The 72,089-nt window shown below is 35.2% G+C and overlaps 2 protein-coding genes across 3 annotated transcripts in view; one reads left to right on the forward strand and one right to left on the reverse strand.

Annotated features, from left to right (window-relative positions):
* Nucleotides 1-4,676: 4,676 nt before the first annotated feature.
* LOC113228441 (testis-expressed protein 2) lies at nucleotides 4,677-34,404 on the forward strand. Of its 2 annotated transcripts, XM_026461742.1 has the most exons (20): nucleotides 4,677-4,711; nucleotides 5,093-5,536; nucleotides 6,106-6,209; nucleotides 9,316-9,457; nucleotides 10,576-11,111; nucleotides 11,931-12,018; nucleotides 13,022-13,175; nucleotides 21,320-21,562; nucleotides 21,905-21,975; nucleotides 22,768-22,964; nucleotides 25,090-25,211; nucleotides 25,952-26,123; nucleotides 26,986-27,108; nucleotides 28,998-29,159; nucleotides 29,934-30,123; nucleotides 30,337-30,431; nucleotides 31,477-31,595; nucleotides 32,535-32,628; nucleotides 33,124-33,263; nucleotides 33,851-34,404. In XM_026461742.1, exons 1-20 carry the CDS (start codon nucleotides 4,687-4,689, stop codon nucleotides 34,038-34,040), a joined length of 3,411 nt encoding a protein of 1,136 aa, XP_026317527.1. In that variant the 5' UTR covers nucleotides 4,677-4,686; the 3' UTR covers nucleotides 34,041-34,404. The 2 variants fall into 2 exon arrangements, with proteins under 2 accessions (XP_026317527.1, XP_026317528.1); XM_026461743.1 differs by lacking the exons at nucleotides 6,106-6,209; nucleotides 9,316-9,457 and having other exon boundaries at nucleotides 5,093-5,383; nucleotides 10,768-11,111; nucleotides 33,851-34,040.
* A 12,588-nt stretch (nucleotides 34,405-46,992) lies between these two features.
* Nucleotides 46,993-72,089, reverse strand: part of LOC113228510 (meteorin-like protein) — a 47,702-nt gene continuing 22,605 nt past the window's right edge. The window contains exons 2-5 of the mRNA XM_026461845.1: nucleotides 52,900-53,111; nucleotides 52,523-52,813; nucleotides 49,138-49,285; nucleotides 46,993-47,548 (exon numbers count right to left, since the gene is read on the reverse strand). Of these exons, the coding sequence (XP_026317630.1) occupies nucleotides 47,284-47,548; nucleotides 49,138-49,285; nucleotides 52,523-52,813; nucleotides 52,900-53,111 (916 nt within the window). The 3' untranslated portion in view covers nucleotides 46,993-47,283. The remainder of the gene's footprint in view (nucleotides 47,549-49,137; nucleotides 49,286-52,522; nucleotides 52,814-52,899; nucleotides 53,112-72,089) is intronic.

Raw genomic sequence — 72,089 nt, forward strand, 5'->3', positions numbered from 1 at the left:
ATATCAATATAATGAGGCGCCATGACTTCGTGAGCTAATAGACAAGAGTTCTCGAATTTCAATTTATATTGTTGATAAATATTACGTAAGTAGCGAATATACCTAATTTTTACCATTAAGTAAGTAATGATGATAAACTTGGACATGCAATTTCAAATACCTTGGTTACCTTATTTAAAAGTACATGTCCAAAATTTAACATTTTAAGTTCTTTTAATATATTTTTTACATAAATCTTCAATATTACTCTAGTTAGTGAATTAATGAAAAATATGATATTATATCGATATAAATACATATAAAAACAAATACCTAAAAACAAATACATAAAAAATACATAATAGACATGTGTAATTATTAGGATTCTGGATTTGATTAATAGATTTATAGATAACAGATTCGCGTTAGCATTTTCGTTATGTTGCCGCTCTGATCACGTAAGCGCAAGAAAGTGATGAGTAACCCTGCCACTTCACGCACACATTTGCGCGTGTGCAGATAGCGCCTTGCCGTATGTAGTAGTAGTAGTAGGTAAATAATTTTCGACTGTTGTATGGAGTGTCCGGGTTGTTGCATAGTCATGAGTCAAAAGCAATAAATACTACACAAACATTTGGGTGTGAAAAAGCTGTGCTCTCGGTGGATCCCACACAATTTGACTAAGGCTCAAAAAAAGGATCGCGTCACTTGGTGCAATGCCATGCTTACCAGATTCAACGAAGGGGCGTCAAATTTGGTGTGGGATATAGTAACAGGTGACGAAATATGGATTTATAGTTACGAACCCAAAACAAAGCAGCAATCGAGCGTATGGGTCTTTCGAGATGAGCAGAAACCAACCAAAATGGCACGCATGCAAAGTGCCTCTAAGCGGATTATTGCTTCTTTTTTTAATAAAACTGGCCACGTGGCTACTCTTGCTTTGGGAAACCGTTGTACCGTGAATAGTGATAGGTACACGAGCATTTGTTTGCCGGAATTTATTGACAAGCTCCGTAAAAATAACCGTAAACGCCGTATCATCTTGCACCTCGATAACGCCAGTTCTCACGCGTTCAGACAGACAAATGAATTTTTGAAGGTGAACAACATTGACCTTATGAGACATCCCGCGTACAGTTCCGACCTGGCACCTTGTGACTTTTATTAATTTCCAAAAATTAAGAACCAGTTACACGGTCAACGATTTTCATCACAAAATATCATCAAACATATGTTTCAGTGATTGTGACGTAGGAGTGGCATAAATGTTTTCAAAATTGGTTCATTCGTATGAAAAAGTGCATCAACGCTAACGGAGAATATTTTGAGAAACAATAAATTCATTTCTGACCATTTATAGTATTTTTTCTTATTCATTCCGGAAACTTAAAGTGCGCACCACATATAATGTTCAGGGCGTATATATTTGTTGCAACCTTGGCATAGGTATGTGTTAGGTCTTATTGTATCTTTTTGCGGTATATACTTAACATCTTCTACGGACGTTGGGTATGTTTGCAGGATGCTCCTCAGATGATTCAGTAACGAATTGTCTGAATCTATTGAGCATTTCTCGTGGCAAGTGATTCACGTCGGCAGCCCGTCGGTCAGTCAACCTTTGTCTTTCTGAGCCAATTAGAGCAATGTATAAAAAGCCACTACGTTTTCAGCCAAACTGTACCATTTCTACCAATCTAACGTAGATTTGAAAAGTTTCTGGGACTGAAAAAGGCAGCTCTTGCTGCGGTGGCAGCGCACGATTGGTGCTAAAATGCTTATAGTACTTTTATAACTTTTTTCGAACTACCTTTTGACTACAACAAAAATTACAATAAAACTACCAAATACTTAACTGTAATACAAAAACCTTTAATTAAACACAAATGAAATTTAATCACCAATACAAAAATCATCCGGGAAAAAGTCGTAAAATTGTTACATAGGCGCTGAGGATGAGTCATAGTTATCTTTTTCAAAGTTGCACACGTGTATCTCACAGAGTGGCTTTCGCCAAGCTGCTTTCTAGTCAAAAACTTTTAGAACGCAATGTTGGCACCAGCTACTGAGAAGAACGGCATTATCACGTTACGGGTCATTAGCACCTAAATTTAACCAACTTTTCCTGCACCGTTTTTGTTCCTTCCATTACAATGAAATCATCATTATAAGAAAGTGAGTCTATTAGCATGAAATTTTTGATCAATTTATTCATTTTTCTAGACAACTTACGCTTTACCCAAAAATTGACTATAATAAAATTGTTTTCACAAAAAAAGACTACAAACATGGTACTTCCATCTCTTGTTCTTCAAATATATCGGATGCCGAAGAGTCATCAGTATTTCTAATAAATCTTTCTTCTAATTTTCCCAATTTGAAGATCTTGTTCAATTTTATTGTGTATTTCTATCTATATCGCTAACTTACAATTTTGCTATTTACTGAAAAATATTTTGATACATTTTGACCATTCCAAAATTTTCGGGCAATATTCTAACTCTGTGCTTTACTTAAGAAAATATTGCCGAAAAATTGCTAAGTATGGTGTTAATTTTTAATATGGTAAGACTGTCGAAATGAGTTCGTTTCTCATTTTCATAGATTGAACTTAAATGCCAGACAGTGGTGTTCTGTGGTAGTGGCAGAGCGAGCATATTAAGGCGTAGACGGATAGATTAGGAACGATTAAGGTGATTGTGGTAGTATGTATATATTATCTCGTCATTCCATTCATAGCACACTTGTCAGCGTTCTGTTTGTCTATGGAAATAGAGTTTTGCCGATACTTATTACACTTATCGACAAAATAGTCTTTTTTTCATTAAAAAAATTACAATTACCCGTACACAAAAATAAATAAGTACATGTATATATACTTATTTATGTCTTCAACCAGTTATGTCTAATAAGACTGTACCACCTCAATCAACCGTGACCATGGGACCTGTGAAGGGCCCGAAATATCGGTTTATTTGAAAAAACAAATATACGCGATTTAATTCCGAAAAAATAGTTTCATTTCCTATGTGTAACAATCGCGAAAACCTAAGAACTTTATAGTATTATGTTGAATTTTATATGAATGCACTTCAAGTAATAAGAGCTGTGCACATATATGGGTACATAAATATTATAAATATGTCAAAATAGCTGTGTCACTCTGTTGGTAGTTCTAACGTGCAGCAAGAAATGTATCGATATGTTTCGAATGTCTAGATTCCAACTAAACGTAAACTCAAAGATTTCTAATCTCGAAAACCGATTTATAACAAAACCGTTTTGCTTTGAAGGAATTTTGGTTGCTTATTACAAAGAAAAGATTAAGTTAGTTTGTTTTGTAATATTCCTAAAATAATCTAAAAAAATACATGGTGAATTACAAAAATTCGAGCAAACATTATTTCGGGCAAATGTATTTTCGGACTTTTCATTGATAACTCCAAACAGTAAAACGAATACTAATATTTTGTTAGTTGTTTACCAGAAACATTTAATAAAAAGTCATTTCAAAAATAAGATTAACATTAATTCAACACTATAGTTTCTTTGTTTCAAATCTGAATATTTCAATTGCTAGTTTGAAAATTGAAATTGTCAGAACGGGTCTCTTTCTGCCTGTATAGGAAAAGGACAGTTAACTATTTGGTTATTATGATAGCTCTTGTAATTTATTATTGTGTATTGTATGTAAGTATGTACTCGTATATGTACTTTTTATTTTAATTTTTTCTTACATTACGGCATGATTTATATTAAAACAAGTACAATTTATTTTCATTATTTATAATTCATTACATTATTATTTGATATGTAATACGACGGAGCAAAATCAATTTGAATAACTTCGTTACATAATCTATCGATAAAAATCGGAGCCAAAAGCATGTTCACTTCTCTATAACGAAAAAACAGCGTTCATGTAGAATTGCGTTTTTTTGTTGAAAAAAATAAAATAGTATAAGGTGGTTGCCCTTAGAGGATGGAAATGATTGCCTGTCAGTAATTAAGGAACTTCATAGGCGTGGTTATATCAAATGTTTGAATGTTTCCAAATATTTTCTATGTAATCGATAAATTTAATCATTGTGGAAAAAATTAGTTATAATAACAAACTAAAAATAGACAATCAATTTAAAAAATAGACGTATAAATGAAATGTAATTGCATCCTTGGCTTGATTGGATGTAGCAGAGATTTTTTTGTATGTTGCAAGACGACATATTTCATGAAGCAATTGACGCGGTGAATTCGAAAATGCAAATGAAAAACATCAATTTGAAAGTAGTGTTTATTGTGCGGTGGTTGTTTTGTGTTTGTACTTTAACTGAGGGAATTGCCTATCATTGACACCTCCAGTCCTATATGCTCTAAGGTCATAACAGTGCGATATCGGTTGTTGTTACATTATCGAGTTTATTTAATCGATATCAAGCTTTTTACCTCTAATGGATGTGAATCATAAACAAAGAAGAACGTGTAAATGGTGTCAGTGATTGACAGTTTGTGTTGACAGCGCAGAATGACAGCTAGTGTAGTCACGTCGTGAAACGTTGAAAAGTATTTTTTGCTAGGGTCCAAAAAATTGAATAAAGAAATTCCACATTCTGTATTTCAATGATTTTGATTAGAGCGTAGAGTTGTATTTGTGCACTATGTTTGTTCTCATCTTTATTGTTTTCTAGTTTGTGTCGTATTTGTGAAACTATGGAAGTCTCCGGCACTCCTCCTGGTATGCACGTCTACCAAATTTTGGAATGTTATTTCACAATGTTTTTTTGTATTACTTTGTTTTAAATTTAGTACCAAGAAAATGTTGTTTACTCGTTTGAAAAAGATCGACTGGTTTAATAATAGGGAACTATGTTATCACCAGCTGTTTGATTGCTTTTTAGTATCTTGGAAAACAAAGACGATAACATTGACACTCGCTATTAGCAGTCTCATTGTAACTGCACGCGCATTAACAATGTGCTTTATGTTTCGTCACTTTTTCGGCAGTTATTTGATTAATGATTATATTGCACTAGTTTGTCATGCGTAAGTCATCACAATCACAGAAAAAACTAACACTGCTAGCTCCAGCGTATATTTAAGATTCATTCCATTTCAGCTAAAACACCAGGCGCGTCGACATCGTTTTCCTTTAGATATAATGCTAACAATGAAGAGCTGGAAGAACTATTTGAAGCTTGTGAAGATGACCCTCCCACACCACAATTTGATGGGTCGCCTGTCGTGCAAAGCGAGAATGCCAGCCCGAAGAGAGGAGACAAGACCCCATCAATTTTAGACAAATATTTCAAATCTATTAGAGCTGAAAAGTTTGAGGACAAGCCATCAGAGACCAAAGACTCCAAACCTGCTGAAGAAAACCGCACTCCCCCTAAAGAGGTGTCATCATCTCCCATGAAGGACTATTTGAACCGTCTTGGCAAGAGAAGTACATCAGAATCGGCCGACGTGAAGGAAGTGAATGAAACTTGGAAGATATTTCACGATTTTAAGTTCAAAATTGCTCAAGCAGTTGAGGACATGAAGACAAAATCTCTTGAAGGTAAACTTTGTTTTTTTTTTAATTATTAATATTCATGATACTTTTTTGGAGATTTTCTTATAGGCTTATTGTATAGGAACTTTAAATCAAACTATTAAATTTTGTATGTTATTTTTTCTTTTTATAATATCATTGTATTATTAAATATTGTAGCAGTCAAGCTCCTTTAGCAGCAGAATTACACATCATTAAGTTCATGCTACTTGCTTTATAAAGGCTTAAGACTTTAGTAGCAGTAGAACTTTCTTTCCTTTTAAAAGAGTTCATCTAGGGAAGTACTGCCACCTTACCTATTTCTGCCACCAAGCAGTAATGTTACCATTACTGTATTCCAGTTTTGGGCACATGGGACTTGTCAACTTATGTCTCAGAGTGACTGGCGCAGTGGCAGTGCGCCTCAGATCTTTGTGATTTAAAGCTCTCAGTGGCACTGCAATTGTTCTGGGCAGGAGTGTATCTTACCATCAGGCGCACTTGTTAGTCCCGTCACTTGATATATTAAAAAGAATAAAAGTCTGAAAATACTTAAATTATAACTCTTATAAATACCTAATTTTTTTCTTTAACAGAATCAAAAGAGAAAGGTGTTCTTAGAGATAGTTCTATATCAGACTCTGAAGAAAGTTCAGCAATAAAAGACTTAGATCTCAGCATTGGGGATACAGAAAATCAGGTAAGTGATATTTCATTACACCACATGATAAAATTAATACTAAAAGAAGTTTTAAAATTCACTCAATTGAATAAATTCATCGTATTAACAGCATCTTATATAACATTACTCCTATATTTAGAACTATTTGGAAAATTTTACCTGAAATCCATTGACCTACCAACAAATGGACGTCGGGTCTAATTAAAAAACCACGAAAAAAATGTCTGAAGTTAAGCTATACAAACGAAATATAAAAAGTAAAACCTTTAAATTGTAACATCATTGCAGTACTGCCTAATTTTGCTTGCAACAATTTAAGGGCCCAAAAACACCATATTCAGCTTCTACTGGAAATTTAACAAAATGCACCATATTTCGCTTCGACTGAAAATTACTTGAACACAAGAGTAATGGAGTAGCCTTTATCGTAAATATTAATTAATATTTGTATATATTATTATGTCGAATTTTGTACAAATTCACTTAAAGAAATAATAAAGAGTTGGGCAGAGACATACATACAAATATTACTAAAATGTGAAAATAAGCGTGTACTATAAGAAATGTACCGATATTCCAACTAAACGTAAACTCAAATATCCGTAATTTCGAAAACCGATTTATAATAAAACTGTTACGCTTTCGAGTAATTGATGCTTTTCACAAAGACAAAATCAGCTTTTGTTTTGTAATCTTCCTAAAAAAATATATTTGACATTATGAAAATTCATTTCGGGCAAATGTATATTCTGACTTCTGATAGGCAATCCCAAGCCGTAAAACGAGTACAACAATATTTTGTTAGTTATTACTAACGTTTAATTAAAAAAATCGTTAAAATCAACTCTATAGTTTCTTTGTCCTAAATATTTCAATCGTTTGTGGTTTGAACAATTGAAAATGACCCAAGAAGTTTATAAAAGCTTCTTGAAATTGACGTAATGGGTCTCTTTCCGTCTTTTACGCATGCAGTGTGTAGAAAAAGGACAGTTAGCTATTTGATTATTTTGTGTGCTTTTGTAATTTATATTTACGATTCATTTATATATTAATTAAATACTAAAAAACTGTAAAAAATAACCCTTTTAAATGAGAACTATGATAACACAATATATTTATTTAGTGAAAATATGATACAAAATCCTATTTTTACACTTTACTGCAGTGATTTTTACAAGTTATTATTATATGGTACTGCATGATTGAAAACCGCGCTGTAAGTCGAACACACTCTGTATGTGATTTTAACGCCCTATAGGTTGCGGACACTTTTTAGCGCGAACCCGATGTTCATTTATTGGTAGGTCATTGCTAAAATGTTAAGGTATACAGTGTTTTCTTTTTTTAAACGGGACAGTATGGGGAAATCTCAAACCATCGAAGATACAAGGAAACTGTCTTGGGAACCATAAAGTCTTTTTTCATGAAAACAAATTTGACATAGTCAATTTTTTGGCCAAGCGTGAGTTGACCATAAAAATTAATAAAACTGATCTAAATTTTTTATGGTGCTGATCGACTCAGTTTTATGTAAGGATCATTTCATTGTATTGGATGCCAAACAATTGGGACAGAGGGTTGGTCAAATTCATAAAATGTTTATCATACAAAATTAATAAAATTGGCTACTTTTTTTTAATGCTAATAGATGCAGTTTCTTACATACAACTTCTGCAGTTTCTTAAATACAATGAAATGAATCCTTAAAGCTTAAAAAAATTTGATCAATTATATTCGTTTTTATGGACAACTCACGCTTGACCAAAAAATTGACTATGCCAAAATGATTTTCACAAAAAAGTCTTAATGGTTCCTAAGACAGTTTCCTTGTACCTGTTATGGTTTCGGGTTTCCTCACGCTGTCCCATTTAACAAAACACTATAATAAATTGGACAGACAAAATGAAAAATTTGAAATAATTAATGAAATAATAAGATTATACTTTTCACTTTTTAAATGACAAAAACAAATGCTTTTCTTTAAAATTGCCCTATTTAGTTTTGTATGATTGAATAAAAACATAATATTTTTTTACTATTTCGGGGCACTTTCCCTTTTTTTTAATGTACATATAATTTGAGAACTAGTTTTATATGTAAATGTCATTACTCAATTAGTTTAATGTATTAGTACAATTCTGTGACATAATAATAGTGACTAGTAACAGACATATTAATGTATTAATAAACATGGACTGTGTACCAGTGATGAAGGGTGGATATCCTCAAGAGAAAAGCCAGGTTAGACCCATGTCATAGAAAATTTCAAAAGCCGGTTGTGCTAGTCTTTATGAATTGATGCTATAATGAACGAGCCACTGTTAACTTCAAAAAGACCTAACAAAAACACAGACAATGACAAATGATTATTGCCAAAAAGGAACATGAAACTGCGCATGAATTCGCCCTCCATTATTATTTTCTACAAAAGCAATTATAGTATGTTATACATGGGATATTAGTTTAGTATCTTAAAACAATGATGCCACTTGCACTCTGCTACCTAGTCTAGGTAATCTACCTTCCTTACTTGCACCTGCGCATAACTAATTAATTTAACTCTCGTAATTAACTCAATCGCAATCGAGTTGCTCTGCCTTTTAAATTCGCTTAATTAAAACGACACGAAGTACGGTCGTTTTTTCACAGTAGGCAGTTGTCAGTGTGCCGTCTTTTACTACAGCAAAGGAACTTTGCGATGGGCAGCTTAGCTCCTCAGCAAAACAATCAGGCATTTTGCAAAAATTTCGTGTTGCGCAGCTATATCGTCGGATAAAGTTGTCAGGCGTTTCGTTTATTCAAAACGCATTATATTATGCTACGCCTAGATATAATATAATGTATGTTTATTTTAAATAATAACGCACACACTCAACATAGCCCCGCACTAGGGTAACCCTGTTTCGCGGGTGCCATGGACACACACATAGACAACCACAAATTACAACCAAACTCACGAGAGAAAGAAATGTAGGCCATACACATATTTCTCCCGGCTCGGGAATCGAACCTGGGACCTCTTCGTGGCAGTCGGTACGATAACCGTTCGGCCACGGAGGCAGTTATGACTTATGGGGTGGTAAAATTTTCTCGTGACTTTATTTATCTTTAATAACACTTTTAGGTGTCATCATTGGAGAGCAGTATGCAAAATTTATCAGAACTTACGAACCTTGTAACAGCTAAAGCTGCTGAGAAAGAAGTTAGTTTTCCACTGGAATCTAAAAACAATTCGGAAAGCAGTGATGACACACATAGGAATATTGGTAAGTTATATACATATAGTCAATGGAACATCTGTTCTACCAATTTAAATATTTATTAGGAATAAAATCCGTGGCGAACTAGACTATTGAATTTGTTCTCAGTGCTTTTGTGCAATGTTTTTAAAAAAAAAAAAGGATAAGGGGAACTGAAGATTTAGAGACAGTTTCATATCTCGCGGCTTTTTATATATACAAATCAATGGCTTTCTGGAATAGTAGCCTACCTCAAGAACATCTAATTCAGCAGGAATATGGTTTCAAAAAACTGAGTCGTGTCTCCCGTGAAAGATAGACTGTTATATGATTATGGAAAGCTTGGTGTGTCATTCACAATAAAATTTAGAATTTACTAAACATATCTAAGTAGTAAATAAAAAAAGGAACTGTTTTGGATTGGGCCACTATTCTTGAATTCAGAAATTTGATTTTACTTTAAATCACTCCTTTACCCATTCTGTTTCCACTGCAAGACACGAGTCTCCTGCAAGTGGTTAAGCCTGCCTTACATGTTAAAATAGGCAGTGATTTATTATTTGGCAAATTAATTAAGTAAGTATTGACATTTATCTATGAGCGAATATTAATTATCCGATAGCTGTAAAATGTGTACTTAACAGTACGTCTACTTATCAGCTTTGATTATCATTGCTAATCAACTAACTTCGACAAGGTGATTTTATTTCCAGTTGTTTTTATTTATTAAATTTTTTTTTCCTTGAAGCAAAGGTAGTGTCGAGTTCTTAGGTTTTCGCAATTGTTACACATAGGAAATGAAATAGTTTTTTTTTTCAGATCTAAATCATTTTTTCAAACAAACCAACGTTTCGGACTCTTTCAGGTCCCATGATCACAGCTGACAGTCAGGCCGTAAAGGCTAAAAGGCCGTGTGAAGGGCCCGAAACATTGGTTTATATGAAAAACAAATATACGCGAATTTAGATCCGAAAAAGTTTCATTTCCTATGCACAGGTAATGATTTTAGGATTTTTATATATACATATACAAGACAATTGTTTATTATATACCAAATACATTTGAGTTTAACGTGTTATTAGGCAAAATATTTTTACAAAAGACTATTGCTAGACTGTATAACAAAAGTAAAATATTTTTTCTAGTACAAAGTGAAGCAGCAGATCTTTCCAGAGACGTACTAAAGGACTCCAATATGATGGAAGTAGAATCCGGAATTGAAGCGTTAGAAGACGGCATAGATGGTTTCTGCGAGGTCCCGCCATTACAGCCCGAATGTCCATACAACAAACCTGTGGATTTATATCCCTCTGAAACAATGCCACCTGTCATACCGACTCCCATGAACTTTGGCACTCCTCCTAGTAAAAAAAACACACCAACTGTTGATACTTCAACATCTCAAAAAACTTTGCTCTTTAACTTTACTTTGTACATCCTAACGTTTCTAATATTCATTAGCTATTTTTTATTCCCCGAATCCAACATTTGGAATGGCTTCCTTCTTGGCATTTGGTGCTTTTACTTTGCAAGCAACTTCAAGCAGTGGTTGTTGGATAATTACTTTTGTGATTGGGAGCTGAAGAAGGACAACTTCTTCCAACTAAAGCGCAGTAGTGCTATGCCTATGACTTATACCATTCCGTCTATAAAGGAACACAAACCCATTAAAAAGATCGAGGTATGTATATATGCTCTTAAGTGAGTAAATTCAAAATTATTTTAATTCAAATTTTACCACACGCGAAATAGGCGCCCACATGAGTTGAGGACACCAGCCCATTACAGCATACCGTTTGGAAATGCATAGCGGTTTTACTTCTTTTTATATTAAGTTTAGCTTAAGTACAAACATAAATAAAGCTACAAAACCAAATTATGTGTATAATAGCCTAGACTTTTCGTATTTATTGCTTACTAAATTCGCACATGCTAAAAAGCTAATTACTTTTGCAATCTTTTAAAATGCCTCAAGTCGTCCCTTACAACTACTCTAATTAATGTAACTTACAGACGAAAATTAAATTCATGGCGCAACATAGAATATGAAATACCACGTCGCATCTGTACTGTATTTAAATTCATCGTACATACCATGGAAAAAAGATATATTCTACATCTACTTCTATACTATTACTGTTTTATTTTATCTAGTTCTTAGATTTTTACGATCGCTAGAGTTTGGAAATCCCATGGTCACGGCTGAGTGCCCGTGTGTGGCTGACTCAACTGTAACTAAGGGACCTGTAGACGCCCGAATCGTTAGTTTGTTAACAAAAAAAATGCACGCGATGTAGATCCGAAAAAAATAGTTTCATTTCTAATGTATTGTGTTACTTTTTTTTATTTTAATTTATTATCTGTAATATTTTGACTCTGACTTTACTCCAAGGTCATTGAAATAAATTTAAAAATAATCATGAATTGAACTAAATTGTATGTTGACAATTACTAAAAAGGATGCTAAAACATGCAACTAAATTATGGTAAATTGTTTCAGGGTTGGATAAACCATTATAGGTACCCAGATTATGATCCGTACTCGTACCACGTAAACAAAACATTGACAGCTTTTATGAAACTTGAAGGTAATTGATTAACATATCGTAAAAGGTACTTATATCATAAGTAAAATAGTCATGTTCACGCGGGTTTGGTGATGGAATGTGATGAATTTAGGCGTCATAATGTCACATCCTGCTTAGATGTGTCTGGTCCCTTAGACATCTTTATTCTTGGAATCTGCAGTGGCTATTTTCTTAATACCTCTCGGAAATCTTCGGCTTTCTGAATGCACCCGAATACAAATTTCCATAAAGTCATTATTACTGTCGTCCTTAACATGAACAACGTAATCGACATTTTTAGTGAAAGTGAGTTATTTCCCTATCTGGAATCAGCGTAACGAGATCTACAACTACCTTTAGGCGGTTTTTATAATATCTTATTTAATTTCAGTTTTATTGTTAAACAAAATCAGCGTAATCACATTTTTCAAAGAAAAAAAATATTTTTGGGTGCCAATAAGACGAAAGTTATCAAAATACAAATGAGTCGTTTATGACAAGACAGGACAGATTAGATTTATAATTTGAATTCAGAACTACGGACTGTCTTGTTCTTTTGTTTTGATTTCCATGTGAACTATACTGATTATTACAGATGATTTTCACAAAGTTGTTTTGTTATGTATATACTATACGTTGTGTATTAAGAGCGGTAAATAAGAAATTACTAACGAAGGTCTATTAGAAGCCCGACGCTAAAGGCTGAGTGCTTTAATACCCCGAATTTTGTTTTTTTTTACTGTCCCTGATAATGAACTCCCGTTATAATGCACTTCATTATAATGCGAATGTGTGCGTCTGTACATGCCACGCGGCGGGCGTGCACACACGTAAGCCGCGTTGTTGTGTATGAATGGAGTTACCATAATTGTCTTATTTATACTATGGTAATAGTTTACACGTATAACTAATTTTCAATATAATATTACTATCTGACCTTCAAACAAATCCGAAAACAGCCGAAACACGAAGATTCCCGGTAGATACTAAGAAAACCGTTATACTGTACGTATTCTTGTTACAGGTTGCAACCTTAGAATATCGTATACAAAGACCAAAATACGAAAGCGAGCCCTGTGGGACGAGAAGATAGAAAACGTGGACTTTTATCAACATAGACTGTACAACCTCACTGGGGCCCGAATCATTTTATTACCCAAAGGACTAGTGAAGAGACGGTATGAATAATTTCTATAATTAATAATAATAATTCAGCGCACATTCCTTTATCATCACCGATGGTTGGAAAAAGGTGTTCCACATACATATATACGTTATTACGAATGGGTATATAACCATTTCCGGAAATTCGTAATTCGAAAAGTTATTAATTAATATTTGGTGGTTTTAACAACTCTAGGTCACTCCTTGTGTGTGTTGTATGTCTATATACATGTATTTCTAGATTTGAAACACCTAGACAACCACACCAATTACCAGGACTCAAACTAGGAAATTTTAGTCTCTGGGTGTCGGGCGCAGTGGCAGTGCCCCTCAGATCTTTGTGATTTAAAGCTCTGAGTAGCACTGCAACTGTTATAGACAGACGTATCGCCTGCCATTAGGCGCTCGATTTATTCGTCCCGTTACTTAGTATTATTTAAAAAAACAAATGCCTGTACAGTGCGCACCTAAGCAACTGCATTGCTTACCACTCAGAACAACCAGATCAGAACAAAGTTAGACAAGTTTTTTAAATTAAGGACCAAGGACTGGTTCGAAACTTGTCGAGCAAAAATTCAACTTAAACACGTGAGTTGTTGGTTACTTTAGTTAATATGCCTGAGTCTCACGGTGGTTTCTATTTAAAACCTACCGAAAATCGAACCCGAGTCTTCATGCAAAGCCCACTGTGCAAACCCGAGGGCCACCGAGGAAGGTCGCCAAACAATTGTAAATTTAGTTTATTTTATGTAGGCTCTTGGCCTATCGGGAATAAATAACAAAAATATAAATGAAAAAATATATACATAATTGTATATACGAGTATATACCATTATACCTTGCTACCACTACGGTAGAGAGAGACTATGGATGAGTGGAGATCCGCTGTATTCCTGTCTTTCGCTTCCTCCACTCGTCCATATATCAATCAGTTTGATAATGACATTCAAAAAGGTCAAGTCACGTACCAAAAATAAACAAATTTAATGCGATTTACTCGGAATCGACAGAATTGTAAATATATAAAATAATTTTGCCAAAATGTAAAATATAACTAACTCAAGTTCTGTAAATTACGAAATATGGAACAATTCTCACGTAATTGCAGAAAGCAATCATTATATTAATAGTATCCAGTTACGAGAGACAGATAATAACTCAAATACGTATCCTATGTGTCCCGGCGTTATTAATAATTGACCTATTTCGCCACATATACACAAGATGAGTAAAGGTATGTCACGGTTTTGTTTTATACAAAAGCGTTCGCAGATTCGTGTCTTGTGTTATTCTAAAATTAACTGGGGTTAAATTAGGAAATTGCCGTTATATAGGAGAATTGAAATTAAACGAATGTTTTATAAAATAAAATTTATTAAATCAAATTATTAAGTGAACCGTGACCCTGTAAAGAGTTTAAAACGTATATTTTTTTTTTTTGAGAAAAAAAAACGAATTCTATTTTAGATTCTGGAAAACGTTGAATTTTAAAAATATGCACTACTCTTTATTCCTTTGCGGTGATGATCGGGAATCCTTGAAGTTTTGGAACTCATTATCGAATATCCTTACAGGTAGAAAAAATGGTAGTCAATAGGGACCAAATTAGGTGAGTTTGGAGAATGACGAAAAGCTTTAACCTATTTCTGTATGGTGGAGATGATTTGACCGTAGTGGTGATGATCGATTGACTAGCCGTAGTTATTCTTCATCGTCATTCGCTTTTCTTCCCAATAGTAATCAGCCAACTATCATGGTTGTACAAAATCTCAGGGGAATATAATCTAAGGGGATTACTTCCAAACAAACATTTTTGTATGGATAAACTTTTTTTAACACTCTTTGAGCTTGTCGCAAGTGTTTAACCACTGATTTGATGGTAAAGAATACATTTTTCATCTCAAGTAATGGCCCAGTCTAAAATATCTTCGTCTAAGTCAATTCGTTGTCTTCAAAGTGGTTTGGTAGTTGTAGTACGGACAATCGTCAAACTCAAATTAAAATCATCTTTATTTCATAGGTAAGCAAATGCACTTACAAATCGTCATATTGATTAAACTCTACTGCTCATTCGTAAGGCAGATTCCCCTGAGAAGAATGAGCAAGAAACTTTAGGAGTTGCTCTTTGTAAATGGCAAATTTTGAATATCAACCGGAATCATGTTATAGAAGCGAATACATTGCCCTTTAAATGAATTTCCCACTTTATGAAGACGTCTGTTAAAATATTACTATCTGTAACGATTTTTCATGAAAAAAATTACTATTCTTCTGAACATAAATTACATTTTCATAAATGTACTGTGACCCTAGTGCAAGGATGTTAATCTCTTTAAACTTATCTCTCAAAGACACTCTGGGTCCTATATTGTAAATTGCCCTAACCGCACGTTTCTGCAGGATAAAGATTATATTAATGTCGGCGGCATTACCCCAAAGCAAAATGCCGTATGTCATTAAACTGTGAAAGTAGCTGAAGTAAACCAATCTAGCGGTTTCGACGTTTGAATGTTTTCATAATTTGTCATCGCGTACACTGTAGTGTAGTTTATTTTACCGAATTGGCGCAAATGGTTGATAAACTGTGCTCCTTTGAATATTTGTATTGAAATGTGCCACATGTGCACTGCGTGTTCTGATATAGAATGCATTTTCGCAAAGCTTTGTGTGACGCAAGCGCAGCGGCGTGTTGCCTATTATCGCCTGCCTTGAAAAAGCAGACATAGGATAACGAGTTTTTTTTGTTAGAGACGATTTACGATTTTGGTGTAAAGTGCTAGAGAGCATTTTACATTGCTGTAAAGGTACCCTGAGATTGCTCATACCACATTAATACATTAGTACTAAACACTAACACAAATGTGCAAAAACTTCTGTTTGAAATCAGAGTCGTGACTTTCCGCCTAGAGGACAACCAATCGTGATGGTCGATATTTGTAGACTTATTTTTAAAACTAAAATATAAAAGATCTGATAACAACTAAACCTTAGGGATCTTTAGAAAAATTTGTGCAGATATTTTTTGAATGATAGAATCGATATAACATATAGAATTGACGTGCAACTGCTTTTTTTAGTTCATTAAAATGATAATAAAATTCATTTCAAAAAACTAACGAATAATGTTATATAGAGGTGTAGAAAACAATAAGAAAAAGCCAATTGCCAAACTTTGCTCAGATTGGACGATATTAGAAGACATCACAAAATACAGAATATTGTGTTCAATTAGTCTAGTGTGCAATTAGTAAAACTCTTATTACTTTTTCAGCTTATCTGTGTGTGCGAAATTGCTATCGATATAACGTCCACCACGCGTAATTAGTAATTGTTCATACATGCGTATATAAAAAGTGGCCTTGACATTTTATTATTTATTGCGCTAATGAATAATGCTTTTAGCGAAACCATGTTAGTATATATTATGTATAAGTTACGGGCAATTTAATTTTTCGGGCATTATTAATACGGAATAGTCATTATGTCAAAGAGCATAGGCCAAACTGATGAATTTATTACTTTCGCCGGTCCGTATTATATAATGTCCGACAGCTCGCGATGGGCATTTGCTACATCGAGGTTTAAGATGGCCTGAATTTGTCATTTCGACCGAGTATAAGATGTAATAGTATGAATGCATTTAGTTAGATTAGGCTAAACCCTGACGTAACCAAAGCCCTACAGAGCATTCGTTTTATTACTTTGACCAAGACAAGGGTGGTCATTATTTACACTGACCGGAAAAAGTGTTTAATCATGACATTTTTATTACATTGTCCATTTCATGCCAGCGTTTTTAAGACAGACTGGCCATTATTCATAATGTCCACGCTTATGAAATAAGCAAGTGACATACAAAAATACTGACTGTTCAAACTGACAAACGCTCCATGTTAGAGTTGTTAAATGGCAACGAAAGGTCTGCCACATATAAACTAATTAACACAGCAAATAAATATGTTTTCAACCATGGAACTTAAAATCGTAAAGTCTCCTATCCCTATGACAGTTTCTTAAATCATTAAGCAATAAAGGTCAACAGTTAAACCTGTACAAATAAATAAAGCTACAGATGAGACTAACAAAGTACGACCTTGGGGGCGAGTGTGTAGCAGCTAGCAATATTAAGTTAACGACCCGATCAATTCTCAAATCATTCGTTACGGAGAACAATGGATACATTTTTGCTACTAGTGTTTCAACTTTGCTAAAGTATGACAAAGTAATTGTTCGTTTTCATTTGTTGATACGGAACGACTACGGCATCCCCATAGCGTAGGCTGTCACAGGGCTTATGCAGAATTTTGCCTGTCGCATGGGGGTCGTTAAAATACAATTTTTTCATTACTCGTTACGAACTAATGACAGCCATTTTGCCCCGTTTAATAGGTACGAATACGAATGGAAGTAAGTTACAACTTAGACAAAAACAAGTTATTTTCTTAATTCGGTTCACAATGTCATGTTTTGTATTTTGGAATGTAAATAACTCGTTTTAGTCACAATTGCACGACTTTGACTATATTACTAATGCGCAGAGAACGGAATAGGCAATACTTCCCTCTGAAACCTCAGAATGATTAAAAAATTAAGAAAAATTTAAAATTGGGGTGGAAAAGACCCAATGTTTATTGAAGAGAAGTGTATCCTTACCTTAGTGCAGTAAAATAGTGTGTTTATTTTTTGCATTTTTAGTTGATTAAATTCCAGAATTAGTTATACTTGTCAAATAATCTGTGAATACAGTTATTCATATTAAGAACAATGTAATAATGTTTCTTAATTATTTAAGTTAGTTCTCCTTCATGTTACATTTTTTTTCACCCAGTAATTAGTTCATATAATAAACTTTGGTTATTCCAGAGAACTGGAATAACTAAAGTTTTACAAAAGTTTATCAGAAGATAATTTTTAATAAACTTAAACTTTCAATGTCATTTCTCTTTATATGTATGTATACTTCATCGAGCATCATTATTATACCAAGGTTAATATCTGTAGTCGTCACAAGTAACTATTTGAATTAAAGCGTATTTGCCCTTTATTTCAAATATGTACGCTGTAATGTAGTAGTTTTTCATATTAAACTTTTTTTGCACGAGTACCAGTACTTAAAGCTAGTAGAATTTATTGTGAGTCATTGCCAGTCTGGACTATTTTTTGCCTATATTATACGAGGGACTTCCCATCACGCAATAATGTTGGTACTTAGGCCGTAAACGACATTTTAGTAGATTTTTCTACGAAAATTGGACATAGTTATGCAAATCAGACCCTGTACTCTCGTTCTCTATCCGAAACAATTATACTGTCAAATAAGTAATACTCGGCCAAATTAAAAAACGTATGATGCGAATGAAGCTTCATACTTGACGCTGTTTTTTTATTTGGTCGTGTATTAATTATTTCACAGTAATTGTTTCGGACAAATGTTGAGCGGAGAACGAGAGTATACCCTCCAGAACCAACCCACAAAATGTTACTTTCAAAATAATTAGATTTTTGTATCAACAGTGTTCAAAAATAAATAGATAAGTTATTTGATAAACAACTTAACACAGTTATATTTAGCGTTGAGAATGATATAGGGAATCTGGTTTATTTTGATTTTTCTTTAATTTAGTCACATCTTCGATATTGTCATCAAAACCGCATTTTATTAAAACAATAATGATAATAGTATTCTATATCAACCACGGAAGAATTTGGGTTATAGTGAAAAAAACATATATCCAAATGTTGTTTTAATTAGTTTGACCACAAAACCAACCAAAATTCTCACAACAGTGCCACAGCAGATACAAAATTGGCATATCATTGAAATCGGGAATCCCTTGAAGATATGGCAATGTCAAGCCTTTCTTTATTCTGTACTCAGTAAATGATAACTCGAAGCTTAGGCGTTTATCGAACTCATTTGAAGTAGTTATTATTATTGATACAAAGATCGAACAACACAAAGAGAAATTTCTTCAATCTGTCTGGACTCGGAAGAAACAACGTCTATTGCCACACCGGATCATTTTGCCCACTCACTGGGTCATTTTGCCCACTCAATAGGGTCATTTGAATTTGTCAAATTATAAGTTAAAGTGGTGACAAAATACCTATCAATAATCTTTGAACTGCCTACAACATTACTCATGCTTGTGAATAAAAATCAATAACGTATTTACACAGTACACGGTTATCTCTGGAACTTATCAAGTTTAATATGTTCGTATCTAATCAATCGTTACTCGGAGTCTAAACCATTATTTATAATTATAACTTATGTATGTATGTGTTGGTGGTTACGTGCTTACGGGCTATATAATAGGAATGATTTGCTGCACGGCCCGAACCTGATCGAAACAGCGAATCGATAGTGTACGTTTATGTACATGTAATAGTGTACGATTATCTTAAACGCCAAAGAAGCAAAGGATGGATGCGATTATCGTGAGGATCGATTGAAACCAGGAATCCTCTGTATATGGCGCCTCAATATCATCACACTACTTATCGACACGTAATGTTTAGAAAATGCTTCATGTCCATGTAGTAAAAGTGAAAATGACTCTCTTTTAATAACATTAAGTGAAGGGACGAATAAGTCGTGCGCCTAATGGTAAGCTACACGTCTGTCCATGACAGTTACAGTACCAATCAGAGCTTTAAATTGCAAAGATCTGAGGGGCACTACCACTGCGCCCGTCACCCTGAGACATAAGTTGACAAGTCCCATGTGCCTGTAATTTCACCAGCACCCTACAGAACGCTATTGCACGAGGTGCAAGATATAGTTTTCCAAATAACGTCATCATAGTCATCGTTAAACTGTTACACTCTCAACGCGGATTGGAGACAAGTTTTCCAAGGGTTGAGAACCGTCTTCGACATGCAGTTTTCATTCACTGTTACGTTACGTTTCCCCTCTAAGGGTCCGCCGCTAACACTTCAAAAACACGTAAAAAACTTACATAAATATTGGACTTACATTTACCCACAAGGTGGAACCAGGTGACCAGGTAAAGGTTGCTGAAATCTGCTAGGTGCAAGCAACGCAAGATCAGCGCTCGGCTATTGCTAAGGCGATCCTTTAGGAACCCTATGTTCTTGCAGTGGACGTTTTTCGGCTAAAACGATCATGAGAGGAATTTGCGAGACTTTCACTCTTAAACTACGATATCGTCGGCTAAATTTGAAAACCTCGTAACATGACATCCCTTTTTTTCTTTTAAAGCGCAATATCGGACAGTTAAAGCTAATTGTAGATTATTTTTTCATTATAATATAAAGTTATAATCGTAGAATGTCTTATAATTATTTCTAGTAAGTCTGTTTTTTGTGCCTATTAAAAAGTTCACATTAATGGAGGTTACCAGGTTTTAATAATTTAGCAATTTAGCCGACGATATGCAGATCTCAAATAATTGGTACTGCAGTTCTGCCTCACGAAAATAAACTTTGTCTATCACATAAATTCGAAGAACATACAGAGTCTAGAGATTTATACTCTATGCCGTTTGGCATGAGAAGCTCAATGTGTATACAAAATTTTTTGAAGACCTCAAATATTGAAAAGAGACAGAGAGATCGGTCTTATGAAAATTAGTCGCCCACTGCCTATCAGTGCGCAACTGAAAAAAACACATCACATCAAATATGTTTTTCATTCCCTTGTTTGTTAACGTTACACCCATCATTTGAAAGATCTGGAAGGTACAGCGTCAAATGCACGTCAAGCTTGACACTTAAGACTAAAATCCAACTCTATGCCGCTTGCGATAAGAACGGTCCAAAGTACAAAGTGTCAAGCTTGACGTGCTCTTGACTGTATTTTTTTATGATAAATGTAACAGGACGAACAGTTGAAGTGCCACTCAGAGCTTTAAATTGCAAAGACCTCTGATACACAGACACTGCACCCGTCGCCCGGAAACAAAGTTGAAAAGTCCAATATCCCGTGTGCCTTTGTAATATAATATGGATAATATGGAATAATTTCACCAGCATCCCTACACTTCAGATCCCGAACGCGGTAATGCTCACATTACTACAGAAATAGGTTGGTTGGCAGTGCTTTCCTGGTCGAACTCTTTCACACAGAGTTCTACTGCTGATAAATGCTAAAAAACAATATTATTTGATATGCATTTTTGTCCTAACGTTTCAGGCACTGGAGTAAAAAGTACCCTATTTGCATAATTTTAAACGAGAATGAAAAGATCCAGGTGTTGGAAAAAGAGACTGCGCCTTCAGAGAGAAAAAGCGACTTAAATCGATCAGACGAAAAGAAGAAGCAGGCAGAATCTTCTCACGATGTCGAGAGCACTGAAACTAATACCAGTCCAGAGAAAAAGAGGAAGTTTGTATGGAGAAGAAGAGATAAAAGAGGTGCTTTGGAAAAGGAAGGAAGGTTGGTACAACAATAATTAATGTATATCATAATTACTAATATGACTAGTTTATTATAATAACATATATATAACTTGTTATAATTATTAATACAACGATCGAACACTCAGAAAAAATTCCTTCGATCCGGCCGGATTCGAACCAACGTCTTCTAGCTTACCGTGGCAGACGCTACACCAACTAAGCCACAGGATCGAAGGAATTTTTTCTGAGTGATCGATCTTTGTATTAATAATTATAACAAACTAGTGGAATAATTTCACAAAAAAAATTTAATATCAATTCAATAAAAAATTAAAATATATACAACTTCCTTGTTATTTCAGTAACACTTTTGTTTCAGTATCTCACATTCCGAAGGAGAAGTAGGAAAAGAAGGCCTTAGGCATAGAATAGTTAGAAAAATGCATAGAGGTATGTAAAAAATTAAGAGAAATTAATTTTTATAGCTACATGAAAGATTGGGATTGTGATTTATAATAATAATAATGTGCCAGATAATTTTACCAATTGCCTGGTCTCAAAAGAAGGGAATTCCCTATACTATGTGTACCAGGGCAACGAAATTCCCTCTGGGGTACTTTTCGAAACAACCAGGCCAGAACCAAATTTAGAAAACTGCCGTCCACTAACTAAAATGCGGCTAAGTGACAAATGGTCAAATAACCGTTTTAAATAGCAAAAAATAGAGTACAAAATACTCTTTTATAAACAGTTATTATCGGAACTTACCCTAACGATGCGTAGCTGAAATATCACTAAACAATTTCAATATTCTAAAACTGAGTTATGGTTTTTTATGATATCTCAAAAAAATATTTTGTCACTTCGCCCCGTTTTAGCGGACGGCAAAAAAGTTTATTTCCAAATTTGGTCCTACTGGGAATCTTCTTCTAGACTTCCTCATCCTGCACGCACAAAACCGTTGTACCGTTACCGTCTTTAGGTCAGTGATTAAAAATACTCAAAACTTCCTTTTAACATATTAATAACTTTAAAGCTGATTTTTTGTTATTATAATATTGTAAGGAAAATATTGCTCTATTTATTGAAAAATACCAGTTATGCCTTAAATAGACATTCAAATAATTAACATTACTTTTTATGCCTTGCCATACTCGAATTGGAGTTTTTTTTTCTCTGGCACAGGTAACATTGTGGTTTTATTTCACATAAAAAAACGGCGGGTGAAAAAATAATTTTCAGATAAGAAAACAGACAACGTATCAACAAGCACCGAGCCACAAGAAAGTCATTCTGCATTCCCGGATCCGAGTTGCGCACGTAGCACGGAATTCGTAGACACGGAGGTTGACCATCGGAAGTCACTCACCAGTACCAACGATGATGAAGACTTGGACGACACAGAGCTCTCTAGGATTAAGGAGTTTCTTGAAGAGACTGTAAGGCTTATTACTAACCTTTCTGGTGTATTCTTTTTGTATTTCTTTTTTTTTTCAATTTTTTTTTTTTTTCAATTTTTTTTTTCTTTACACTTACATATAAATTATAAGAACATCTATCGACTCTCACACAAACGACAGAACAGCAAATACGAAACAGAGAAAAGTGTAAGATATAAATCTTAATAATAATATTTGGCGACCTCAAATGCCTAGTGGTTAGCAATATAGGTGTTTGCTGAGGAGGTCCTGGGTTCGATGTAAACTTTGGTCAGGGTGTTCCGTACCTGTGTAGTGAGATTACAGTGACAATTTTCTTCACATTCAATATTTGCATACAAGATGCCTTTTATGTGACTTTTTTATAAAATATAAGTGCGCATTTGACCTCCATCTCACCTGATGGAAAGTGACGATGATTTCGACTATGGAGCATGCACACCTAAATAATGCCTATTCACCCTCGCCTTGAAAAGGCCCAAGATATAACGTTTAGGGAACAAGTCTGCAGACAGGGAATTCCACTCCATAGCCGTTTGCCATATAAATGTGGAAGCGTAACGCTTCGTGCGAATCTTTGAAATGTCCACAACATAGGGGTGGAACCCAAGCCTACGCCTAGTCCCCCGGTGATGGAAAGGGGAAGGCGGAAATAAATCGTGTAATTCCATCGCTCTCCATGATACATCCTGTAAAATACCGATAAGCAGGCAACTTTACGGCGGTGTTTAAGGCTTTGCAGCTTCGAATCACCTATAAACCTCTTGGAACGATTGTCAATTGAATCTAAAGTGGCCAGTTGATATATGGCAGAGCCATCCCAAAGGTGGCATTTGGTAAACAGAGAATCTAGAGTCTCTATCTTCAGCTCTATAGCACTACCCGCTACGCTCCTGACATGCCTCTTTCACTTCCTCCACTCGCTTCAGTTCGAATAAGATATTATATGATTTAGAATAAGAATAAATTATATATCAGTGGAGAAATAAAAAGTAAACTAAGTAAATTTTTAAAATAATAATAATTGTAATTTGATGATAAATTCATCTCTCCTCGAACTTCTGTAACGACGTAAAGATGTTGCATCGCTTAGCGTCTTATATCGAATGTACCATGGCGTGAGCTGTGAAGAATTATTTAAGTGTCTTTACAACCTCAAATGGATTTGGTTGATTTCGCGTAGCAGTGAAATGAATGAATCAATCGCTTGGGAATAAATATTTAGCAAAATTGAGTATATACACTGATTACTATACGGTGTGGAAATACGATTCCTAAAAATTTTCACGATACAAGAAAAAAACACAAACTTACCTTGAAATGTTACAAGAAAAACGCTGTATTCAACAGGTACTTTATATATACCAATGATTTTTTTTTAATATCAACTGAACTAAATAGAACACGTATGCTACTCATGATATACATTTCTCAAATATTTTTAAATTTCGTTTGTAAAAAAATTAATTCTCAAATATAGCCAGTATTCCTGCCGTTCGACCTAAGCAAAACGAGCTGTAATTAGTATGGGAACTTTCCTCCTCAGAAGCCCGCGTGCTGTTCTCAGTGTCCGACGGTTTACAATTTGCCGTGTTCTACCGCTAACTAAAAAGATTGATGACACCTTTCTCTGTCGCACAACGAACAATTGGAACTCCCTTTCAGCATGTGTTTCCCTTCTTCTTATGATATCGTAGCCCTTAAAACGAGGCATGCAGGGTGAAGGTCCTTCACGTTTGGATTTCAATTTTCGTTTAACTTAGATGGAATGAAGTCAATCTGCCTGTGACGTATAAAAAAACAATATTATTGTAATTTACGAGTTCTTAGGTTTTCGTGATTGTTACACGTAGCAAATAAAACTAGTTTTTCGGATCTAAATCTCGCATTTTTTTTTCAAACAATTCAACGTTTCAGGCCCTTTACAGGTCCTATGGTCACGGGAGCTGTATATTTATAAAGGGGCCGAAACGTTGGTATGTTGAAAAACCAAATAATGTGCGATCATCGTCACTGTCCACCAGGTGAGATGGATGTCAAATGCGCACTTATTTAAAAAAAAATTTAGACCCGAATAAATTGTTTCATCTCCTATTATTGTAATTTATAATATCTTTTACCGTAGGAACTGGAAACAGGTGCGGATAATGTAACAGATGGCGAATGGAGCATACACATTAGAGAATCCAAGGACAAGCACGGTATCTTGTACCTTTTTTCGCGAACCGGTCGAGACAAACACGAATGGTAAGTTACACATCTTGTTTATTGCAATAGACAACCTCGGTGGCCCAAAGGTTCGGGTCCGATCCCGGATTCGGTTCGTGGTACGACCAATTTGGAAAAACATTTTTAAATTGGTGCACGACCCCGATTCAGAACTCTTTATTCATTCATCATTATAAGAAAAAGAAAATGAAAAGCTTTTTATATACATTTTTAAGACTTCAAAGGCTTAAAATATAGGAATGCATTAGTCTTGCATTAAAATAAATTAATAAAATAGAACTAAATCCAGACTTTATTTAAAATAACAAGAAATTTCCATATTACATTCTTGCTTTGTAAACAATAGGACGTTTAGTAATTTTCATTCGGTAACTGTGTTCTGAATAACTTGGATGTAAATGCGAAATATACTTGGATGACAAAAATCCGTGATACTGACCCGTTTAGCTCTTTCAGGTATTCGCGATCTAAGATGTTTAAATATTGTAATGATAAATGTATTCAAATGTATATTTACAAAGAGCGACCCCTAGAGTTTCTTGCTCATTCTTCTCAGGGGAATCTGCCTTACGAATGAGCAGTAGAGTTTAATCAATATGACGATTTGAAGTGTAATTTTCTTACATATGAAATAAAGATTATTTAACTTTGACTTTTACATCACTAAATTGAGCATGGTTCGAAAAGGCACCCCTTGACCGCTTGTTATGGTACTTGAATAAACGACGAGCGCTCATGAATGGCAACTTTGCTAACAGGTTCCGCAGAATATCCTCGGCTATAGAAGAAGCACGAATTCCATCATCGCCTGAGACGTCAGCAGCAGAGGACAAGTCTTCCACCGACGTTTCGCACGACCACAAGGAGGGGATCGAAATGGCCATCTACAAACTTTCTGAGAAGGAGACTGTCGCTTTCGGCAAGAGTACGGTGAGCGTTTAATGAAACATAGACAATTCCTCACTTTATCACGAATAAAATAATAAATAAATATATATATTATTTAATTGATACTGACTGAGTGAAGGAAACACCTTCATAGGTTTCTCACAAGTGGGCGCTACGGCAAAAAGCCATGTACGCTTAGAGATATTTGTAGGACCTGATGTCTCGATATATAGCTCAGTTGGTAAGAACGGTAGCCCCGGTGTGGCAACAGTCACTGGTCACAGCCAGAACTTTGTATTCTTCGATGTTTGTATCAATAATCACACAATGTTTATTTAGCGTTTACTTATTTCTAGAAATATACAATTATTATTATTATCATAATTTAAACGTTTCGAATTTGTTCCATTATTATCGAATCAGTTAGGATCACTGCCTCATTGAGTTTACAGTGACGGTTGTAATTTTTAGCAATTTTTTATGGAAAACTGTACAGCGTCCGTAACGGTCATTAGAAGAAGTAACATTTTGTATACAAAAGTTTTATACCATCGCTAGCGACATCTGTCTCTGTAAACTCATAGTAGTGATACAATTGTTTCACCAATAGAAAATTCATGTATTACTTCGTATTTCCAAAACTCGTGAATTTCATTCATGCGAATGAATGAATGGAGCAATGAATAGTTTTATTTACGAGTTGATTGTGTAAAGCTTTTCAACGTTTTTTTCCACTCAGAACACAAAGATCCACTCAGATCGAAGGATATTTCAAATTCAAAAACATTTTTTGAATATTTTTTATATATAGTTTGTATCACTAATAATTAATTACTTGTATAAGCGCCTTTCTTCCTGTTTAAGACCTTATTTTCCTCTAAGCAAATCATGTTCTTGGTTTCAGACCCCGAAATTACCCGATATATCTACAGAAGGACTATCACTTACTACATCAGCGAAACCTATTACGGCCACTATCGAATCGCATGAGAAAAGTTTCTGGCCTTACTTGCTCAAAATTATTCAGGTATAAACATTTTTTCACATTGGAAATTTTTAAACTTTGGTTTAAATAGTGCCAAAATTATTTTGGCACTCGCACTTAACAAAAACATCTGAACATTTTTAAAATTCTTCTTTTAACGACCACAAATTACTCATAAACTCACTTGAGAACTAAATGTAGGCCATACAAATATTTCTCCCGGCCCGGGAGTCGACCCGGGACCTCTGCGTGGCTGTCCAGCATGGTAACCACTCGGTCACAGAGGCAGTTAAATTAACAATAACAACAGTTAACTTTTATATATCGATTTTGTGATATTTTTGGTATGTTTCCAAGAGTTAGATCTTTATTTGTTATTTTGACATTGACCCAAAAAATCCATAGATAACGTAGGTTGTATTTTATTATCAATGATATTTTGTATAGGGTGAAAAATGGCATACAGAGTGCTTTTAAACTTGTCATAGATATAATGTTGGCCATATGAATGTATCCAATATCGTATTAAATCTTTGAACTTGTGCTTCGCATCTTACTGTTTATAGTGCTAACACTGTATCTAGGATTGTAGATAGAGTACTATAGTGTATATTGTCCTCGTTTAACAATAATTTACTACAGACCCATGATATGACGTGTAAAACGAAATCGGACGTCGGTGTGACCTGTCAAATAGAGCCCACCCCGCGGAGGATGAGTAAAGCCAAGAGGAGGTCCAAAGATGTTCGTCTTTTGTTTATATTGTTACATAGAAATGGTGGTGTAAGGGTTAGGTCATACTTAATATCAAATGTCCTTACGATACACTATATTAAACCCACTTATAGTAAAAACGCAGTACTAGAACGTGCTGACGCGGTGCGTTCTTTCCCTATAAACCTGTTGCATAGAGTATTTATTATCGCGGATCATTTTATTTTCATTCTGTATTGTTTTTTTATACAATAGACATTATTATTGTAATATGAATGGTGACCGCAGTGGTGAAGTAACAACGATAAAATATATCGATAATATTTATATTCAATTTCTACAATAGATTTTTAATTAAAGGAATTTAGACTTCGTCGGAACTTAGTAAGCTTGGGCCGAAAAATGGGTTCTAATTAATACGTAAAATAATAATCCTGTCAGCGGTCACACGCTTCACACGGGGCTCATGCTGCCGCTGCGAATGCAAGTGCGTTGACCAACAAACGCATATGGATACATGAGATGTTATATAATTTACAAGTTACATATCTATAATAAGGTGACTTTATATCGAGTTCATCGTCGTAGTAACTATATATAGTAGTGAGTATAGATCTTTTTAAATATAAACTTGCTATAGAATTAATATAGGGAATAGTGTTGTTTCTTTCATTATTTCAATTATTCAGCGAATATGTAGTTGCGACCTTTCGCCTATACATATAGATTTTGCGTCGCGTACCTGGCTATATCTTATGAATAAAAATTAAACCTGCCCAACAGGCAGAAATCTGCCACAAATGGTCACACTGTTCTCAATCTCTATGTGACATTGACATTGGCATGAGGCCTCTTTAGGATTTTCGGTTTGCCATACAAATTTGCGTCTGCTGTTTCGTTTATACGAAAAGTAAACAAAAATGGAGAATGAAAACCTTAGAGTAAATCGATACGCACACGTGCGAAAAATCCGCAAGACAAAAAGTGCAGAAAATGAAGTCACCTTTAAAATAATAATAATTAAAATTTCACGTTTTAATGTGATTTAGTTTAATTTACCATATATATAATACTTAATAAATGAATAATTAAAAAAAACCAACTTCGCGTTCACATTAAATGTTGACGTCGTCTGTAAATTTACGAATAAAGTTTGTTCTCGTGGACAAATGCGAAAGGTTATAATGAGAAGGTTTATTTTTATTATTTGGCAACAGCATCTAAAGGTACCGCCAACACCGTGTGAATGTCGTATGCTGCCTGCAGAGGTGACGTGGCTGAACACAATAATGGCGCGCGTAGTGTACGACGTATTGCGCAACCAAACGCTCATTGCGGCTCTGCAGAAACGTGTACAGAAAAAACTGCATACCTTAAAGGTGAGTCTACTGGGTTTGTCGTATTCTTTTAATTGAGGGGTGAAATTAAGCCCTTTTACAAGTTTATTGTAGCCGCACCATCGGAAAATTTTTATAAAGAAAAAACTAAATTTTGGATTTGGCCACCGGTTTGTTACATTATTACAGAGACCGGGCAGTAGAGGATTGCTGGAGGAGTATGAGTTACAAGGCCAAGTTGTTGTTAGTATTAGACGAGTTAGGCAATCCCCGTTCCCGCCGAGGTATATATAGTGCTTTTCTCCATCATTGCGAGGAAATTATATATGGAATAATATCCCCCTCCCCTGCGCTACCTGCCATCCATTCAGTCTTTTAAACTTAATAAAACATACTATCTAGAGTTCCCAACTATGCGACTTTGTTTACTTCTATTTGTATTTTTCTCATTTTCGTGGATATGTACAAAAAAAATTAAATAAACAAAAAAGACTTCCAAAGTCCTTTCGTTTATTTTACCGCGGTTTTAACATGTGATGCTGGTATATTCGTGCGCCATAATTAAACGTGAAATAAGTAATGCCATAGATAGTATTTTTTAATTCTCGCAATTACGGATGCTAGTGAGCAGTGGACAGGATGACAGTTTGACATGAATAAATGTTGAGACCATTTGACATAAATGGATATACACACTTATTTTGCCGGTCAAGACTGACAAAGAATTGAGCGCTCCATAAGTGAAAAACTTTGTGAGTTCTTTTTTTAAAGTACTGCAAACATTTCCGAGCATGTTTGACAAATAAATATTTTCAGTTACCGTCATTTATGTCACCGCTTATGGTAACGGAGATGTCGTTGGCTGGAGCGTGCCCACTAGTGGAGCGTGTGTCCCTGCCGTCGTGGGACGAACGCGGCGTGTGGCTCGACGCTGACGTACGGTACGACGGCGGCGCGTACATCACTATTCTTACTCAGATCAATCTTATGAAACTTAAGGAGAGAAGTTAGTATCTTTGATAAAATAAAATTACAATATTTTTTTAAGCATCAATATTGTTAATAAAAAATGTCACTGTGCGTGAGAACTTGTACAATCAGCACATTCTGTATAATAGTTAGTTAGAGTAAAATATTTAATTTTCTAACCGAAACGCGTTGCGTGCACATTTTGTCTCTCATTGTGTATGTGTGTATATATTTACAAAATTTCTTTCAGATTCATCGTTAGAAGAACAGTTGCTGACGGCTGAATCACTTTTAGATCCTGACAACTCAGTCACGGGACTAATGACCGAGAGAAATGTACTTAGAGTAAGTACATTAGTATTGAACTATAAGGTGAAAAATATAAGTGACCGCACGTGACCATTTCCTTATTTCTCTGATTGTAATTGAATCAGGTAGGGTAAGAGGCACATACTATTTTCAATCAAATGTTTTGAAATGAAACTATTTTTCCGGATTTAAATCGCGTATATTTGTTTTTTCAAACAAACCGACGTTTCGGGCCCTTTACAGGTCCCATGGTCACGGTTTGTTTGAAAAAACAAATATACGCGATTTTAATCCGGAAAAATAGTTTCATTTCCTATGTGTAACAATCGCGAAAACCTAAGAACTCAAATGTTTTGAGCTGTATCTAGAAGAAATATAGTGTTGTAAGAATTTTGAAGTACACTAGACGTGTCTTTATTTATCACCTTTACATCTTTTAACAACCATTACGCTAAATTCAATACTTACGATGTGTTTGCCGAAAACGTAACGTTTATCTTCCCCCAAAAGATGGTATAAAAGAAAAAGTCTTCGTACTTGTTATAAAGGTAATGTATACCTTGTCTTCTCAAGATTTCACAATTTTAAAATTTTTTTTTTCGACTTTTGGATTTGGAGCATCGTAGCAACATCTCTTTAAAATCGTTACTAATTTACTTCTCTGTTTTATCGACTGGGAGACTATATGGCTAAACTCTTTACATTATGAGTTAAAGCTTCAAGTCCCTCTTCCCTCGGTATTCCCCTTATCTCACCTGAACCTGTATAAAATCTTCGCGGCGTTACTTGTTTTTGAAGTAGCAGCAGTAGAGCGCCTTGTGAAAGAGTTCGTCCAGGGAAGTACTGCCACCTTACCTATTTGTGCCGCCAAGCATTAATAAAAAGTGCTCTGAGTGGCACTGCAACTGCTAAGGACAGGCGTGTAGCTTACCATCAAGTGCACGACTTGTCCGTCCCGTCACTTGATATTGTATATAAAAATAACGTAATCCATATAACGGTTACTAACTCTATCCTGGACCTCTCCGAACATCGTTTCTAGCTGTCTATAGCTTAAACTTATATATAATTAAATTGACAGAAACGCAAGCCCGCGATTTACGACTCCGAGATGGAAGACTCGGCAGAGTCGAGCGATGACAACGACGACCTACCAATACGCCCTGTCGACTCCGACGTGAACTTTGTATCCGAATCTACGTGAGTACTAATATTAATAATAATATACCAAACAACCACACCAATTGCCTGGTCTTAAACTAGGAAATTCCCTGTAATACCGGGAATCCAACGTCCTGTGTACTGTACCGATTAGAGGTGAGCGTTTAAACGAGAGCACTTAAAAAAATTTGCTTTTTAAAATAAGCATTTTAACACGCTTTTTATTTTAGCGTAAACTTTAGTCAATTCTATACTCAACAATTTCATTTTTTACAACGTGCCTAAGTTTCAAGTCCCACCATTTATGTTTCCTTAACAAATTAATTCGTTAATGTGAACAATAATTTTAAAAATAAAAATAAAACTCGTGTTTTACAAATAAACTTGCTTATCTTAAAAGCTCTATTGGTCCACTCTTGCTTTTCGCTATCAACACAACGTTGCAACCTTTTTTAACGTAAATCTCTGGCGATTAAACGTTTTCCTAAACGATTTTTTAAGCTTGAAACTAAAAAGCGTTAAAGTGAAAAGCGTATAAAAAAATACGCTTTTTAAAAAAGCTACAAGGTTTTGACGTTTAAAAAAATAAGCAGTTTTTCCTTAAATTTTTCCTTTAGTTAAATTAAATAATTTTTCCTTAGTAATTCCTTCATCTCAAAAAGGTTTATTTATGTTCATAAACTTGCTCGTATATTGTTAGGTGTCAACGTTGTTTTTTAACCGATTTCCAAAAAGAATGAGGTTCTCAATTTGACTCTATTTTTGTTTATATGTATATTACACGATAATATACATGCAAGAAATCGACGAATGAATGACTTTTCAGATCGGTTTTTTAGTACTCTTACTAATTACATTATTTTTTGTATTTTTTTTTTACTCAAACTCACATAAAGATTACACTCGAAATGTCAACTCTATTACTCATTCGTAAGGCAGTTTCCTCTCACCACCAATATACTAATTTTTTTTTTCCAGAGTAACGTCGGGTAGCGAAGGTCCGACTTCGTCATCTAAGAAGAAATTTATGCGAATGGTGGATAAAATAGCTTCGAATAAATACTTTCAACAGGTATGTATTATACTATGCTTTACAAACTTAAACATATCACTCTGTTGGTAGTAGCAGTAGAGCTCCTTGTGAAAGAGTTCATCCAGGGAAATACTGCCACCTTACCTATTTCTGCCGCCAAGCAGTAATAACAGCATTACTGTGTTCCGGTTTTGTAGGGTAAGGGTGTGTTGGTGAAGTTACAGGCACTTGGGAGTTATTAACTTATGTCTCAGAGTGACGGGCACAGGGACAGTGCCCCTCAGACCTTTGCGATTAAAAGACCAAAGTGGCACTGCGACTGTTATGGGTAAGCGTGTCGCTTACCACCAGGCGCACGACTTGTTCGTCCCGTCACTTGGTATTATAAAAAAAATTACTGAATTCTTTATGTTGTACTTTTTTGTCTAGAAATAAATTTATAAATATTGCATAAATTGTAATAAAATGCATTAATGGTACATTGTGTCACAAGTGCGTTGAGTAAGTCTTTGATAATGTGTATTTTATGCCCAGGTCATAGATTACAAGTACGTGAAACGTGCGATGGAAGGGCTATCCAACACGGACATCAAACTACAGCTCGAGGTGCAAGGCCTGGAAGGCCGCATCGTGCTCAACTTGCCTCCGCCGCCTCATGACCGCCTCTGGTTTGGGTGAGTAAATAATAATAATATAACAATAACGGACACGGCTGAGTATAGCCCCACATTAGGAAAACCTAGATGGTGCCATGGACACATAGATACAACCACAAATTACACCCAAACTCACGAGAGAAATAAATGAAGGGCATACAAATATTTCTCTGCTACATCAATCAATTGGACTTCATTCGGGTCGTCTCTATATTAATATCAAATTACCTGAGTAAATTCGTTTTTAACCTCCGACGCCTAAGATGGAAGTTATAAGTTTGAAACCTTTGTCTAAGAAGAGAAAGTATTTCTATACGTGATTCCAAATTAGTCTCTTTCATTCGAGAGAATTTAACTGCCTCTGTAGCCGAACGGTTACCATGCTGGACTGCCACGCAGAGGTCCTGGGTTCGATTCCCGCTCCGGGAGAAATATTTGTATGGCCTATATTTATTTCTCTCGTGAGTTTGTGTGTAATTTGTGGTTGTCTATGTGTGTGTCCGTGGCACCCGCGACGCAGGGTTTCCCTAGTGCGGGGCTATGAATGTGTTGCGTTTAAAAAAATACTCTGTGCCCAGCATTAAAACGTCAACGTTTGTTGTCAGGTTCCGTTCAAATCCTCAATTAGTACTGAAGGCACGCCCAGCGGTGGGCACTCGCGCTTTACGCTTCGCCCACATTTCTAATTGGATCGAGCAGAGACTTATTAAGGAATTCGAGAAAGTTCTGGTACTGCCTAACATGGAGGACATTATAATCGACATCATGAGCCCTACTCCCATGGAATTTGAGTAAGATACTTTATATCGAGCTATCAGTGATCATGGTAGTTTATTTTTTGTGTGTTTGTGTACAATTTCATTGATTTGACAATCGCCATAGAAATAGAATGAAAAATACACACAAGGCCAATGATTTTGGGTCGACTACAAATGTTGAAATAACTTATTATAGAGCTACATTTTAAATTAAATACATGTTGTAGAGAATTAAATAATGTCATCCTAAAAACCCCAACAAATAAAGTAACGACCACCTAATCGTCAAAAATGTACGCACTATATAAAATCTTCCTGCAGTTATAGTAATAATAGAACTTGTACGATCTTGATCACTTGAGATGGTATCATACAAAATGCCAATGATTATAGACTAACCCGCCACGCGTCCTTGAAAATCCACGGTGTCCTTAATGATTTTGGTAAAAAAATGTAAAAATAAATTTATAATTTTTTTATAAATGAAAAATTTTACATTAGTAAATTTTAGAAAAAATTAGAATTTTTTCACAAATTTTTAAACGCGGTGGATGAACACAGCTCTAGTACGCGTGACGGGTTAACAGGAAAGCTTGAGATGCATCTCGAGATCTGAATAACATCGTAGCCAATACGTACTTATACTGTTCAGTTTTAAATGCGTAGTGGCTGAAATTAAGAGCAGTTTACAAATCTAAAATTTCAAAACTAGATCCTTTTTTTAAACAAACTTGTAGATGAAACAAATTCATTGAGTGATCACTATGACTTAGTTACAAAAAAGTTTTTTATTATATTTATTTACATGACCGGGACAGTATTTGAGTAGTCGTAAAAACAGATGTTAAAAAATAGTAGTACGTAATAATAGCATTTAATAGATGTTTGTAAAATGTACATTTACTTTTCAAATGTTAAATTTCTATTTGTAAATACAAAAAAAGTGTGTATTGAAATAATAGAAAACATATTTTTAGTATATAAAATGTCGGGACAAGGTCTTTGTATTATATTTCTTGCAAATTAGTATTCTTCACTTTTTATTGCATTGTTGTTGTTTCTTTGTTATATTAGTCGCTTAAGGGTAGCGACACAGCGTACAGTAAAGTACATTATGGGCTTCGATGCAAATGTACTTTGGCTCATTTGCACAATTTCCATTTTGTTGTGACTTGTTCCATTCTTGCGTATTATAAAGCTATAGGGTTCAAAGCGGGATGATTGAGAGAAAACGTCCGTATGGTAGTAAGACTGATTTATTACTGAGTTGGATAATATGAATACATGAATATATCTTAGAACTACATATATCTATCTATCTATCACCCTTCTTAAAATGAAAAAAAAATTTACGTAATATTTTTTTTTTCATGAGTAATAGGGCTTAGTCCTATTTTTATGTAAAACTTCTTCCTTTTCATTCTTCATTATCCTTATATTCTGTGACAAATCTTCTATAACAAGATAAGGGCCTAAATACACTTGATTGAACAGAAAATTCAAACTAGTAATCATGAGTCGCATCGATAACACTTATGGACATACGTCTTATGTCTTTTGCATAATGTGTCTTTACCCTTAAAGCACTGCCGAACTTGTCAATATTTTAGCTTACTTACAAAGCACAACGATGTCCATTTCATTTGAGTGCTATAAAAGTCACATATGCGTAAGTTTTAACGATCGTCTCACCTCATAGCTAGCTTAATGCGTCGTGTGTTTATTATTGGTGTTTCGTTGCATATGTTTCTAAACTAATTTTGCAAACCCGAAACTGTTGCTGTCTTGTCTCTATCACAGTTAAATTTATTTAAAAAAACTGAGAACTGTTTACAAATTTAAATCTAAAGACTTGTCTAGGCTTCAAGCTCTGTGTTGTACTGCACTGCACTGTGTAGCACTGTTGCAGTTACATTAAAAAAGAACTTTTAATTGTTTTTTTTTTAATAATACTTTTGTTGCTTTGGAAAAGCTTCACTTATACAAACTATGATTGCGGAGAATTTTCAACTCATGAAATTGAAGTTCTAACATACCTTTATTTATTTTTTGAATAATATCAAGTGACGAGACGAACAAGTCGTGCACCTGATGGTAAGCTACATGTCTATCCATAACAGTTACAGTGCCACTCAGAGCTTTAAATTGCAAAGATCTGAGGGGCACTACCAGTGCGCCCGTCACTCTGAGACAAGTTGACAAGTCCCATGTGCCGAAAACCGGAACACCGTGATGGTAACATTACTGCTTGGCTGCAGAAATAGGTATGGTGGCAGTACTACCCTGGACGAACTCTTTCACAAGTAGCTCTACTGTTACTTCTTCAGTCTTAAGTCTTTATAAAGCAAGTAGCATGAACTTAATGACGTGTAACTTTACATTACACACTTTTCTATTTTACATTTTTGAAATTTTATTGAAACGCGATCTTCGTGTGACAGCAAACATCTGTAAAACATATTATGACACATAGATCTCTGATATTTTTATCGTGAAACTTATGAAATTAAATCTTAAAAATTAAAAAAATTTAACTATTATTTTATGTAATAAATTTCACAAATATATAAAATACAATGATAATAAGACAGTTCTTGGTCTTTTTTTTTAATTAATACACTTTTGTAAAAGAAAAATGGAATATGAGTGAGTTAGTTAATGCATAGAAATTAGTTAAGAAATGTAAGCAACGGAAGCGTTACCAATAATATCGTTTTATGTATTGTTATATGCGTGAACCGAAAGAGGTAACGTTATAATGCGTTTCAGAACTTAAAAAATACAACACATAGTGCATGGATATAAGGTAGGTTTTACATTGTACCGGTAAACACATTTCGATACCGGTAATCAAGAAACGTAAATTCTGGCGTATCTGCCAGCGTAAAGTATTTGGCATACATTGAAACGCCTACAATGGTTCCCTCTTCCGGTCCCTACTTACTTATATATTTCATGGTTGTTTAAAAGTAGATTTTAACTCATATTTCATTTAACTGTGATTTATTTCTTAGACTCTATAACAAACACAATCTTTAAACTTGGATACGACTGCCAAGTGACTGACTAAGTAACAGTCAAAATCCACCAGCGTGGTTAATTTTGTCTAAAATTAATGGAGTCTTTTTTTTCTCACTAATCGAAGTGCTAATTAGCCAAGTTTGTACAGATAGACTACAGAGTCTCATTAACAATTATTTTTCAACATAGTATCTCTGACTTTTCTCATGAAAAGTAAGGAGAGGTTTTATGAAATATTTTTCTTACAATTTAATCACAAAATTTTCAACTTAATATCTTCATGCTCCGAGCTTCCTCCCGTTAGTAATAAATTATTTGACAATAACGCCTTAACCGATCGTTTGTAATTCCACAAACTAAATTTTATATCTTTAAATCTAATGTAACGACTATTAATACAAATTGTTATATAATATATACACCATTAATGGAAAAAAAAAACTATTTTAAATTCATATTAGTGTAGAACTATTTTAAATCATATTTTTCTACAATTCGGTCATTTAGCAGAAGTCACTTTTCTAAATTTTACACATTGTTAACAGCTACAGTTACTGAATTTTTAATGTTATAATTATTTTTTGCTGAAATTAATTCTAATATTTCGATTTCGCACAACTGAAAAAAAAGCATCTAATTCCTTTTTTAAATTACTTTGAAACTAAACCTGCATTTAGTAATCCATAAAGAATAGCATCAAACTGTTCTGTTATGTTGGCATTCAAAAGAGGATTTTCTTTATCGAAAAGTAAAACCAACATTACCTTATATTTATATATTATTGTTTATGCTAAATGTAAATTAAACATTAAGAAAGCACTGAATGTTACCAACTCTAATAAAACGAAAATGTAACGAAGGCGAAATTCACGAAGATTGAAATTTATTAAGGCTGAACTTTAATTGCTCATAAAGTATGATGTATTAATAAAGGAATGGGTAATGTGAAAACTCTATGGTCAAGTGGGTATATAGCATTAAATTCGTTACGACGTAACGAATTTAATGCTATCAAAATTGTTTTCTAATATTGATAAACTTTTTTAAACAGTTAACAACTTGAACCTCATCATACAAATATACCCAGCCCCCAATTAGGTTATAATCGGGATATTGGTGTAATCCACAGTCAATTTTTTTTGTACAATATTCTTTAAATTACACTAAAGTGCATAATTATAAAATATTTTTCAACAAGAAATTTTATTTTGTAAATCAAAATAAAACAATGAATTTAGATGACAATTATTCAATAAAAGTAAGGTTTGGCAATTATGAATAAAAATGATATCTGATAAATGTCCATGATTAGTGATTAGTGATATCCATATCATCAATGATAGGCCAAAATTGAGTTGTTAACATCTCTGGATAGCGTAATCAATCGATTAAAATTCGGAAATTAATTAATTAAATTAATTATAAAATTAATTCAATAAAATTAATTAATTATTATTATTATTACGGCCCATTGACCGTAACCGCATTTCCAACCGAATTTTCGAGAAAAAACGGCCCAGTGCCTACGGCACAAGTCACACAGCCACCGAAACAATGAATTTATTACCAACCAAATTTTCCGATCACATAATTTCACGAAATTCAGCCCGATCGTTATTTAACGCCACTGGATTATTTTTTATGGGGCTATGTTAAAGACAGAGTCTATACGGAGCCAATCGAACCGATTGCAGCCTTAAAACCTACGAATAAATGGACGTCTCGGGTCTAATACGAAAACCGCGAAAAAAATGTCCGAAGTTAACCGATACAACCGTAGTGACATGTAACGAAATATAAAAAACTAAAACATTTAATTTAAATTGTAACGTCATTCCAGTACTGCCTAATTGTGCTTGCAACAATTTAAGGGCCCAAAAACACCATATTCAGCTTCTACTGGAACCTTAACAAAATGCACCATTATTTAGCTTCGACTGAAAATTACTTGAACACAAGAGTAATGGAGTAGCCTTTATCGTAAATATTAATTAATTTTTATACATATTATGATATTGAATTTTGTACAAATTTACTTAAAGAAATAATAAAGAGTTGGGCAGATACATATACATACAAATATTACTACAAATGTGAAAATAAGCGTGTACTATAAGAAATTTACCGATATTCCAACTAAAAGTAAACTCAAATATCCATAATTCCGAAAACCGATTTGTAATAAAACCGCTTTCGAGTAATTTCGATGCTTTTCACAAAGACAAAATTAGCTTTTGTTTTGTAATCTTCCTAAAAAATACGTTTGACATTATGAAAATTCGAGCTAATGTTATTTCAGGCAAATGTAATTTCTGTCTTCTGATAGGTAATCCCAAGCCGTAAAACGAGTACAACAATATTTTGTTAGTTATTGCTAACGTTTATTAGAAAAATAATTTTAATTATGATTAAAATCAAAGCGACTCTATAGTTTCCTTGTTCTAAATATTTCAATCGCTTGTGGTTCGAACAATTGAAAATGACCAAGAAGTTTATATAAGCTTTTTGAAATTGACGTAATGGGTCTCTTTCCATCTTTTGCGCATGCAATGTTCTACACATTGGACAAAAGGACAGTTAGCTATTTTATTATTTTGTGTGCTTTTGTAATTTATATTTACGATTCATTTATATATAAATTAATTAAAAATACTATAAAACTGTACAAAATAACACCTTTAAATAAGAACTATGATAACACAATATTTTATATTTGTTTAGTGAAAATATGATACAAAATTCTGTTTTTACACTTTACTGCAGTAATTTTTACAAGTTATTACTATATTGTACTGCATGATTGACAACCGCACTGTCAGTCGAACAAACGAAGACTGTTGCAGGATTGACGCTCTGTATGCGATTTTAACGCCCTTAGGTGCGGACACTTTTTAGCGCGAACGCGATGTCAATTTATTGGTAGATAAATGCTTAAAACTCAAAATTCGTGAAGTGATTAACGAAATAGACCAGTCATTTTGTCAAAAAGTCATTAAAAACTTTGATGAAGGAATCGACCTCTGTAACTGTGGTCGTGGTGGACATTAATCAGATATCATTTTTCATTCATAATTGCCAAACCTTACTTTTTTTTAATACAATAAAAATTTGAAATATTGTCATCTAAATTTATTATATTATTTTGATTTACAAAACAAGATTTTTGTTGAAAAACCCTTTACATGGATGCTATTTTGATGTATAAAAAATATTTCATAATTTTTTTATACATTTAAACCGCAACCAAATATAAAATAATATTATGTACTTTAGTATCATTTATAATAAGAAAATTGAATGTGGTTTATTATATTTATTGCGTTAATAGCCTCAATTAAACTTACTATTTTGTCACGCAAATGACCAATTATTTGAAAGAGTCACTGGTAAAGTTATGAAGCGATTTGCAAGTACTTTTGGAAAACGGCCAACACCAGTGAAAGCATTACACTTTTTTTAAAAAGAATATTTATTTTTATAAATAATACTAATATTAATCTTAAGGCGCTTTCAAATTAGACGCCTGTACAGTCAAGAGAACGTCAAGCTTGACACTTTGTACTTTGGACCGTTCTTATCGTAAGCAAGCAAGCTTGACGTGATCTTGACCCTGTACGAACGCTGTAGTGGCGCGGCAGCCGCACATCTGTGGCGCTTCAATAACTTTTAGTTCACTTATTATGACTGCAATAGGGGCGCGCACGAGTCACAACATTGGCGCTACAACTATATGACATTTAGTAGTAGCGCAGCTGCAGCGCTACAGTGGCGCTACTGCAGCGCTTCTATAAGCGTCTAATTTGAAGCCGCCCTTGGTGAGCAAAATTAAATGCCAAAAAATTATGTTACAATGCAACTTGCATTAGCACTGAAATTCTTATGAATTTTTTATTAATATTATTATTGACACATGCTAAGCCCTAATTTTTGACTAGTTGAAGTAATTATATAAATTACATTTTGTCATATCTGAATTACTATATTATTGCGGTATGACGTAGAAGCGCGTTATTAGATCTTACTGTTATAACGATAAATTAAATCAAGGATACGCCCCATTTCTGACGTGATGTATCCTTTTATGAATTATACGAAACACTTTCTTTGCGTTGAACTCTACTCGTAGAATGTCGATCATAAAAAAGTGCTTAGTATTATTGCTTATCACATATCACAGTATTGAACCCGTTTGTATAGTTTTTATTTTCATTTATTCTTAAATTCGTTTAAACATATTTATTTAATCTAAGTGATGTCACTTTTTGGATATGATGCGCTACACTTAAAGATACATAATCTGTCAAAATTGTTTGTTGGAGTGAGTGTATTAATATTTTTGTTATCGAATTAGATATCTTAACTTCTCCTTCAAATATCAAATGAATTAATACACGAAAGCAAACCAAAATTTTAAGAGGAAAATCTCAAGAAATTGACATGTCTTTAGTTGCACCCGTTGCACTAAGTACCAAGTACATACTACGTTTCCATTAGTCGTTAATTCATTATTGTTCATTCACATATGCCTTGTATATTTTAGTATTGCCATTTGTAAAATACTTTTGTATGTATAAGGTGGGAATTCCGATCCAGTTTTTATTTTTATTTGTAACTATGGCACTCCTTCTGTTTTCTGTTTGGCTAATATGTTATAAATTATATTTATATTGGCGTTAACAAGTATGATTTAGTTTTAGCGCAACTCGAAACAGAATTAATGCCTATGTTAGCTTACATTATGTTAAAGCTTTTCTGTTATATTGCAATCATATGTTTTGTTTTTATTTATCAGAAAATGTAAAGAAAAATATTTTTTGTTCTGTTTGATGTAGCCTGTGATTATTTAGTGGTAGTTCCACAGTACGAACCAAACGAGGGACTTTCTATGTATTGTATATAGTTTATAAATTGAAAGTGTTTATGTGATATTTATAGTTAAGAGTTAAACCGTGCCGAGTAGTTTTTCTATGTGGTATCAGTTGTGAATTTTTCAATAAATGAATTGCTATTTTATAATTGTTATCTTTGAAAACCATAACCCAGGTGTACATTAGCATGTTATATTACAGGTCCCGCTAGAAAAAAATAATAAAAGAACGAAATAGTATTTAAAGAAAGAAATAAAAGAACTAATAACTTATAAGACATTTTTACTGTCAGGGCGCCTTCAAATTAGACGCTTGTAGAAGGGCGCGACGCGTCAGATGCGTGTCTGTAGCGCTTCAGTAATTTTTGTTCACTAATTGTGACTGCAAAAGTAGCGCGCTTATCACGACAGTGGCGTTGCGCTTATAAATATTGTATGTAAATTAGTAGTGGTGTGGTTCCAACGCTACAGTGGCGCCACTGTGGCGCTTCTATAAGCATCTAATTTGAAGGCGCTTTTATTCTAATTAACACCTCTTACGACAAAATAATATAAAAAACAAAGGTTTTTTTTAAAGGGGTTTGAAATTAGACAAGTCAAAAATGCGTTTCATTGTCAAATTGATTGAAACACACTCGAATGGAATTTTTTTATGGTTTTCAATTATTGTTTCTAAACTAAAATTTCAAACATTTCCCGATTTGGCTTGAATCGCGGTAGGAACACTTTTGAAAGCAAATAATGGAATACCTACGTACTTTTCTTTTTTTTTCAAATCGAAATTGAAAGTTTAGGGAGAAAGCCCTATTTCTAAACCTTATCTACATTGACTTACAAATAAATGGACGACGGGTCTAATACAAAAACCACGAAAAAAATGTCCCAAGTCAACCTATTCGACATTTAAATTGTTATGTCATCGCAGTATCGCGCTGTCCGTAGAACAAATGAAGACTAAAGCGGAGTGTCGCGCTCTGTATACGATTTTAGCGCCTTACAAGTGCGGACACTTTTTAGCGCGGACCCGACGTCCATATAATTGTAAGTCAATGCTTATCTATCATATAAATGATATGAATACTTTTTTAATAAAAAAATACAATGCAACAAAGTCGTACTTGTTTTTCGAAATGATAATATCTGTGTATAGGTAGTGCAGTCTGGAAAAGAGGATGAAACGGTCTTGTCTATAGTTTTAATAACAAAAGTCGGATTGTATAGAGAAGTATTTTTTGATTTTTCAAAACCACCTTACAAAGGGTAGAAATGATGAACGTTGTGGATACTGTATTTTCAGGGACTATTGAGTGATATGAACGCGGCTTCCCACGACCCGTGGCGCGATTCGCGTCTCGCGCCGTGGGAAGAGGACCGCCCCGAGACGGCTCGTGGCGGCCTGTTCGGATCCGCCACTGGTCGGTTACTTCAAATGCGGAAGCGTGCGCGGCCTAGCTCTCCATACATAATAATACGCGAATACGCACCGCAACGCGTGTCGTCGGCCCAGACTCGTCAGATTCGCGAGCTTGCCCGTACAAATCTGCGCGTTTGACATCACCGGCCGTGGGGACGCGTTATGTCATGTTGCGTTATTTTGGATTTTTATACGAACCCTGCAAAGAGGGTATAATTTAGAGATGCAATCGCTTGTCTTGTGTTAATTGATTTAAAACTTAGCATGACTAGTCATATTGCGTGTTACGTGTAATTTGTATGGGACAATCATAGTCTGTAATCAAGCGTGGGTATTAAAATAATATAATATTTTTTAATTACTAAATCTTAATATCCTGTGTTTGATAATTTGAAATTTGCGTATTGTGTTAACTTAGTTTAACAAATCGTTTAAGTTTTCATACATGCATACACGTCACGCCCTTTTCCCACCTGGTCCTGACACACACTGTTAGCTAAAGTTGTTTTAAAGTTTCCCAAACCTACATCACGATCGAGTGAAACGGTACATTAAATTTATGTGAAGATCAACGTATAGTATCGCCTGTAAAGATACTACTATAATTATACCCAAAACTTGGCATATCCACTCAAAATAAACATATAAACGTTATTTAACTTTTTTTACACTGCCCAGAAAATTATGCAGGTGGGTGTTGATTTGTTAAACTAAATGGATTGTTTTCCATGTATTATACAGATAATGTCGCTTATTTACGGAATCCCACAACCCGAAGTAGCATAGAAGAAGCAGGTATAATTAGAATCCGCCCCATTACAAGACAAACTTAGCTCTACATTTCTAGTTGTCCACTTTCAAATAAAGATATTTTAAACCTCTAGGAGTTTCAGAAGTTTTTATTGCAAGGCAGAGCAAGCATTGTTTTAAACTATACTATAAAACACAAAGGTTTCAGAAACCTACAGTAGTTGTACTTTAAAAGTAGGATACACGGGTAATTCCGCACCTACATTATATTTTCCCATTTGGGGTAACCAACAGCAGCGTTGGGCGTTAATCAATTAAATTTCAATCAATAATTCAATCAGATTAAAAAATCAATTCAATTGAAATCAATTCCGGCCGGTCGGGGGCTCGGGTGGGGGCCTAAGGGGGGGGCCCGGTTGGGGGCCTCGGTTGGGGGAGCCGGTTGGGGACCCCGGTTGGGTTGCCCGGTTGGGGGTCAACAGGTCCCTTAACTGGCCCCTAACCGGGGACCCCAACCGAGGACCCAACCGGGCTCCCCAATTAGGCCCCCAACCGAGCCCCCGACCGGGCCCCCAACCGGGCCCCCAAACCGGGGCCCCAACCGGGCACCCAACCGGGCCCCCTAACCGGCCCCATGAACGGGGACCCCAACCGGGCCCCCCAATTGGGCCTCCAAGCGGGGCCCCAACCGGGCCCATAACCGGGGCCCCCATCCGGGCCCCATAACCGACCCCCCAACCGGGCCCCCAACCGGCCCCCCATAACCAACGCCCTAACTCACCCCCATATGCCCTATAAATTTATCATAACTGTCAGTTTTAATTGTTAATTGTTAATCAAAAACATTGAAAAGATTGAAAATTGATTAATTGTTAATTGTAGATATTTGCGATTAACGATTGATCATTGATGCTGTTTCGCAATTTACAATTAATTAATTGTCAATCTTCAATTGCCAGAACAATTAAATTTTGCCCAACACTGACCAACAGTAGCATTCCTGGTATTGTCATTGACAGTGGATAAGTAGCTTATAAATTATATAGTACGCTTTATTCAAAATATAAAATATTATAGGAAAAAATGAGAACAAGAAAAAATTTTTTAAACTGTTTTATTTAACAGCTATGTATGTAATACAATAGAATATTTTATTTTTAAAATGTTTTCATAAAATCTATGTACAATAGGCACTTTAGCTTTACAATAATAATAATACATAATATTCATTGTAATCTATATCACATATTGAAAACTTAAGTAATATTATTTACAAAGATAAAATGTAAGACGAAATAAATTATAGAGCTATATATAACATATGAGGACAAATACTATAAAATCTGTGACAGGAAGACAATATAAGGTTACCGGTTTGTAAGAAGCAAATATTATTATAAGTGCCAAACAATTACTACGTATTGTTTTCTGACGGAAATATTTAGTGGGCTATACTCAGTAGCACATGTACTTTTGAAAGGAAGGGCCGGTTATTTTACTTTTTTATTTTAGCTCTAATTTAAAAAATACCGACTGTCATTTTTTAATTTCCTACACAAAGAAAGACGCTAACCTTTACTTACACAAAAAAATAGTTGAAATTTAGATGCTAAATGAAAACCATAATGCATGTATTTTAACCTTTTGACCGGCCCTGACAAAAACTAATTTTCTTTCATAGACGCCAAATGTAGTGGTGTGACATGTTACGAATTTTGACCATAAATAAAGTCAATTCCCCTAAGTTAATGTAAAAACATAAATGAAAATAAAATGCAACTATGAATCCATACTAAGCTTATTATACAAATAACACATGCCTTGACGCTTTAAATCAGAGGTTCCCAGACCTTTTTCTCATAGGCCACTTTCAAAATTTAGCTGGTTCCTGTGGACCCCCTGCAGCTACATTTCTACCATATTCCATATCCATATTATTTTTTGTCACGCCAACGTAAACCCCCATCGAGTCTTCCGTGGACCCCTGGAGGTGGTCGAAGTTTGATTTTGCGTTTTTGTAAATTTCGTAAAGCTTTATATGGAAAAGCTTTTTTTTATTTATTAAACTGTTACAATTTTTAAACGTTTCTGTTTTATTATAAAATTTAACAAGAAAACTTTTTGTTTTAATTTGGATATTTTTCAATAAATGTCGAATAAGTCTATATGAAATCAAAAGTTGTTAAATTAATTGTGACTATAAAGTGTAATTATTAATATTTAAACTTTTTTTGTTAAATATAACAGTATTTATATAGAGACATAAAATTGTAAACTCCCAGTTTTTTTGTTGAAGATGTTTTCTGATTGAACTTTGGAATTTTTCCTCCACAAAATTATGTTACTGTGATTATGGGAAATGTCCCTTTAAACTCCTGTAATCATGGTATAAACAAATGCGCCTGACTCCAATAGAAATAGAGAAAAACATATAGACAAAAACAATACATACGATTGGTTTAAATTGTATAACTGTTTTTAAACATGGAAAACGTTTATAGAGAAATGAACTATATTATGTTTTACATAAAACGCTATCAATAATATCTTGTTCTTAATTGCAAATTATGTACAAAGTTGAGATCAACCTTATGTATATCTATGAAGATCGTATAGATTTTGGCACTGCGGACCACATTTTTCACTTAAAATTAAAATATATATTTTTTTATACTTATTTATATAGTAAATTTTGTACAATATTGCATTTATACGCAAGCTGTCTATGGCAAGCAGTCAGTAAAACTATAGGACTCCTTAAAATAATTAACATTATCTCTTCTTACGTACATAAACACTGTGCTTGGATACTTCTCAGGTTAGAAATGTAACCTGAAACCTAATTTCGGTGGTAATTTTTATTAAACAAATTAATACTTCACGATAATATTCTAGAATATCTAAATAATATAAATTGCCACCGAAATTAGATGGAGAAAACTAGCCTGAAAATTACCCGCTTACGATCACAAATAATATTTTTACAAAATTAATATCTAACGTAACACTGTACAAGTATTTTGTTGAATAATTGCCACCTTCGCTTCATTCTTAACGTTCGATATTGACGTTCTGTTTGATATGTCCCTTTTAAATTTACACTGCATAAACCAAATGTCAACCAGACCAAACAATACCAAAGTCCATTGTATAATTAAATGGCTAATATTCTTTATGAATCAAGCTCACAAAACTTCACACTTAGATCCGCAACAGTTATGTGGATCACTAATGCCGAAGCTTGCAGTGTGCAGTACCGTCCTTATTCCTCTTTTCAACTAACTGTACCCAGTCTTCGATCCTGGGGGAACAGACTAAGGAGTATCTCCCTAACCTCCTTCGAGCCATGACGAGGAACTCGCCAGCTCCGGCTGCGGCTTCGCACACTGAAGACACGTGTATGTGAGCGTGTAGACTGCGAGTTTTCCGCCGCCGCTTGCCGTGACTGCGGTGAGTAGGTCGTTCTACTGTATTCTCGTTGGCTACTTCGTATCTGTAAAGGGATATATATTTTTGTTAAATATTTGTGGGTCTCACATGTTTAGGTAAGATTTGTTTTGAAATATCTATACTCAAAATTAGCATAGCTATAGCTAGAGCTACATATAGTTACGGCTGCGGTGAAAAAGGTTCTAAAATTTCTCGCTAGATGTCACTGGTAGCTCGGAATGCTCGGAAAATCCAGTACAAAGATCTTTAACAAAAACAAATAGGAGAATTTCGACAACTCGATAACTTAACCCGTAGCTCAGTTGGTAAGAGCAATACTACGGTGTATTATGGTTGTGGGTTCAAATCCCATCGCGTAGAAAGTTTTGTCTGTGTGTTCGATCTTTTATTTTTATCCTAATAGAGTTTTTAAAAAAGCACAATCAGTGCCTGTCTTATCACGGGGCAAAACGTCTCGGTGGCAAGAAAATAAATGAAAATGATACTTATTTTATTATACTAAGTGATGGGATGAACAAGTCGTGCGTCTGATAGTAAGCTACACGCCTATCTATAACAGTTGCAGTGCCACTCAGAGCTTTAAATCGCAAAGATCTGAAGGGCACTGGCACTCCTGAGACATAAGTTTTTTTTTAATAACAAGTGACGTGAATACCACGAACAAGTCGTGCGACTGGTGGTAAGTGACACGCCTATCTATAACAGTTGCAGTGCCACTCTGAGCTTCAAATGTTAAAGATCTGACGGGTACTGCCCCCGCGTCCGTCACCCTGAGACATAAGTTGACAAGTCCCATGTGCCTGTAATTCCACCAGCACCCTTAAACTTCAAAACCGGAACGCAATAATGCTCACATTACTGTTTGGCCGCCGAAATAGGGAAGGTGGCAGCACTTCCCTTGACGAATTCTTTCACAAGGAGCTCTACTGCTACTAAAGTACTTTTCGCTGTTCGATATTTGTGGGTAGTATGTGAATGAGTATAATTATATTAGAACATAAGTAGTGAGAACTATATAAGGCAGTGCAGAGGCAACGAGCATTGATGTTTTCAATCTACAAATCAGACGGAGATTTAACATATTGTCGAGATCCTTGCACGCACGACTGGTTTCAATCTTAATATATTAGGGGCAAGCAAGAGGGCGCTATAGTTGGATCTCGTTCGATCCTAAGACTAGCCTCCGGCCAGCACTGAGTAATAGATTCTTCTAAGCCTGGCTTGTCTGATTGATTTTGTTTATGTTATTAAGTTTTATTGAATGTTACGATTTTTCACCAGCATGATAGTCAATTATTTTTGTGAAATTACTTCACTAGTTTGTTATAATTATTAAATAAAGATCGAATACTTAGAAAAACTTCACTTCGATCCGGTTGGATTCGAACCAACAAAACGCATCATCTTCCAGCAATCCGTGTCAGAGGCTATGCCAAGTTCCATGTGATTTGTATTCACCCAAATTTATTTATCCCTTGTACAAATATTTTTCTTGTGGTTGTAAATCTTCCAAATAATAAAAAATATCTACTGAGTCCCAAAATACAATATTATTTTTAAGCATTTAATGTGCTGCTTTTGTATAATGTGCGTGTACTTTCTTAAAGTAATAAAAAAAAATAAGATTCTGACCTAAAGTACTCGTCGCCATCGGAGTCGTCGAGCTCGTCACGAGGCTCACTGGCTGCAGTGGCGCGTATAAGCTTAGTCAGCTTCAGAGTCAGCTGCGTGCTGTCCAAGTCTGCTCGCTGCTCAGCACCGACGAACAACCCTCGGGATACTAATGAACAAAAGGTAACACATTCAAGCCCTGTTACAAAATACGTCATGAGCCTTACTTAACAGTATATTATAATAAGGATGAACAGTTCCATGTCATAGTCGTGAAGGTAATAATAGCGTCATAATTTCATAGTAAATAAAGAAAAACGTTAGAGCGCATTCCCATTACGTCATGACGACAGATAGTCGTGCAGTTTAAAGTATCCTAGCTTTTATATTGAAATGAAGTTGTTCACATATAGTACAACACAATTAACTGTCGTTCACGACTTTTTTGTCGTTATGACAACAGATAATCGCAACTTCAAACGATTCTGTCGTGCAAACGACAAGGCGGCTGCCGTGAACCGATAAATTATCGTCACGATCTAGTGGGAACAGCTAGACACATGTGACAGTCGTTTAACGATAAATAAAACGTTACGACATAATGGGAATGCGCCCTTAGTGTTGTATATATAAATTAATTATATACCTACTTAAACAAGTAGATTCAAATTGGATTAAGTGCCTTTATACTACAAAACTTCGTCCGCAATAGATTACCAACTTACGTCTACAAGGTTATTTCATTTTCAAAAGGTTACATTTATCAGGGCGACTTTAATGAATTAGTTATTTATTATTCTTCCAGAACTCAATTCTTTTTTTGTACTCAATCGTTTTCTCCGAGTTGATAGAGGTTGGTAAGGTAGCCTAATGCTTTCACCTACCGCCTCTCAAGCAGAAGACGTGTGTTCGCAGCAATCGGGGCTCGCACCTCTAAGTCTCTCGGAATTGATGTGCGAAATTATTATTTTTATTTATTTAATCATTTAATGCACAGAAAAGCACAAATCACATTTAGTAAAACGGAAAACACAAACAAAAAGTACTTCTTATTTCTAAAAGAAATTTCTTTCTACAGGTCAAAATACAGGACACAATAATTACAATAACGGATGATAAAATGGATGGAACAGTGGATAAATAGTGCCCCTTGACTTTTATTTTAAAGGTAGCTTTCTATCATGAACAGTAATGGGAAGTGCGTTCCAACCGCATGAACAGTAAATCAGTGAGTATAAGAACCGGAATTGAAGGATGTAAAACATGACTGGGACCTAACGAAAGAGCGACAGGGCTTATCCTGGGACCTAAGAAAGCTGAAACGCTCTTTCAGATACCTGGGAGACAAAGGATTATGTAGAATGTTGTAAAGAACAGAGACGATATGCAAATTCCCGCGGAAACGAATGGAAAGCCACTTGAGCTGACTGCGGTAGAAATTTAACTTGAAATGCCATGCACTTTTCGGTGAAGAAAAACATCGTGATGAAACCTGTACGTCGAAAAAGGTTCACAACCCTCCGAAAACCTGTGAAGTCTCCAACCCGCATTGAGCCAGGCGGACTATGACCCAAACCCTCGCCTGAGAGGAGACCCATGCCCAGCAGTGGAGCGTATAACTGGGTTGATGATAATGATGGTGAGAGACGAATATATTGATGTTTCTATTATGTAGGTATTTTACGCCTCGCCGATATATACGTTAAAAACTTTACTAGGTAGTTGAGTGCGAGGCGGACACAAAAGTAATAAGTATTAATCACCGTATCACCTATTGTCCCCGTGCTTTTTGCCGACCCGTCATCGTCGTGGCCATGAGCAAGCGCAAATGTACATTTTTTAGGCCAACCTTTGTTTGAGAGAGATAAGTGAATAGCATGTCTTGATGAACGGTCGACAACCCGCCTGGTTCTGACTGAAGCGATAATTATAACCGAAGGCTTTTAACTAACGAGCGCTGTCTACCCTCGCTCGACTTTTTGGCTAGTTCTCACGTAGTTCTTGCTGTTTTTTTCTTAAAAAAATGTTAGGAAATGTTTTGCGCGGTAAAAGTACTCATTGTCTTTCGTGAAATATACTTGTATAACTACGAGCTTTTTTTTAATACCAAGTGACGTATACGAATACCAGGAACAAGTCGTGCGCCTGGTGGTAAGTGACACGCCTATCTATAAATGTTTGCAGTGTCTCCGAGCTTTAGATGTTATAGAACTGACGGGCACTGCCCACGCGTCCGTCACCCTGAGACATAAGTTGACAAGTCCCATGTGCCTGCAATTTTACCAGCACCCTTACCCTTCTAAACCCGAGCGCAGTAATGCTGACATTACTGCTTGGCGGCAGAAATAGGTAAGATTCCTTAGTAATGTGGCAGTGCTTCCCTGGACGAACTCTTTCACAAGGAGCTCTACTACTACTACTACTCTAAGGTGTAATATAAGTACAAGCATTTTTCTTTTCATGCCAACTTAAATTTTATTTATAAAACATTCATTTATTAAGATTAGCTGCTCTGTATTGCTCTGTAGCGTATTAAAACATCCACTGCATAACAAAAAAATACATTCATTAGTTCAATTTCGAAGTTAAGCCTCTAACATCGCCTTAATGTCGACTAATGTCGTCCGGGTAAAAAATAACAATAATTATTATGTGGCATGACAAACTAAAATTTCAATGATACGCGATAGAGGCGACTAATAAAGCGGAGCCCAGGGCGCAGCGGCCGCCCACTGCCCCGCGGGGCTCCGACGCAGTGACATAACTCCACTAATATAATTTTTCAAAGAAGAATAAAAAGCTTCCCGCTGCGTCGCGTGCCTCCAAACCCGTACTAGTCGGTCCGGTATCGCTGTCTCTGCTATTATGCCGGTAATTGAATCTAAGTAGTCCCACTCGTACCAAGCAACACATATTTTATGCAAAATCTTACGTAACTGAAAACCCGATTTTTGCAATTGTATCTTGTAGATAGAATAGTTAATAATTACAAAGTGGATTATATGTCTGCGATCTTTTTTACCACGTAACAAAAGATATAAATGCTTCGCCGGCACTTGCGGCCGCTGCGCTTTTATTTTTACCCGTTTCGATAAGGACATGAAAAACGAGAAATTTGAATTTCACCAGAAAAACGGGTTCATCATTTAGTGAATGAAAAATGCTCGTCTCCTGAGCAAATATTTTGTGGTAGTTAGGCGGGGAACAATTATATTCCCGTATAATAATGTTTAATTTAATTTCAGGCGCGAGGAATCTCGATTACGGCGACAAATTGCCATGCGGTCGCGCCAAGCCGCCGCCTTCATTAACATTCAGTAGAGAGCGGCCGCTTCTGGCTTGGCCCGCTCATTACTGCGGCAAGGAACTTATATTATAATGTCCTAGTAATTACGTGAGGGCTCACCGAGGTCGCTGGTGCAGAACGCTAGCTCCATCTCCGCCTCGGAACAGGGCCTGCAGTCCGCTGTCGTGGGGTCATAGTGCCTTCTCACTAAAGGTCTAGCTTCGTATTTGAATGTTGCCACACGTCTGTGAAGTCCATTCTCCGGTTCAGCCTCGACGTAAAGCGCGGCCCTACCGCGTCGGCTACGGAAGCAGCGAAGCTCCCGCTCGTCGTCATCGTCAGGCGCGTAAAGCGGTATAAGTCTGTGCGTGCCTTCCACAAAAATTCGTGCTGGAAAGCGCTCCATAACTTCTGAAACAAAAACAAAGACGTTTGAATATCCTCTTTACACTACGACTCTACATTGCAATAATTATTTTGAAAATCGATGAACTTACCAGTATCATTAATCTGCAAAGTATGGAACAAATCCGGTGGATCGGGCCTGCGTATGACTCTGATGCAGACGCGAAAGTCCTGCACGTCTGCGGGTAGCGGTGGCTTGAAGAGCAGACGCAGCGCGCCGCGCGGGTAACGCCAGGCAACGCCACCCTCGCGGCACCGCAAGTACACCGGCGTCACGCCACGCTCGGAGCTCGACGTCAACCCACTACAACAACCACAATCAGTCTTAACATCCACCACTAATAACATTTAAACTTATTACGGTACCCTGAGTACATTAAAACCAATCTGAAAAAAACATATGCGCATAGTCTTTACATAGTTTGGTGAACGTTTATTGGTGAACAGGAAAACTTATTATATCATATTTGGAGAATTTGATTGGACCCTGTGACAACCGAAGATATTCATTTATAAAAAAGTCCATTAAATATTCCGTGAGCGACGCGACCTGGCGAGCCGCCTCGTTTATTTCACTCAATAAAAAATATTCAAAGTCCAGGAAAATTGCCACCGTTTAATGTGCCTGTTATTTTTTATGGTACCAAATTGTCATCATTCTTTATATCGTCAGGGCGGTGAAAGTCGTATGATTTTAACCAGTGCCTTTACAGATATATCGTCGTGGATACGGTTATTTCTTGTGTCAATGGCTGAGTTAGATAGGGCGTGGTGGTATAGCGAGTTGCGAGAGTGGTTAGATTACAACGCGAGATGGAAGTGTCACTGGACGGCAGTATCTGGAAATGCCCTCATAAACAAGCCGGCAGCGGACAATTGTATCTGAGATCAGTGGCACGTGGGCCGGCCGCGTTGGGCTGCGTTGCGCGATTCTGGAGTAGCGCCCACGCGAGCCAACCCACAGCGAGACATACCATAAAACAAAGATATACGACCAAGTGCGACTATAAAAGATGCTACGTTTAACACGGCCCTCGCGACAGCAATAAAAGCACAGCAACGCACTTATGTTATTATGTAAAACGAATTCACATCTTATTGTCAGTGTGGTCTGCGTTGTAAGCTACTTTTACGAGTCATAACAATAAGGAAATGTTTTGTTATGTACGATAATTAAATTTGCGTATTCGACAAATGATAACGCCGTTAAAAACTCGGAAATTTTATTATTATATTTTATATTTACACACAATTAACGATCACTAATACCCAAAGAAATAAATATTAATTTGACAAGTCATTTCCTTAATAATTTCACGTCATCGAGGGCCTTCCCTAATCCTGGCTAATGGGGCAAGGTTGAAATATGCGGCGTCAATCGTAGACGGTAACAAGTGGGCATCATGTGGACCGATATCGGGTCACAGACGCACACGTGGTGACTGCCGTCTTGGACCGACCGACAAGAGTGCCTGGCAGGGGTTAACAACCCAATAGACATTTTAATACAACATTAGAGGGTCAATCTACCTGCGTACAGGAACGTCAAATGTACTATCATTAACTTTTTCAAACATTTGACGATCTATAAATAATCCATAAAGTTACGCGACTCATTATAATAAGAAATAAATCATTTTAAAATGCAATATTGCTCCTTAGCTTCTAAAGCAACAATATATCTATCAATTTATATGTTCCCTTTACTCTCGACTTACATTTATTATTAATCATTTGAATATATTATTTTCATTATCTTATTGAACGTAATACGTTAATACTAATTAAAGAAAGTTTCTACTATTTTTCCAGCTTTAAAATTGAACTAAAAATACACTATCCCTGCATCGCTGTGCGTTATCGGCCCGCGCTAAAACAAACACACAAAAAGCTTCATAAAAACCGCACAAGCTTTTTGTTACCAAACATAGAAACAAAAAATTATGTAGAGGGGTGTTAACCTAAACTCTAAACGACCTGTTCCGCGTTAACCCTCCCTTCATGGTTAATATTTTTTTATTAACTGAGCCATTTATGCTAAAATAGCAGGAAATTGTTAAAAAATCTTAATACAATAAATGTACTAGAATCAATCCAAATATCAATCAGAAACAAAGTGAAACGGTAAAGGATGACAAATAAATAAAGGACCAGGAAAGGTAGTCGTGATCCATTAATACGTATTACAAAACGTCCAAAACAAAGAATATGAGCAAAGCAGATTCAAATTGAGGTAATCCCTGGCCATTACAAGGCAAATCACTGAGGCGCCGATACCGGCTAAAAGCCACTAATGTACCATAGCGTCACCCTCATAAAATATAACTATCACTCTCGCACCGAGCATATTATGTATAAATTCATCTCGGTCTAAAAGGTCCAAGGAATTACAGCTAAAATGAAGTCACGCACGCGCCCAAATTAGTGCTCAAGAAACGTACAAATTATTTACGTAAACCCTAATGATATGTTACTTATAGCATTTGTATCCGATGTCTACGAAACCAATTTCTGAGAATAGTTTTAATTTATTCTAAATTAGTACTATTAGAACGCAATTATTATAATAGGAATAGCCCATTATATACTCAGCGAGTAGTTAGATGTTTTGCAACAATCCTAAATTTTGTTTTGCCATTATGAAACTTTTAGCGTAGCTGTGATAAGGGGTTAATTGGACTAATAACAAATATCCCATAAAAATCCTTTTAAAGGCGCAACGTTAGACAAGTTATGCAAATCGGTTATTTATCTTCACGGCTCTAAAGCAAATTATAAACGTTTTGTACAAAATGAAGAATCGTGTATATAACGGTGCATTTTCTTTCGAGAATTCATTAGAATATTCAAAATTATCTATTGCTAGAGGCTTGATTAGTGTCTTGCGCTGTCAATAAATAATTTTAGTCGCAGAAACATAAGAATTGAAAACACCTGGATAACGATAGCGTGCGCATTCAAAGAAACGTAAATGCTTTCAAACTTAAAGCATTTTATATAATGACTTACAACTGTAAACGAACCAAATAACGTCCATAAGACGCTGTATTGTGTTAAACAAGGGGTTAAAGGTTACAAAGAGGAGAGAGCATACTTTGCTCTTCATTATGTGCGCTTCAAAACGCCAAGAACTTTTACGGCGTGACATTACACCAAGAAACAAGCGTTTTATCTTTGTAGAAAGTTCGTTAGTGGACGATAACAGGTCCCATAAAGCTTTATCGCAAGCCACAAAGCCTCAGAATAATAAAATAAATGTATATCTTTTCTACGAAGAGTTTTATTTATTCTCGCCCAAACCCGCCCGGTCGAGATAACAATGAGCGGTGCGTTCAACCTCTTCGCAACAGGGTTACTACACTCATTAAATCACTCATGCTTCGACTCACATATGGTTCATAACAAAGTAAAGAAAAAATATAGAAATGTTATCATAATTTATTTGTATTTTAAAATCTTTGAAATCAATTAGTATCTTCGGAATCCCAACTTATATGTTGTTTGCTGAAGAAATAAACTTTCTTTACTTACTTTATAAATACTAAATAAACAACAATACTTAAAAATCAAGTAAGTTTCACTACGTTTAAGTTCCTGAATAAGATCTTCACAAAAATCTGACAGCCCTGAGAAGTTGACATGCGAGACGCGCCCGCGTCTGCCCACGCGCCAACAGCGCATTGTCATCCAACCTACGTGGTGCGATCACCTCGCATCGCATACGTTACAACTACCCTACTACCTTGGCTTAAGAGCTAGACGACTTAGATTGATAGTAAAAGTGCGTACAAAGTCATGCCACGGTAATTTGTAAAACTTGTACCAGTTCGTTTGGGCAAATGTCTCTTAGTTTCATCAATCACTAAATCACCTTTAAAATAGTGTTGTTTGATTTTTGATAAATCATGTTTATTGCGTAAGTGTATTTTTTCAGGAGTGTTGTGGTGTAGTGTATAAAAGAGACTTAAATCTTAATAGGTATTCGAAACTAAACTGGCACTTTGATATTATATACATTTTAAAGACATTAAATATCATAATTGAAAAAAAATGCTTTGTTTTAAAAATTATACATTCTGAGATATATTTGTTGTTAATATAAAATCATATAATATTAAAAATTATAATTTTACACTAGAAATATTCAACAACTGTGGTAACAAGAACTGCATAAAGAAGCTACACTTTCGTTGCGATATACATGTGTATATAATATACTTACGACACACGCCTACATTTGTTGCGATCGAGACAATAAAGTTTAAAAAAGTGTAACACACACACACAGGCTGCCTTTTACTACTGTGAACATTTACAATCCCACACAATCGTATTGATAAAGCTTTGTACTTGTACAGGAGGCCTCAAAAATATGATGTATCGTCTATTTAATTATATGCCTGTTTCGCTACATTACCTTGAGTATTTGTAAAAAGCCTAAGCTAGAGAATGCAACGATAACAAACTGAAATAATATTCAAAAAATGCTTTCCAATCGATATTCCCTTAAAGAAAGAAAGAAACGTTTATTCAGCTTATGAACACTCAAAAATAACAAATAAAATTAATGATAACATATACCTAGAAGCTGAAACGGATCCAACTCAGCATATTTATGTCACAGCTCGCCCGCTGTAATGTAATTTTCAATTGGGAATACTTTTATAATATGAGATGGCACGAAAGTGTACTACTAATAATGTACTTAACACTAAAATTATAACATATAATTTTAATTTTAACAAAAACAAGTAGAAAAATTACTAGCAATAGGAATTATTACATGAATTGAATGTACATAAAATACTGCACTCGTTAGGAATTATTACTTGAATTGAATGTATATGAAATAAAAAAGAGTATTTTGACTTCACGTTACAAATAAACTAGGAACTTTCTAGACTTAACATTTGTAACAAAACTTTTTGTGACACCCTATGTAGCTAAGCGTACAATGATCGAGTCGTGCTGTGTTTTTTCGTTTCTAGGTCACAGAGACACGATGTAACCGATGGCTAAGCAAAGCAGTTCCGTGATCTACTTTTGTTCGACCAGTTTGCTCCAACAGGGCTTTAACTATATAATGATTTAAAGTCTTTGTTCAAAGATGGAGCTTGCTATCTTGTAGAGTTCAGAAATAAACATTAATAAATAATCACTAGTTCACTAGAGTTTCAAAACAACCGCGTGCATGCGACATACACATATGTGTACATTTATATGTAACACACAACAATGGGCAGAGATACATAACAAATCAAGTAAAGACATTTAAAAAAGGTAGGGGTAAAGAGCAATGTTTTAAATGCATTAGAAAACAGAAGGAGAAAATGTTGGACAAATAAACCAGAATGTCAAAGTGAGCAGCTATGTATATCGATAGTGAGAATTGGAAGCCACACTGACGAAAGCAAATAAGAGGAATAATACACATGATGATGATGGAGCAACATTTTTTACGCCTAATATTTCCGGGTAGAGCGTAACTTTTTCTGTTTACTGTTAACTTTTTATACGTGTTGGGTACAAACAAATTATTGTGTGTGTTAATCTTGTGTAATTAACATATTTCAAAAATTCTCTGACGTCATGTCCCCGGGTACAAAGGAAACACGTACGCATAACCATCATCAAAATTGATCGATCAACCATAAAGGCTATAAAAGACAATAAAGAGACGTGTGCATCGAAATGAATTTTTATTATAAGTGTCAAAGCTGTAGAGGATTTCCGTGAAACAAAGGCCGATGGTCGAATGGGACAATGCGAGCCTAGGGCGACGAGCGAACGACGCCCGCGCACGTGCGTGTCACGCCATAATGCTATTGTATTCATATGCCGTGTAAACCTGCCCGCTCAATACATGGTCCATGTTTCAGACCTATTGGTTAGGCAACGTAGAAATCTTATAGCCTATAATGCATTCAATGCCAAGTTTTGAAAGACTTTTATAGCCTGCATCGTTTTATGGTAAAGCAATTTATTAAAGCATTTAAACCAGCAATTTGCATGACTATGTTTCGTTTTAAACCTTTTCATTTCATTGAGATGCGATATTTCTCGTAATTGTCAGTGCCGGCTTGGAGTCATCTAAAGTTAACAGAGCTATAAAATGCCAATTAAACGCGCATGTGGATTTTTCTGTATACCCTAGGTAAAGGTTGCTTGTGGAAGATAATAAACATTTTTTATTTTAATGGCTCGCTGCCATAATAACTAAACAATAACACGGAAAACTACGCAAACAAGCTATAAAATAATAATCCACTACATACAATAAAACAAAAACATAGAAGGAAGCAGCTGCAATAACGTGTTACACTTAGTGTGAAACAGCGTAATTGGCGTAGGCTGGCTTAGGACACTGGACGATAACCACACTAGATAATCTGCTATACAATCACTCGCACCCTGATCTAGAGAGGCTATAATTTTGATATCCGATTCAAGTTTTATGTACATTGAACGTTGTATTTTAACCAGGGTGCCGTAGGCGCGTGTTAAGCCAGCGTTGCATTGTTAGCTATTAGCAATTGTCTGGACGGGAATATATTGAAATAATGACGCAGTATCGTATGTGCTGATTTGTCTTGATTGTATAATGGGCGCACTCGTGCGCGGGCGCGTGGGCGGCCCTCGTGTCACCGTCTAAACGTAATTACCTCTCTGCACCTTTTAGATCAAGGATAGTACTATGTACTAGCTTTGTAGGCATTATTTAACAGAAGTTTAGTCTAGTATTTGCAAACCGAAACGTATGATAAATCGTTTAAATGAAATTGATAGGAGTAAACGACGCGCCGATCCATAGCAGTGGCAGTTCCGCTCTGAGCTTTAAACCATTTGAACCGCAAATATCTGGGAGGCGCTGCATTGCGCTCGTCGCTCTGAGACATATGTTGAGAAGGCCCAAAAGAAGTTCCGGTTTCAAGGGTGAGCTCACCCTTAGAACCGGAACGCAGTTATGTTAGCATTACTGCTTGAAGGCAGAAACAGGTAACGTGGCAGTACTTCCCTGGACGAATTCCCAAGAAGCTCTACAGCTATTATAAACTCTACTGTTCCATATTATCCAGTCACATAAGCTACAAGTACTGCAGAACAAGTAGTTCTAAACTGAACGCCAGACTTACTAGCAGTCGTCAGTTTGTATCGTGCAGCCGCATGACTACGCACTTAGGTACCTACCTATAGTTGCTATTGCAATTACAATAATTCCTTCAAGTTTATGTTTAAACAGATATGTAACAAAGCTCTTAAGTATGTATACACTCGTAAACCAATTTACTGTTAAGTAAAACAATTTACTGTAAAATTGATATCCTGTTGCGTAGAATTACGATACATATTTCACAAAGCACTAAACTTTGATAGTATTTACAGCCATTCCGTATTTGTAGATTCTCGTAAAAGAGCAGTTATTTATAATGTTGAACATTTTAGTTATTTGTGCCCTTTGTTACTTATTATCGTTTAATCAGCTATACGACAACTATTCATAAATAATTGTTAATACAAAGATCACACACAAATAAAACCCCTTCGATCTGACAGGACTAAAACCTGCGTCCGTATGCCAATCTAGGGCAACCACTCTACCAACTGAGCTACAAATCAGTAAGCAGACCTTATGAATTTCTCTACACCGCTTTTGGAAGGCACAAGCAGCAAATTCTAAAGTCGTAGATAAATGTAAATATTTTTAGGGTTTTCTGATAAATGGAATGGTTAAAATATACATTTGATATTAAGTAGTTTATTTATGTTACAAATACATACCATTTGTTTTGTACAGAAACTTTCGTTGTATTTTAATCAGCCATCTTTAAAAATACCTTAATTTTCTCTTTTAACTTAGTGAAAAAAAAAATTGCGTGTAAAGGGCATAACTAATTTAAATGTGACTTAATACTTCAGTCATGAATAGAACTAAAGGGCACCTTTTTGTGTTATTATTCCTAAGATTACTAAATAAAATCCTTTGATATTAGTGTTTTAAGGAAATAAAAGTCAAATGTGACTTTTTATAATAAAAAATTTAATTATTGAAGTTAGTTATGACCTTTGAGCTTCCTTAACCGTATAAAAATAGTTAGATAGGCGTTTGTTTTCCGATCCTGAATATGTATGTAACTCAATTTTGATAACACTTTTTAACACAATTTAATTTAAGCCGTTAAAAAATTTAACAATTGTTTTAACGGCTTTTGTTACGCAGCGCCAACTATCTAATCCGAAAACGTCGCACCCCTATCAGTTAGCTCATGTATATATTAACATCTATTTACTTCACTAACATTTACGTATTTAGTATAGGTATAATTCACAATAATGTATTAGTACGGTAAGTACATACATAAGCTATATGATATATAACTTATTTTATATGACACCCAAGTGACGGGACTAACAAGTATCATTCTTTAAAAAGAAGAACTGGTCACTGTATTTATACACAGTACAAGCGTTATGTACTTACTTCAGAACAGCCGTGACTAAGGCTCTAATTAGGACCTACTACATAGCCGTATTCATACTGTTTGGTATGTGAAAGATGAAGTAGTTTGTACGGGTTAATACCTACTGAGTGAGTGTTTCTGTGTTAATTTGGAACTAGTTCTGAAGTGGTGATTGATTACCTTCATTATCAAGAGCATGAATGTTTAAGTTCGAGAAATGGTAGAACAATTTATGTGTACAGGTTGTTAAAGAAATACGTTTAGAAGTTCGTGAACTGATTGAACTGAACAACACTATCATATTTATTAACACAGTGACGTCACAAAAATGGGCTCCTATAAGTAGACTTAAGGGTGAATTATAACGCCGTGATTTAGGAAACAATTCCAAAATGGCGAATACGAGATGTAGCGGTTTGGCCGAAATAATGTTTTAAATATATTCCATATTTAAACAGAACCGTTGTCTGCCATTTTTTTGGAAATTGGTTTCTTGGGAAAAGTCATTTATTGTCATGAGTAAACTCACGAAATTATGTAGTTCTTTTAGCACCACATAGAATATTTTTGATCCATTTTAAGAAATGTACCTAATATAGTATTAAATGATTCATTAATCTCAGGATACTGCTGACCTATTATGACTTTCCAATAAAGAATAAGGAAATTCTCAAACTGTAGTGTTACGCCATAAATAAAACAAAGAGATTTATCTACATTGACATTCCAATTGAGCCTTAATAGAAATGACTTTGTCAATGACAATAATATTTAATTTTTATCTTTTTTTTATGGTACCAAGTGACGGACAAGTCATCCAAGTATGACAGAACAAGTCGTAGGTCTGGTGTTAAGCGGCACAATAGACACGTCCATAAACAGTTGCCACTCAGAGCTTTAAATTGCAAAGATCTGAGGGGATACAAGTACAAAAAACGTTAGAAAAGTTAACAAGTCCCATGTGCCTGTAATTCCACCAGCACCCTTAAACTTCAAAACCGAAACGCATTAATGCTCACATTACTGTTTGGCCGCCGAAATAGGGAAGGTGGCAGCACTTCCCTTGACGAATTCTTTCACAAGAAGCTCTACTGCTACTAAAGTACTTTTCGCTGTTCGATATTTGTGGGTAGTATGTGAATGAGTATAATTATATTAGAACATAAGTAGTGAGAAATGTGCCTGTAATTTCACCAGCTGTCTTACCCTTCAAAACCTAAACGTAATGCTCACATTACTGCTTGGCGGCAGAAATAGGTAAGGTGGCAGTACGTCCCTAGACAAACCCATTCACAAGGAGCTCTACTGCTACTAAGGTTAAGCTACTTTTCAGAGATTTTAGTAACACTTGCTGCTACTTGTGACTGCTTTTATGACGCGTATCGATTAGCTCGCATAAAACTAATAAACTAATAATCACAAATAATAAATATATATGTATACAACTTATTCTCAAAGCTGTAATCATTTTGTCTTGATAGTGTCCGTGTTATATAAAATATTCTAATTTTAAATATTGTAATTTGGCGAACAGCCACATAAAAAAATGTAGCAAAAATGGAGGAAAAAACATTATGTATTCACTAGACCCAGAATCTTATTACGAAAAACAGGATTATTTTAATTTATACATAATAATTACTTATCCACTTATAAACGAGAATATGGATTTATTGATTACATTCGGTAATTTTTTGAACTTTCAAATCGTATTTACTTAATTCCATGTTTTTTAATTACAACAATAATTGGTTTCATGAGCGATATATACATATATCTTATCCTCTATTTATGTATGATAGCGTAATTTATTAGTGCCTTAAACACTTTATCTCTTTCATAATAATTCGAAGAATCGTTGTAGTGTCACCTAAATTATGGCAAATGGGTGGTGTCGTCTATAAATCTTAGTGATTTTTTTCTAGTTATATTCAACTGTGAACATTGATATAAATTTGCTAAAGCATATGAGGCCGGCGCCGGTCCGACATCACCCCGGCGCCGAGTCAGCACATGTGGAAATTAAACAAACTTAAAAATGCAGTCGAAGACAAACAATGTAACGCCTATGCCAAGGAATTTAAAACTACACTCATAAAGCTGCTCCTAAAAAATACAGTCGACGATCGCTGAAATTGCTGACAGACAAGTTTGAAATGTAAATAAATATGTTACAAATAAAAAACAGATGACCTTCGCTTATTAAAAACAATATTAACACATACCATGTTTGCTAAACACACTAAACCGATTATTTTTACAAATTCATTCTAAATTAATAATTATCTCTTTAGATAGTTGTATAAAAATTATGCACTATAAAAGTTCCAAATTGTATTATTATGCAATTTAAATGTTTAATCAGCGATTGAGACACGTGAGGGTTGCTGTAAAGACTAATAAATGAAGAAATTTAATTGAAATCGTAAAATAAATTGTACTCTTCAAACCGTATATTTTACGAAACATTGGTGGAAGATTGTACCTACAATTACAAAGTAATCTCGTAGTGCGTAATTATGTAGAGCCTAAGGGGCGACATTGCTGGTTCTTTATTATTTCTCGCGTGTTTTGTAAGAATTTAAATAGCTCTGGTAGCTAAACTTAGACTGGAGTGCTAAATGTAATTACGAGATGCTAAAGTCAAGCCTGTGCTCTATAAAATGTTTAAGTTTTTTTTCGTATATAAAATAGTGTAAATTTGTTTTTACAAACAAACTTCTTGTTGTCGAGTCAATGACAAAAACCAATAAAAAGCCAGTTACCTTTTGTGGCCCCGTAAGCAGCCACCTCTAAGCCCCTATCATAGCCTTTAGCAGGTCTTCGCGAGTGCAGCTGGTCGGACACAGTGGACATGAGAGCAAGTGATAAATTTACACGGCAACTCGTGCCCAGGGGGAAGACTTTCAGCCGAACTAATAAAATTTAGCGTTTGGAGTTTGGCTTGCCAAAATTTGCGCCTCGCGTTCGTTGGGCTACCTTCTATAGCGGTGGTATGTCGAAGGAAGCTCTTTCGGTTTGATAGTCGTGTTGGTGGGAGCTTGTGGCCGAATAAACGATGCCAACTATCAACCTCATACTTTAATTTCTCTACTCCATATGCTATCTCGTGACGTACATCGGGAGGATCAATACTCGCTAGCGATTCTAATAATGAGAGAGGAGAGGAGACAAACAAACCAACGTTTCGAGGTCTCACGTCATAGCTGACTGTCAGAATCAAATCCGGAAAAAAATAATTTCGTTTCCTATGCGTAGTAATCGCGAAAACACAAGAACTCGATATAAAATTTCTTGAATATCACAAAGGTTTAAGACCTTGATATTCAATTAATTTTTGTGAATTTACTCCACTAGTTTGTTATAATTATTAATACAAAAATCGAACACCAAGAAAAACCAAATAAACAAAAACAAAGATCTACAACAAACAAGCACACAGAAAAATTCGTAAGGTCTGCTGGTATGTTTCGTAGCTCAGCTGGGAGAGCGACAGGCACGGTATGCTGAAGGCGCTGGTTCGCATCGAAGGATTTTTGTGAGTGTTCGATCTTTGCATTAATAATTACAACAAACACGATATTGTTTATGTTTGTTTATTTTAGACAACGACTTCTTTATACGTTTCTTAGGATTAGTATTTTTTTTAAATAATTTTTCAGTCCTATTTCGCAAAAGTTAATCTTTTTACTGTAAACTTCGATAGGTATCTTTAGCGATCAAACATATGTAACAAGATGAATAAAACGCAAAAAATATAAAAAGGAAGTTAGATAATGTAATCTTAGTGTTATCGTAAGTACGATGCCGTAATCCGATTATTATGTAAATAATTTGTACACGAACAAGTAGTAAGATCGTATGGGAAATATCCATAACTGATAGAGTGATTTCGTCAGGCGATCACATGCTTTCACGCACGATCGTGGGAATAAATGAAATCATCCTTATAATTCCCAAGGCACCGTCAAATTGTTTGCCAATTTCGCCTTAAGAATTTGATAAGAAGTATCCGAGAACGCCTTCGGAAGTTTTCGCCGTTTAACATATCTCACCTCACTATTTGTACGCACTTAATGGACTTTAAAATTGTTACCTATTATACAGAAAACTGGATTATTAACCAAGGGCGCCGTGTGGGAAATGTATGTACTCCAACATTGCTTATTATAATTTACATTCCCAACCTGTAACCCCATTACATTTGCTTTGAGTAAATACGGCGTATCGTCACATCGAGGTTCCCAATGCAATAAAGTGCGTGTTTATTTACTCACCAGGTGATTCCCATGTCAAATAGGTCAGTCTGGAGCAGGCGCCGGCGCAGATAACAATGTTCACACGCTTGATAAGTGTCACTCTTGTCATCGACGCAATCAAAACGGACAGTCAACATGTCAATCCCATTGGATATCGTATGATCACATAGTTGAGAAGGATTAATAATAATAATAGTTAGCCTATATATAGTCCCAGTGTTGCACATAGGCCTCCTCTCGTAATGGGATAATTTTTGTATTACTTTGAATATAAAAGTAATTTGCCATCAATGAAATTTTAACACACGTTTCAAAAGACACTAAATTACGTTTAAAAACAATTTGTGATATAATTTAGGGACGCAATACAACTACCAAACTTTTAACGTAATAGAAAAACTGGTTTTATAACATAAACGTCCGTTTAAATTCATTAAAAGATTTTAAATCGATTGTAAACAACAAGTTGTTATGTAAAAAGTTTTGAAAGTGCAATTGGCGTAGAAGATATTAATTTAAGTCGCAATCAAAGAAATACACGCTCTAAATTTTAAATTCCGCCTTTACTTTGTCAGCATAAATCAGATCGTAATTAAAACAGATATGTAGATTGTAAATTACATCTCAGATTCGATCGTAAAACAATCAGCAAGTTAGTATCACGTTAGTTTCTATCAAAGCAAAATTTTAAGAGCGATAAATTTGTTTATTCGACAGAGGTCAATTTGCATATTTCCTATTCATTGCGGATTCTAATGCAAGGCGGAAGCTTTGAATAGAGCATCAAAGGCAATGAATGATAAACATGAGGCAGATCTTCAATCAGATTAAACATCCAGCCCGCATGGGTAGAATTGGGTTCTCACGGGGCGCGCGTGGTGAATACGCAAGAAGGCGTGAGAAAGAGGTGTGCGGTCTGCAAACTGAATATTAAACATAGTCACTTACAATTTCATTGCCCTATTTATACACTTTGTAGAGCTTTCTATGTCACGTAGAAGTTCCCACAAATGTTGGCCATAGAACGAGAGTTACGCCATATAACATTATTTGCGTAACATTCACAGATTATCAGCGCGTAATACTAAATGATGGCGATTGTTAAAAGACAGTTTGTCACTTGTTGTAGACTTTAATAAACCAGAATTAAATCATTTTCGATTAGTAGTAATAAGAGCAACTAAACAACCGTACAAAAGACATCAACGAAATATCGCTCAGAAAAAATCTTTACCCTTTATAAAAAACTCATTAAGTCAGAAAGTCGTGTTTTGAGGAAAATGGACTTCAAAAATGTATAATTGTGGATGCTCATAAATTGTTTGTTCTAGTTTCGGGGCAGTTCTTTTCCTGGAAAGGAAATCCACATAATTGCATTCAATTTTACATATTTTCAGCAGGAAACAATAAAATCTAATTGTATCATTTTCCACTTTAAAACGTACGTGATTCATTACAATTGCATCAATTTTTACAGCGCGTTGGTGACTCGGTGAAAAATAATGTTAAAAAAGTTGAAATAGATTTAATTAGTCTTCGATTGAGATTATATGAAATCATAAAAACACATAAAGCTAAATAAACACTTTCTGCCAGTGACGTTATGGTCCAATTTTGCAGTGATATTAAATAAAAAATATTAAACATGTGACTTTAACCACAAATTATTTATTTTCATCATCTTTACAACTTACAAGTGTAACTTTACACATCACCCAAAAGAAGATATCATTGTACATAAATATTATCTTCAAATCTAAAGCATCTAGAGCAGTGGTGATTACACAGAAAGATAATAATAATAATAATAACGTGCACACACTCATAGCCCCGCCCTTGGGAGACCCTGTATCGCGAGTGCCATAGACACACACATAGACAACCACAAATTACACCCAAACTCACGAGAGAAATAAATGTAGGCCATACAAATATTTCTTTCTGCACGGGAATCGAACCCGGGACCTATGCGTGGAGATGGTAACCGCTCGACCACGGAGGCAGTTAGCAAACGAGTAGAGTTATTTCACAAAAAATACATGAATATCATGATTAAGTAAAAATTATCATTATATTCAACAAACATAAAATATAACAGTACAAATTTCAAGTGATTACCGGCAAGTTGATAACCAAAGCATTTGGCTGCGTTTTGACGCAATAAATTTCAAAATACTTTAGGCATTCCGCCATAAGCCACAGAATGTTCCATTTTCTCGTGGCGCAACCACAAAAAGTGTTCCGTGACCAAAGTGGTGGGGAATCAATAAAGCTGGGGTAATACAGCGCGCGCGCAAGCCACACAATGCACTGGAATGCGCCGAGACCGAAAGCTCGACCGCCTGGAAGGAAACGAGCTTGACTTCTCCACAGTTCTCACTAAAAATTACATCTTTTAACTGTACTTAGGCATTATCGACATGGATAGATAATAATAATTTGATAATAATAATTTGGAATAATTTGTGAATCAAAGTTAAATTGAAAACCAATATGAAACATCAACAACATCTAATCATTTTTTTAAGGAAAATTCTCAACATTAGGAAAAATGTCTACATGAAAAGAGAGTCGTGTAGGTATTATAGAGAAAGATAGAAGACACAACAGTCGAGTTAAAAGACATACAAAAGAAAAAAGTTTAAGTCGTAAATTAAGCACGTGAACTACCATAATGCCTATTACTTAGATGTAGTTTATTATATTTGCCTGAAAAACTATTACTAATAGACGCACGTTTGCTTTATCGAGGTAATTTAACTTCCGTTCAAGTTACGTTCCTTATCACTACGGACAATTAACAATATGTCTCAGTAGGTACTCATATATACATACATATACATCTGTTTAATGTCCACGACCGACGGCTAGACCGCTCCGGTTTAATACTGGTTGTAATACATAAGGAACGACAATAGCAGGGCTGCCGTAGCCGCAGGCCGCACCCGGCCGAGCGAGCCGCTATATTTTCCGCATTGGATTGCGTGCCGGTTGCCCGGAGGCTGCTGACAATTTATAACAGCACGCCGTGCCCTGCTATAAGGGCTGGATATACACTTTCGGAAGACAAATTGTTTCTAACAATTTTCCTTATGTAGCATAGAGACCAGTTTAATCACCATTCCCACTGTAATTGATTTATAAGCATATAATTTGGTGTCTATGTTGCAAACAAGTTCTTACAAATTACTTAGATATACTTAGATATCAATGTGATTTAAAAGCTTATATAATTAATTCACTTTTCAAGGAAAGAAATTCCGAAATCTGGATACTAAAACAACACTAATAAAATAATTACAACATTATTATTTGTGTCATAATAGATATATACATGAAAATTGTACAAACAAGAGATATTAATGTCTGATTGCCATCTCGTTATTCCAAAAGGCATGCGCGTGCGCCGCCCGCCGCTTTGCCCGCAGGCGATGGCGATCCTGCTAAACATGCATGTATTCTGCGATTGACCAGCCGTGCCCTTTTGTTCTATAAACTCCACTCTACTATATGTATTGGACGACCGACAATCGGTAAAATAAATCCTGTATTACATGTCATATGCTCATCAAAGCCATTCAGTGTCCTATCTCTGCAGTTCACAATCGATAATTTATGCATTCGTAGAGTAAATCTGTACTAATGCATGTTCCTCTTATTTCAATGGTAAGTAATATTGTCTGTAAAGAATAGCATTGACGAATGAAACCTTTACAAACGAGGCAAATAATTTTATTTTTATTTCTTTTTATACAAAGTAAAGGCGTCGACGAGCAACTTGACGGAAGGTGGTCATCGTCGCCCTTGGACATCTGCAACACCAGAGTAGCCTATGTGTTGCCAGGCTTATCATAGCGCAAAGGAAATACTTTAGGTGGGAGACTACATTTTGCGGGTTCGAGGAAGGAATGTCCCGCGTGGTCTTAAAAAACCAAGCATCAAATATGGAAATGGGCTCTACTGCTTTGGCGGGAAGTGCGATGATGGAAACGTGACGGTGGCACCGGTTCCCAAAGTTCCTCTGAGCACCCCCGTTATAAGGACGGTAGAAAAGACACAGAGAGCCAACATTTCTTCTTACGTAATCAATCAATCATCGAAAGAGATATTTGTTTTAATCTATGCTATCTTTGTTTTTTTTAATTAGCTTGCATGGTAACTCATCGCAGGTACAAAAGTTTCTCCCAGATGAAAGCTATTATGAAATTGTTTTGTTTGAATTTAAAGTATTGTTATGATATAAATTATAAAAAAGTACCCACAATTTTAAACTAAATTCGGAGATGCACCCCGACGCCATCCAACAAGATACGGAAATAATCTCGTAGTAAGTAACGACATCAAAATTAAAGTTGCATAAATCGAGCCCATATGCAATCTCAATAAAAACATACATACGACAAATTGCCCGAGCATCAGAACCGCGCACACGCGATGCACTTCGCACCTACTCCGCGCGCGAACACACTGTTCAACGCTTTGCTCACCCAGTATAAGAACCTAGATGTGTTCTTTGACAAACATTATGTTATCCGTCGCGGAATAGCTACCTTCCGATCACTGGTATACTGTAGAATTGGTCGCATATTGTGCTTTATATTTTCTATTTCCACTAGGTACTTTTTAATTAATTTTATTTTGTTATCTCTTTTTTCTTAATTTTGTATTAATTATTTTTTAATTTCATCAGATTTACTTGTAAACTCTTTTATAGTGTAAATACTTTAATTTTAGCTTTCAAGTGTTTTCAATAAACAAATAAAAAAGTAAATAAACTTAACATAAACATTTTGAAATAAACTAATACAAGAAAATAAAGCAAATAAATTCATTAACAAATTAAAAAATACGATAATAAAAGTCACTACACACTACAACATTATTTAGACGATAAATTTCTATAACGTCGGCTTGCCTCATTCTTGTTGCTGTACCCTGTCGAGTTCATATATTTTCTATGTTTGCTTAATATGAAGCCTGAAACTATGTACATATTATAATGCAGTTAAAAAAATTAATTGAATTGATACTTAGGTGCCATTGTATTTAGAAGTGTGATTATCCGATGACAGCAACTTAACAAAAATGATAAATGCTGTCTGAAATACTTAGCGGGTATTTCGCTATCACAAAGTTTTTTCATCCGCTACTGAAATCGTTGCACGTAAATAAGGTTTTTCTAATAAGGTAATTCTGACGTTATTACACTCATAATCATACCGTATTGGTTTCATGGTACTTTTTTGAGCTTTCGTGTTTTTATGTTGGTTGATTTGAATAAATCTGCAGCGGTATCGAGTGGATGGCAGGCCATACGCAGCACGGGTACCGAGCTTGTAATGACAGTGATATGGTAATGAATACGTGAAGCTATATTCGGGAAGATATTAAATTTCGTGTGCAGTCTCAGGGTCGTATTCTAGAACTCTACTCAATGCTCAAGTCAGGATTTGAGTGTGGTTTTAAGCATTCGAAATCATACTCAAGTCCCTGCCATTAGGGTCGTATTTCCTGTGCAATCCTGACTTGAGCATTGAGTAGAGTTCTAGAATACGAACCTTAGAACTAATCTTAAAAACTATTTATAAGAAAGTAGATACAAAAGATAATCACTTTGTACCAACCCTTAAATATATAACATAACCTAAAAGGACACATTTTGATTTTTTTATTTATTTGACATCTTTCGTCATTCAGTCGTAAATAATTATAACCTTTTTATATAAAATAATAATAATTATTATTATTATTTTATATAATATAAAGATCGAACACTTCAAAACAATTCCTTCAAACCGGCCGGATTCGAACCGTACGTCTCCTAGCAAACCGTGGCAAACGTTATGGCAACTAAGCCACGGAACGAACCAGCGGACCACACGAATTTGTCTATGTCCTTGTGGTGGGATCTTTGTATTTGGTTTTCAACAACTTTCATCCGTAGCGCCATCTATGAAAAATCTATGAAAGTATTTCGTCACCCAATTAGGTAACCTGGCGAGAGATGTCGCTATTAACTGTAATTAAATTTTTATTGAATGAAAGACTGTTTCACCACCATGACATTCAATTTCTTTTTGTATAACTACTTCATTAGTTTATTATAATTATTAATAAACTGACTTCAAATTTGCTTATCGGCTTTCGTTGTTCGTTACCGCTGTCTTCTCAACTATAACTGAACCGCATATGGAAGACCCTTCAAAACGAATCATATGACCCTAAACTCAAGCTATACGCTGTTGAATAGTTCCTCTGATCTGTCTGCCATTTCCGTCATCAGATCAACTCTAAGTTACCATTACATTTATAGTTCCACTGGAATTACATCTATGTGTAAAGTTTTATTGAAATCTGTTAACGGAAAGTGGGTGAAATTTAATAAAACCGATTTACCACCCTTGTAGGTCTACTATTTTTTCAAATTTGAATGAGACCGGAAATACCCCCTTTCTAACCAAAAAAGAATACACATATTTGGGATTAATCATGTAACATACCCACAAAAAAAACTCCTTAAATAAACCTCCTTTTTTGAAATCTGTTAAAAATAACATAAAAGTT

Source organism: Hyposmocoma kahamanoa, unplaced genomic scaffold (assembly GCF_003589595.1).
Source record: "Hyposmocoma kahamanoa isolate Upper Pololo Valley unplaced genomic scaffold, ASM358959v1 232, whole genome shotgun sequence".
In the NCBI taxonomy this organism is placed as follows: domain Eukaryota; kingdom Metazoa; phylum Arthropoda; class Insecta; order Lepidoptera; family Cosmopterigidae; genus Hyposmocoma; species Hyposmocoma kahamanoa.

Bases quoted from the DNA above. Each gene is read 5' to 3' on its own strand.
- LOC113228441 (XM_026461742.1), top strand. From the start codon at position 4,687: ATGGAAGTCTCCGGCACTCCTCCTG. The intron at 13,176-21,319 runs GTATGAATAATT...CTAACGTTTCAG, and splicing joins AAAGGACTAGTGAAGAGACG to GCACTGGAGTAAAAAGTACC. The intron at 33,264-33,850 runs GTGAGTAAATAA...GTTTGTTGTCAG, and splicing joins CATGACCGCCTCTGGTTTGG to GTTCCGTTCAAATCCTCAAT.